Genomic DNA, 65,007 nt, shown 5'->3' with positions numbered 1-65,007 from the left:
GAGGTGGGGAGGAGGGGTGGAGCTCCACAGCTGGTCAGAGCTGCCCACCGGATCTGGACTGGGTGAGTTCTGATCGACACGTGTTCTAACACGGAACCAACATATGTACCAACACGGGTCTGTTTGATCCGTTCTTGTCCTGCAGGTACCAGCAGTATCCTGGCGGGGGCGCTGCTGGCTGCCGTGTACAGATGTACCGGCCGAACCTACGACACAGACTCCCTGATCCATGCGGTCTTGTACCTGGAGCAGGTTCTTACCACAGGTCGGTTGTCATGGTGACCCTTAGTGATTCACATCTACTTTAAATAGTTCCTCATCATCCTCTTCCTCCTTCTTCTTCTTCTTCTTCCATCCCCTCCTGCTGCAGGTGGAGGCTGGCAGGATCAGGTGGGAGGTCTGGTGGGCGGAGTTAAGGTTGGTCGTTCCCGAGCGTCGCTGCCCCTGCAGGTGGAGGTGGAGCGCCTCCGTCCTCCAGCCGACTTCCTGGTCTCCCTGGAGCAGCACCTCCTGCTGGTCTACACCGGCAAGACTCGGCTGGCTCGGAACCTGCTGCAGGTCGGTACCAGTAGGACTCATGATGGGGGTGATGATGATGGTGGTGATGAAGATGGTGATGAAGATGGTGGTCTTGTCTGCAGGATGTAGTTCGCAGCTGGTACAGCCGTCTGCCTTCGATGGTGCAGAACGCTCAGCAGCTGGTGTTGAACTCAGAGGAGAGCGCCAGGGCGTGTTCAGACGGTGAGACGCAGCAGAACTGATCAATAATCAGGAATTAATACCGATCAATAATCAGGAATTAATACCGATCAATAATCAGGAATTAATACTGATCAATAATCAGGAATTAATACTGATCAATAATCAGTTATCAGTAATCAATACTGCTGAGTCACAGAAACAAACACCTGATGTTCCTCCCTGTCAGGTCCTTCATTTCCCAGAATGCTGTGGGTTAACCCACCTGTCCCCCTGCAGGTAGTCTGTGCGGACTGGGTCGGTGTTTGGACCGCTCGTGGCAGCAGAAGAAGCTGATGGCGCCGGGCTGCGAGCCGGCCGCGGTCAGAACCATGATGGCGTCGCTGCGGCCGCTGGTCCTGGGTCAGAGCCTGGCCGGGGCCGGGGGCGGCGGCTTCCTGTACCTGCTGACCCGCCAGCCGCTGCAGAGGGAGGCGGTGCTTCAGGTCCTCCACAGCACGCCGGTAAGAACCGAGATGGGCCGGGGTCAAAGGTCAACTCCACTTCTGGAACACTGTCTACCTGCTGCGTTACCGTGGTGATACCTGCTGCGTTACCGTGGTGATACCTGCTGTGTTTCAGGGTCTGGGAGATTTCAGCGTCCACTCGGTGCAGCTGGACGAGGACGGGATCACCGTCCGACCGCCGGCCTCCGACCAGAACCAGAACCAGAACCAGAACCAGAACCGCACCTGAAGATCATTTTTTCTTCCGTTTACTGATGAATGTGAACGGAGAGTTCTGATTGGACGAAGCGTTAACGTGTCATTCAAGAGTTAAAACCAATGAAACGTGTCCAGAGAGGTTTGATATGAAACCAGTCTATATGTGTATGAAGGGAATCAAACAGTAAATAATAAATCTGGTATAAATGAGTCAGTGAAGAACAAACAGTCACACGTTGATTTTCATGTTAATAGAAATAAAAAACAAACATGAGATTTATTGACAGAATCTTTAAACATCCAACAAAACGTCTAAAACACGTCAAGTCTCGTCCAGTAAAACATAAAACACAAACTTCAGACTGCTGCAAGAAACTAAAAGTCTGGATCTGAAGTCATCCATCGAGCCTGAAGCCTCAGACCAAAACAAAGATGGCCGACGGGCCTCCTCTTCCTCCTGGTGACATCATTTACCACCAGTGTGTGTGCGGTAGAAACTGGGGGGGTGGAGCCACGGAGCTGAGGCCCCGCCCCTCCGGCCGCCTCACTTGCCAGCGACCACAGACAACTGGTCTCTGATGCGTCCCAGTCCGTCCAGCATGGTGTCCAGAGACTCCCTGCTCAGCTCCACCGTCACCGTGGAAACCGACTCGCCGCCCACAGACGCACACGGATCCTCCACCTGAAAACACGCCACGTACATGACGTCATTCTGACAGACCAGGAGGTCACCTGACCTCAGAGACCAGGATGTACATGTTGGTTCACACCTTGAGCTGAACCAGGCAGGTCGGGACCGACATCCGGCTGATCGAGTCCGAGCCCGTTACCATGTCAACCCTCCAGTCCAAGTCCTTCAGCTGAGGGAGGGAAACTACACACACACACACACACACACATGTTTAATGGGTATCTTTGTAGGACGTCCTCACACAGGTAGACAGGCAAGTACAAGTACACACACACACACACACACACACACACACACACACACACACACACACACACACACACACACACACACACACAGGTAGATGAACGTGTGAAACTCACTCTGACGACCGGCTGCTTCCGTCCGCCATGTTGGACTGAAAAACAGCAGAGGGACACGTGATGATGTCATCACAGCCTGCAGTGACATCACACTGCATCGACCAATAGTTTCTACAGACTCAGAAACTCCTTCACTGTGTCTTTAATTGATTTTATTTCTGTTTATTCAACGCGCCCCTGGTGGCCCTCGGTGGTACTGCACATCCAGGAGACTACCAACAGTTTGTCTTTAAGTCTGGTTCTCTGGAGGTGTTGGTGGAACCCACCTGTTCTCCAGCAGGATCTTGGTGATCAGGTTCTTCAGGCTGGAGTGGAACGACTTGGGGAACACGGCGAGGATCTGCTCCGGAGAACCCAGGTTGGAGAAGAGGACGTGATGGGACAGAATGTGGAGGGACTGGATCAGCTGGAGGACAGAGACACGGGTCAGTTCAGTCTGGAAACTCAGTCCACCGAGACAAGACCAGAAGGTCCCGACAGGTCCACGGTCTGTTTGAACCTGCAGGTCTCGAGGACATCATGTGTCCTTCACATTAAATGTTTTTTTATTTTGTCCAGATTTGATTTTTGTTCCCCAAACAAAAGTCGCGTCCCCACAGTGTCACAGTGTGAACGGGTGTACGTCCCCACAGTGTCACAGTGTGAACGGGTGTACGTCCCCACAGTGTCACAGTGTGAACGGGTGTACGTCCCCACAGTGTCACAGTGTGAACGGGTGTACGTCCCCACAGTGTCACAGTGTGAACGGGTGTACGTCCCCACACCGTCGGTAACACCAGCACACGGAGACAGGTGTGTTACCTGTGCCGCCGGGGCTGCTGGGATACCGAGCGTCGCCGCGGTGCTCTCCGTCAGCCGGCGACTCGGACCCGAGTGACTCTGAACGCAGACGTCTCTCACCGCGTCTTTAGACGGAGCCTTCAGAGACAAACAAACAAACAAACAACAACAACAACATGAGGGCACGGTGGTCATGTGACCAGTTTTCAGTCCGAGAGCGGACACTTCCTCTAAAAGTCGGTGTCCGGGACCGATACCTTCAGGAGAAGCTGCAAGTTGTTGAAATCTTCGTTGGAAACAGCAGCAGCCATGTTGACATGTGACGTTCACTATGACGTGTCATGTGACAGGAAAATACCGCTACTGCTCATGGGAAATGAAGTACAACTCGGAAAAAATAAAGCTAAAGATAGAAAAAAAAACGGACAAAGCTTTAGTTAAAAAGGAATACAAAAGATTTTGGTTTAAAAAATTATTTATTTTATTTTACTTACCAAAAAAAAAAAAAAATCTTCAAAATTAAGCATAAAGATAAAGTACAGGTAGTTTAACAATATGATCAGGATGTTGAGGAAAAAACTATAATGGAAAGAAAAAGAAAAAAAAGAGAAAATGAACTAAATCTAAAAAACAAACAATAAAATCTAATGGATAATAATAATTCCAGCTTTTAATTAACTTAATAAACGTTTCAGACTGTAATAAACCTTCATAAAAACGGAACAATAACAAACTTTATTTCAGAATAAAACAGTCTAAATGATGACTTGATGATCAGAATAAACGGAGCAGGTCCCGGTGCGGTCCGGTCCGGTCCGGTCCCGGCGGTGGGGGCGGCTGCTGCGGTTACTCTCTGCGGGGAACGGAGCATCACAGACGGGATGATGGAGGCTGTCGGTGGACGGCGGAAGCTCCTCTGATCCCCAGTGTGTCCAAGATGTCGGTGTCCGGGATGAAGAAGCAGCTCCACAAAGCGAGCCAGGTAAGCGGACCGAACCGGGCCGAGCCGGTGTTATTAGGTGAGGTGTGCTGGGATGAATGAGCGGTGAACAAGTAATGTCCTTCTGTGTTTCACTGCGACACGCGGCCTGCTGCTGTTTACCGGAACCGAGCAACCGGATCACAGACTTTTAATGGTCAGGGACGGAAATCAGTTTTCATCCGCGGTTCGATCAGAATCCGACTGTGATCAGGTCCAAAGATCTGACGGCGTGTTTACATGTGAAGCTGCAGACTGACAGACCTGAAGGATGAACCACAGAACATTTCCTGGTTCTGAGGTTCTGGTACTTCATCAGTGTTCTGCTGCAGGTCTGTTTGAAAACACGTGAGGAGTTCTGATCAGATTCCCACACTGATCAGTCACCTGACCGGAAATAATCATCACTTCCTGTAAACGACCTGCAGCTTTCATGGTTCTCAGAACTTTCTGATCCTCAAGAGTCTTTCTGGAGACTCAGAAGAGTCCTGGACTCACAGGTTGGTCCTCAGAAACACTTGGACTCACCTGGACTCACCTGGGACTTACCTGGGACTCACCTGGGACTCACCTGGACTCACCTGGACTTACCTGGGACTCACCTGGACTCACCTGGGACTTACCTGGACTCACCTGGACTTACCTGGGACTCACCTGGGACTCACCTGGACTCACCTGGACTTACCTGGGACTCACCTGGGACTCACCTGGACTCACCTGGGACTCACCTGGGACTCACCTGGACTCACCTGGACTTACCTGGGACTCACCTGGGACTCACCTGGACTCACCTGGGACTCACCTGGGACTCACCTGGACTCACCTGGACTTACCTGGGACTCACCTGGGACTCACCTGGACTCACCTGGACTTACCTGGGACTCACCTGGACTCACCTGGGACTCACCTGGACTCACCTGGACTCACCTGCGTGGGTCTCTAACAGCTCTCCTCCTGTTTCAGCTGCTGAACGAGCGTCTGATGGGCGGCGAGGGAACGAAGCTGGACGAAGACTTCCTGAAGATGGAGAAGGTAATCGATGAAGAGAACCTGACGGAGAACCTTCCTGAGATCAGAACCGAGCCTGAATGTTCTCTCTGTGTCCCTCAGAGTGTCACAGTGTTCCACGCTCTGCTGACCGAGTTGCTGCCCAGAACCGCCGAGTTCCTGCAGCCGAACCCAGGTACCGAGTCCACATCTGTCAGTCGGCTCCACAGCTGGTTTTGCAGCCGGTTCTGGTTCTACAGTGCGTGTCGGTTCCATCATCTGAACCATCATTAAAGCTCTGAGTGTGTTTGTCTCTGCAGCTCACAGAGCCAGACTGAGCGTGCTCAACGGCGTGTCCAGGATGAGAGGACAGGGGAGGGTGTCGGGTTACCCACAAACAGAGAGCATGCTGGGAGACTGCATGCTGCACTACAGCCAGGAGATCGGACCTGCTTCTGAGTTCGGTACGAGGTTCGGTTCATCCGGGACAGACACACAATCACAGACGCACGGTCAACTCGGGACGCTGTCAGCTGATCAGGTCCTTTTTCTTTGCTCCATTGTCCTTTGGTCCGTCCCCCGGTCCGTCTCCCGTCCAGGCGGCGCTATGACTGATGTGGGTGGAGCTCTGCAGCAGGTTGCTCAGGCCAGGGACGTTCTGGATGTCAACGTCAAACGGTCCTTCATCGACCCGCTGCAGGACCTCCAGAACACGGAGCTGAAGGACATCAGGGTGAGACATCCACATGGAGGACAACACGTCCTGATGGACATCATTCATGAGAAGGAAACACAGACACAAACAGTTTGATGTAACCGTGTCTCTGTCTCTCTGTCTGTCTGTCTGTCTATCTGTCCCTCTGTCTGTCTCTCTGTCTGTCTGTCTCTCTGTCTGTCTGTCCCTCTGTCTGTCTGTCTGTCTGTCTCTGTCTGTCAGCACCAGCTGAAGAAGGTGAATGGCCGGCGGCTGGATTTCGACTACAAGCGGAGACGACGAGACAAAGTCCCGTCAGAGGATGTCCAGAAGACCTGGGACAAGTTCATCACGTCCAAAGAGCTGGCAGAGAGACAAATGTTCGTCCTGCTGCAGAATGACGTGAGTGAAGAACATATCAAATCCGTGGAGACGACTTTGAAGGACGTCGTCCATTAAATTTGATTCTGAAGGAACACTGAGTTGTTGCCATGACAACAGAGGACGTCTCCTCCTGCAGGTCGATCAGCTGGTTCACCTCGCGGCTCTCGTCGCCGCGCTGCTCGACTTCCACCGCGACGCCCACCGCACCCTGCTGGGTCTCCACGGCAACCTGCAGGCCAGGTGAGTCCGGCCCTGTCTGCGACCACAGCGCCACCTCTGGTAGAGAGCGACACGCGCACGTTCATCGCGTTTTTATTTTCCTTCAAACACACGAAGCTCAAACAACTGACGACAGAATATTTTGACTGTTTATCATTTTTACAACTCCTTTTTTTTTTTGTCACAATTTTTCTGATTTCACTTTGAAATCTTCTGGATTGATCGTTGACAAACGTTGACTTCCTGTTTGCGTCCCTCTCTGTGATGTCATCAGACTGACTGCTGCCAGCAACAAACCGGAGCGACGCTTCAGACCCAAAAAGATCCGGATCAGAAGTGAACACAGCGTCGGGTTCTACCAGCCGTCCGTCACCGGACCCTCAGGTTCTTCTACTACTGATCAAACAGCACTTCCTGTTTCCTGTTTAAGTCACATTTAAACTGTGTGTGTGTGTGTGTGTGTGTGTGTGTGTGTGTGTGTGTGTGTGTGTGTGTGTGTGTGTGTGCAGGAGAGCAGCTCCCTGTGCTGCTGTCCCGACCCGGCAGCCCCGTCCACGGTAAGAAACACCTTCGTCCTCCTCCTCCTCCTCCTCCTCTTCTTCATCACCATCAGTAAATCCAAACCAAACCGGAAACATACAAAGAGATGACTAATTAACTCGGATCAATAATCCGATCAGGGATCAGGTGGGCGGAGCGTGATGACGTCATTGAAAAGAGCAAAATCTGAAGTCTCCGTTTCATTGATTGACTTTCTTACTTTGTTGTCCACCAGAGGGAGCTGTTGTTCTGGTCCACTCTGATGGAGCGCTGACACTGAACATAATGTCTCTGTCCGTCCGTCCGTCCGTCTGTCCGTCTGTCTTCCAGCCGACAGTCAGCTGGTCCTGGATCAGCCCTGTTGCCGGGCGATGTACTCCTTCCTCCCGGACCGCGAGGGCGAGCTGAGCTTCAGCGAGGGCGACGTCATCGTCCTGACCGGTCGGGCCGACGCCCACTGGTACGAGGGCGAGCTGGGCGGCCGCTCGGGGCTCGTCCCCGTCAGCTACGTGGACGTGCTGGTGCCTCTGCCGTTGCCGTGACGACGTGGAGTGTGTGTCAGAAAAATATGCAAGTTTTCAGCTTCTTATTTGCACTTTTTCACGAATCCGTCGGTTCCAAAGGGAAGAACGGGCCGTCGGACCGGAGCGGCGCCGCTCGGTAGTGGGCGGGGCCTTCAGAGGGAAGTCACATGACGGGAACCGCTGCTCCACAGCACTTTACCGGTTTTACACAGAACAGCTTTAACAATATTTTATGTCATAAATGTTATCGATGGAGTTATTATTAGATATTTGAATAATATTCTGGTAGATTCAGAAGCTTTAGATCAGAAAATAGAATTAAACCGATAGAAACGACAATAAAACCACGTGACGGCCTGAATGTCGTTTTCACGTGTTTCAAACTTTTAGGCCGGAAAAATAAACTTTAGGAAACTTGTGTAGAAAACGGCACATTTAAGGACTCCTCAGCTGTTTCTGCATGTTTTAGATCGTCACTGAAAATTAGCCACGTAGGCACATACATGTACGTAATTAACACGCTACTGAAAACACGCAGAGAAACACAACCAAAGTCAGACGCTCATACAGGCTGAAAACAAAGGGAAGCAAAAGGTCAGACAGCAGCTGCTTCCTGTTAAAAACCACAGACTTTATATACATTTTAATTTTAATAGAAGACCTGTCGTCCCAGAATGAAGTTTAGACTCACCAACGTTTAGCGACTGTTCTTATTTTTATACGATGAATAAATCGGCTCACTTGAATGTAAACACCACCGCTGTAGGTCTGGAGATGAAACGTGTTCGATGACGCTCTGCTGACGATGTTTCTCAGTTTAATTTAACAAACAGCTGGAGAACATCCTGAAAACTCCTCATTATTAATATCCAGCTGCACTGATGCTCCTTAAAGAAACCTTTGTGCTGTTTGAAATAAATTCAGACCGTCAGAGAAACTCGTCTGTTGTTCAACCTCAGAATCTATTTCCGCAATAATAAATAATAAACCTTCCCTCATGTATAATTTGTGTTTTTTTATATTGAGCCGTTTATCTTTATCTTATTTTATTTTATTTTATTGTATTTTATGAGTGAACCTACATGTGATCTGTTTCCTGTATTTATAATATATTTTTTAAGTTAAATGAATAAAAGATATGAAATATGTCTATCTTGTTGTACTTAACTACATTTTCCGGCCACGCGTCATATTTGGGTTTAAAGCCGTCCGGACTGTCTAACCCGAACCGGTACCGGAGCTGTACATGTTGTATTTACAGCCTCCGACCGGCAGGAGTCGCTGCAGCGGTGGATCGTCTCTGTTCTGAACTTCCGCCTGCGGAGATTAACCCTCCACCGGAAGTTGGCTCGTCCTTTTTGACCAGGCCGATCCAACATGGTGGGTACCTTCTTCATGCTCTACCCGTAATATCCGACCGAATCCTGCCGTTTAACGGCTTTACATTCCGAACCGGTCTTATCTACGGAGACCGGACTCTTAGCCGAACCGGATGTTCGCTGTATTAACGACCGATGACTCTTAACGGAGCGGTTAACGGACGGTTTTGTGAGCGGAGCCGCCGTCCGGCTGAACGAGCCCCGGTTCGTGTTCCGGATTCCACCGGTTCAGTTTACCGGGAATCGCAGAACAACGCGACTGTTGGTAGTGTCGGTGCACGGGCCGTTAACGGGTAGTCCGCTCCGGAACACCCGCCGGTATCGAGAAGCGGGTGGGGGAGATGTTCCGGTCGGTTCTGAAGCGTCTGCTCCGAGTGGCCGGTTCGGTGTCGGAACCGTCTGCGTAGATTTAACTCGTGTTTACAGCTCGGTACCGAAGCGCAACGTGCGGCGGGTTGAACCGGACCGGTTCGTCTCATTCATCTCGGAGCTTCTGGTTCTGTCGGCTGTCCTGCAGATTTTCAGAATAAGAGCGTGTGGTGTGAGCAGGTGTTCTGACCCGGTGTTCTGACCCGGTGTTCTGACCCGGTGTTCTGACCCGGTGTTCTGACCCGGTGTTCTGACCCGGTGTTCTGACCCGGTGTTCTGACCCGTCCTCCGTCTGCAGGGACGAGTCAGGACCAAAACGGTGAAGAAGGCCGCCCGGGTCATCATCGAGAAGTACTACACTCGGCTGGGCAACGACTTCCACACCAACAAGAGGGTTTGTGAGGAGATCGCCATCATCCCCAGCAAGAAGCTCCGCAACAAGATCGCTGGGTCAGTCCGTCCTCTGTCCTCTCTCTGTCCGTCCTCTGTCCTCTACCTCCTGTCCGTCCTCTGTCCTCTCTCTGTCCGCTTCAGTCTGTCCTCCATCTTCTGTCTGTCCTCTGTCCTCCCTCTCTGTCTGTCCTCCCTCTTCAGTCTGTCCTCCCATCTTCTGTCCTCCCTCTCTGTCCTCCATCTTCTGTCCTCTCTGTCCTCTACCATCTGTCCTCCCTCTTCTGTCTGTCCTCCATCTTCTGTCCTCCCTCTCTGTCCCCATCTTCTGTCCTCCACCTTCTGTCCTCTACCTTCTGTCCTCTGTCCTCCATCTTCCGTCTGTCCTCCCCCTCTGTCCCGATCTTCTGTCCTCCCCCTCTGTCCTCCCCTGCATCGAAAGGTGATCGTGGCGTCCTTGTGGCCCGGTCATGTTAAACTGCAGGAACATGAAGTGAGAGCCTTCCCGTGTCTGCAGGACGTCACTTCCTGTCAGACCCTGGCGCCCTCAGACAGTCTACCTGGTCAGGTCTTCGTTTCCTGGGCAACACGAATTAGACACTAATAATAATAATAATAATAATGATAATAATAATAATAATAATGATGATAATAATAATGATAATAATAATAATGATGATGATAATAATAATAATAATAATAATGATAATAATAATAATAATAATGATGATAATAATAATAATAATAATAATGATGATGATGATGATGATGATGATGATAATAATGATGATGTGTGTGCTGCAGGTATGTGACACATCTGATGAAGAGAATCCAGAGAGGTCCGGTCAGAGGAATCTCCATCAAACTGCAGGAGGAGGAGAGAGAGAGGAGGGACAACTACGTCCCAGAGGTCAGTGAACGCATCGCCACACTCGTTTGTTATGTTTGTTGACGTTTATCAGAGTTAAAGACAGTAAACGGATCTCGGTCTGTTTGCAGACGAACTCCTATTCGTCCGTTTGTTCGGACCCGATGGACCTCGTCCAATCAGCTGCCTCCGTTTTTAAAGGAGCCGAATAATTAGAAAGTTTAAACCGGTTCGCTTCGTAAACCATCTTTGGAGACCTCATCCCTAAAGGAGGAGAGTCGAATAAATGACTTCATATCTCTGTTGCTTGGTAACCATCTGAGGCTCCAGGGGGCGCTGTGGAGCCTCAGGAGAGTTTAGTGAAGTCGGTTTGATCCTGGTGGTTTATTGAGTCCAGACTGAGGATGAAGTTTGGCCTTTTTCTCAGTTTATAAAAGCTGCAATACCAGCGAGCGCCACCAGAGGTCGCTCCATAGACTAAAAGAAGATTCAAGAAGACCTGTTTTTGGGGGCGTGTCTGTTTGATTGACAGGCCTGTGGTGCAGTCAGGTTACAGCTATCGGTGGGCGGGACGTAGTATCGTCAGGTTTCCAATCAGATCGGTCAGATCCACCGCTGGCTCCTCCCCCAGCTTGTCCAAATATGGTCACTTCCTGCTTTGAACTAGCAAAGATAGCGACGGGCATTCAATCCATTTGATTTGTCGACTCAAATCTACTGAACGTTTTTATTTCTTAACTCTCTGATGATGTCAGCGGGCGGCCACGCTTGTTTTTGTCCTTCCTGTATCGAAAGTGTCCACGGCGTGCCGGTCGCCGGGGACATCGATAGTACAGGAACAGGAAGCTGAGAGCGTTTCCCGTGTTTAAAGGATTCATCTGTTCCTTCTGAACCCTGAAGCTCTCAGACAGACCTCCCAACAGGTCAAAGGTCAACCCCTCAGTGTTTACTTGTCCAGGTGTGTCCTGTGTTTCACCTGCTCTGTGTTTACCTGTCCAGGTGTCTGCTCTGGACCAGGAGCTCATCGAAGTCGACCCCGACACCAAGGAGATGCTGAAGTTGCTGGTGAGTAACGGAGAACGTTTTCTGATGGATGCTGAGTTATTGATCCGGTTATTGATTACCTGGTTCAAACGAAAGCTCTCCGTATTGAATATGAAATATGATTCATATCATATCTCAGTAAAACCAGCTGATTGTTTCCCGCCTCCTGTATCGAAAGTGATCATGGCGTCCTCGTCACCAGATCATCGATAGTACAGGAAGAACAACGGAGAACCTTCCCGTGTCTGAAGGACTCACTTCCTGTCAGACCCTGGCGTTCTCACACACCTGTTCTATATCCTGTTCTCCTTGTCCTACCTGTCCTATACCTGTCCTCTGTCCCGCTCTAACGTGTCTCTGTCGTCCCCCTCCAGGACTTCGGCGGTCTGTCCAACCTGCAGGTGACCCAGCCGACCGTCGGCATGAACTTCAAGCAGCCTCGAGGAGTGTAGCGTCTGTAAAGTATCTGTAATAAAAACCTCTTGGACAAAAGAACGACTGCACGACTCGTCGTGTTGTGTTCAAGAACCTCCAGACTGTCACGTTAACTTCTGTTTCCTGTTTCAATAATAATGTTATGACACTTTGATCAACACGTGTTCACGTTGATAGAAAATCTGATTTAGTTTCCTTCAAACACTCTTTTTATTTCTGAAAGGAAGTCGTCTCATTAATGTCTTCTGATGCTGCGTTTACTGACCACAGAAACCCAGGAGTCGTGGTTAATGGCAACAGAAGCAGTTTTAATGCTCTCACGTCTCTACAGACTACTCAACACAATTTCATATATTTATTTTACATATTTGGTAATATATACAGATTAAACACACTCCTGCTGCGATCTGATTGGCTCACAGGCACTTGAGCAGGAAGAAGTTGCAGAAAGCTCCTCGGGGGCAGTCGCACATCTTCCCGATCCGAGATCCTTTCCTGATGGCGCAGTGCTCGCCGAGGTCGCACTGTGGACACGCACACACACACACACACACACACACACACACACATACACACACACACACACACGCACACAGTTAGACGCACTGATCACAGGTTGGGAACCACTGCTGTAAAGACGTTCACATTTTGCTTGAATACTCTTGTTCTGTTACTTTTACTTGAGTACTTCCTGTTTGAGACTCACCGAGGGAACCTGTCCGTACTTCTTCTCCCACGGATTGATCCTCTTCGTCTGCAGCCTCTCCAGCACTTCATGCAGCGCGCCGAGCTGAGGAAAGAACAGCACACACAGGATGCTCAGTGGGGCTCTAAAAACAGTCACAGTAAATATGGTATTATTTACATTTTAATGTATCATATCAGAAATATTTTGACTGATATTTTACATTTTCTGGATGATTCTAAAATTTCAGAACACTTTGACTTCTTTTTGTTTGGAGATAAAAAAAAAAATTTTTACTCCTGTGAAATATCTGGGAAAAAAAACTCCACCTCTGAACATGAAACAGAAATACATCAAATGATTTTTAATTGTTCAGATATAACCAAAAAATTATTTCACTGAAATTTAAAACAGAAAAATCCAACAGCTCAGAAATAATATCAAAAATACTTGAAAAACATGACATGGAGAATTTGTACTTTTACTAAAGTAAATGGTCAGGATATCTAATATATGATTTTTTTGATTAACAATCTATTTATTTTGCCATTTAAAAGATTTACTTACTATATAAGTTAGAAAATATATATTTACAAACTTCTTTATTGCCAAAAAAAGATTTAAATATTTAAACAGAAATAAATTGCATTTATTTTTAATCTTTCAAGGAAAAAAGATTTGAAAAATACAATTTCTATTTCACAGTAAGATTTTACATAAAATATATAAATAAAAGAGACAGATGAAGTGTTATTTACATGTTGGTATTATTCAGTAAATATCATTATTTACAAAATGATCAATATTTATTTATTAATTAAATAAATAACAGTAAACGCTTAAAAAACTGAAAACAGACTAAAGTTTAAAGTATGAATAGTTAAAGTGTTTCTAATTTAACAGCTGATTGTTGTTTATTGATCAGATATCGATCAGCTGCGCAGACTCAGACCCACCAGTCTGTTGGAGTTGTAGCGGGAGTCCTGCACGTCCCTCTCGTCCCTCTCGTCCCTCCCGTCCGTCTCGGCTTCCGTCCTTGCCGTCGGACACAGCGCGGACAGTAGCGCCGCGCACAGCACAGCTCGCGCCCACATGTCCACAAACAACAAACAACAACAACAACAAAGTGGCAAAGTTGAAGTTCCGGAGTCCACGAGCTGCCTGCTTCCTTTCTCCAGGTGATTTTCACGCGCTGACTGCAGGCTCAGCGCCGCGCGGGACCTTTGGACGAGTAGCCACGCCCCCTCCTAGAGCCTCCTGCTCACGTCACAGGTATGACGTAGCAGCTCTCCCATGATCTTAGAGTAATGAATCAATAATAATCAGATTTATCAATATATAAAACACAAACCATCCAATCACGAGCCTTCATCTTTATTAATCAAACCTTAACTTCTTGAATCTTCTTTTCTAATGAATGAGGGATTATTTTCAGATGGACCTCCAGAAAACTAATAAGAAGGAGTGACTTTAGCTAACAACACCGAGATAACTGATGGACACATTTTATTCACTTTGGATTTGATGAGAGAAGTTGAATGGGAGTCTATGGAGCCGGAGGCTTTTTGGAGCCGACCTCTAGTGGCACTCGCTGGTATTGCAGCTGAAGACACTTTTCCATACAGTCTGTGTTTCATTTCAGAATGTGACACGAGCGGTGGAGAGACGAGATCAGATTAAAGTTTATAGAAATAGAAATACAGACATATGTCTTCTTCTGTCTCCAAACTTCATGAAACGCAGACGTTCCGGTGAGCTGAGAGGTGGACAGGTGGGCAGGTGAGCAGGTGGACGGGTGGACAGGTGGGCAGGTGAGCAGGTGGACAGGTGAGCAGGAGGACAGGTGGGCAGGTGGACAGGTGGACAGTTCGGCAGGTGAGCAGGTGGACGGGTGGACAGGAGGACAGGTGGGCAGGTGAGCAGGTGGACAGGTGAGCAGGAGGACAGGTGGGCAGGTGAACAGGTGGACAGTTGGGCAGGTGAGCAGGTGAGCAGGAGGACAGGTGGACAGGTGAGCAGGTGGACAGGTGGACAGGTGAGCAGGAGGACAGGTGGACAGGTGAGCAGGTGGACGGGTGGACAGGTGGGCAGGTGAGCAGGAGGACAGGTGGACAGGTGAGCAGGAGGACAGGTGGACAGGTGAGCAGGTGGACAGGTGAGCAGGAGGACAGGTGGACAGTTGGGCAGGTGAGCAGGTGGACGGGTGGACAGGAGGACAGGTGGACAGGTGAGCAGGTGGACAGGTGAACAGGTGGACAGGTGGACAGTTGGGCAGGTGAGCAGGTGGACGGGTGGACAGGAGGACAGGAGGACAGGAGGACAGGTGGACAGGTGAGCAGGTGGACAGGTGAGCAGGAGGACAGGTGTACAGGTGGACAGACAGGTGAGATGATCAGTTCTCTGTCGATCTGAAGGTGACGGCAGACCGTTTATGGATGAAGTGATTTTCTCTGATGAATTTGTTGCTGCAGGAAACGAGCGAACGTCTCGGAGACAAACGAGCAGGATGAAGGTTTGAGTGTTCGCTGCGGTTTCCGATCTGTTTTTCATGTTTACAGCAGCGACGTGTTCCCTCCTGCAGCGCTGCTATTTATAGCTCATATCAGCGGAGGGATGAAGGCGACCGTCCACCAAACACAACTTCAACCTTCTGATAGCAACAAGCTGCATGTTCACACGGAAACAGACCGAAGTCTTCCTCGAGTCACGAAGGACGCGTGAACACAAAACACTTTTCACACGCAGGAGGCCGACAGACGTTCGGCGTCGCGACGCTTAATGGAAGCAGACAAAATCCTACGTAAACAAACACATACGAGGCAATAAGATACGACACGTTAACATAGAACAACGTACGATACGATAAGATACGACACGTTAACATAGAACAACGTACGATACGATAAGATACGACACGTTAACATAGAACAACGTACGATACGATAAGATACGACACGTTAACATAGAACAACGTACGATACGATAAGATACGACACGTTAACATAGAACAACGTACGATACGATAAGATACGACACGTTAACATAGAACAACGTACGATACGATAAGATACGACACGTTAACATAGAACAACGTACGATACGATAAGATACGACACGTTAACATAGAACAACGTACGATACGATACGATAAGATACGACACGTTAACATAGAACAACGTACGATACGATAAGATACGACACGTTAACATAGAACAACGTACGATACGATAAGATACGACACGTTAACATAGAACAACGTACGATACGATAAGATACGTTAACATAGAACAACGTACGATACGATAAGATACGTTAACATAGAACAACGTACGATACGATAAGATACGTTAACATAGAACGTACGATACGATAAAACAACGTACGATAAAATACGATACGATCACACACCAGACAATAAAATGCAATTACGTCAGATCTGACTAACTACGAGCGTTGGACGGTTCCTGTAATAAATGTGATGAATCATCGTTTATTTCGAACCACTGAATGTTTTCACAGTAAACTGTTCTGAGGGAAGTTACAGACTTTTACACAAGTTCACTTTGCGCTCTGAATGCTAACTCCTTTAGCAAGTTAGTGCTAATGTTACAGCCAATGAGCTATGAGCGCCCTCTGGTGGTGTTTACAACCTTCGTAGTTCACGCGTTGTGTCGGAGGTCATGATGATGATTCATATGTTGTAGTTTTTCTTCGTTTTATAAAAACACGTCTCTTCTTCTCCCTCCGTCGTTATGACTTGTTTTTCTGCCTGTTAGCGTGCTAAGCCGTTAGCCTTCGTGGCTTCTCGACGTTTATTCTGGTTTCTGTTTTGTGTTCAGTTGGAAGTTGTGACGCGTCGGCCATCTTTAGTAACAGTTTATAATGTGGAGATGAAAGTGTGTAAGACGCGTACAAGGAGGATATCTTTGGTTCCTGGTGGAGTTTTTAAATCTCTCCTGTTAACGCGGTACAATAAAAACACGGCGAGTCGCGGTTCCTTTGTGTCGCTCGTCTCCGGACCGTCAGACTCGATGATCCCGGACGTTTATTAAGAGCACGAACTGAGCGGATTGTCGACCAGCGGCGTCCGAGGCGCCGCTTCAAATCCTCCTGTTGTCAGCGCGGCTTTACGGCGGCGGCGTCTCGAGACGACGGACTTTAAGAAACTGCTGCCGGCTTTAAGGCGCCGACATGTGTGATGTCAGCGAAAACTAAACCTGCAGTGAGAAGAAGGAGGTAAGAGGTTTAAGACCCGCCGCCCAAAATCCTCTGACTGCTGATGAGGAGCGTGAAAGCTGCTGCATCACCTCTTCTTCGGTGGTGGTTTGATTTTGTGACTCCTCCTCCTCCTCCTCTGCTGTCACCATGACAACCACAACGTCTGTCGAACACAGAATCAGACAACACCTCTCAGTCTGTCTGTTTAACCGCTCATCATCACTGTCGTTGTTTTTAATTCTGCTGGTGTCCCTGACCAGCAGTGTGTTTGTGTAGAAGCTCCACCCTCCTCCACTTCAGATTCTGTCCGTCACCATCTTTGCTAGTTCGGAGCGGTTTGGAGCAGGAAGTGACCATATTTGGACGAGCTGGGGGAGGAGCCAGAGGTGGATCTGACCGATCTGATCGGAAACCTGACATACTACGTCCCGCCCACCGATAGCTGTAACCTGACTGCACCACAGGCCTGTCAATCAAACAGACACGCCCCCAAAACCAGGTCTTCTTGAATCTTCTTTTCTAATGAATGAGGGATTATTTTCAGATGGACCTCCAGAAAACTAAGAAGAAGGAGTGACTTTAGCTAACAACACCGAGATAACTGATGGACACATTTTATTCACTTTGGATTTGATGAGAGAAGTTGAATGGGAGTCTATGGAGCCGGAGGCTTTTTGGAGCCGACCTCTAGTGGCACTCGCTGGTATTGCAGCTGAAGACACTTCTGGATCAGAACCATTTTACAGACCTGAAGCTACGAACACTTTTATGTTAATACTTAGAACCTGAAGACACGAAGCCCCGCCCACCTATACCAAAAACCTGACTGCACCACCAGGCATGTCAATCAAACCAGAGTAACTTCCAGAAGGACCAGAATGCTGATCAGAAGGAGGGAATTTAGCAAATGACATCATAATGACTGATGGAAAACATTTATTGGCTTTGTATTTAAGGAGAGAAGTTGATGCTTTTTGAATGAGAGTCTATGGAGCCGGAGGCTTTTTGGTGACGGCGGGTTTTCCTCCATCAGGTGTTGCAGCTCTTCTCCTCCCGATGCTGTCAGAGCTGTGAAATGAGAAACATCTTAAACCACATAATCTCTGAAATCCCACCGACTGTATCGAGCGCTGCATCATCATCATCATCATCATCATCCTCCAATCTCCTGCTCCATCCGGCTCCATCACGCTGTGTCCAGCCCGACCGTTAATCACCTCCTGCTATCTTTTAATTGCTGCTGCGGACTCAGTCTCAGTCCGATTTCTGAGGCTTTTTCACGATGAGTCATCAAACTTCAGAGGAAGTTCTGAAGGCAGAGCTGAAAAACATCCTGATGAGAAGACTGGATCTGTGGCAGGATTACAGACACACAAAAAAAAAAAAAATCCTCCCAGAGACTTCACAGGAACACGTGAAAACAACACAAAACGACCTGACCCCTAATTAGCTAATCAGCAACAGTCAACAGACACGCCCCCAAAAACAGGTGTTCTTGAATCTTCTTTTCTAATGAATGAGGGATTATTTTCAGATGGACCTCCAGAAAACTAAGAAGAAGGAGTGACTTTAGCTAACAACACCGAGATAACTGATGGACACATTTTATTCACTTTGGATTTGATGAGAGAAGTTGAATGGGAGTCTATGGAGCCGGAGGCTTTTTGGAGCCGACCTCTAGTGGCACTCGCTGGTATTGCAGCTGAAGACACTTCTGGATCAGAACCATTTTACAGACCCAGAACTTTCTGGGAACTAAAAAAAACTTCTGACAGAAAACTTTACTGAATAGATGAGTCACAGTGAGTTAGAGGATGGAGCCTCTGTTTGTGTTTGATTGACAGCCCGTCGATGACACTCTGCAGTCTTTGTCACCAACTGTCCATCTTCCTCAGCCGGCGTGAGGCAGAGGAGGATTTAAGTTTTAATTCAGGAGGAAGACGAGCGTCCAGCCTGCAGCGGCTTAACGAAGAGGCTGACATAAAGCTGCTGATGTAGGAAACAGGAGGAGGAAGGTGGCGGTTACATAACGACCTCAGAGAGGCTGAACTTCAGCAGCAGAGTTAGTTTGTGAAGTTGGAGTCCTTTGATCAGCGGCCCCGCCTCCCTCTTTGAATCTCCGCCTCTTTGAAGCTGCGGACGGACGGAGCTAATGAGCTGCTCTCTCTGGTCACTGTTAAGTTTCCTCCTGATTCTCTGTTTGAAGAAGTTTGTTATTTTATGAGTTTCGATCACAGACTGTTTATAAAAGAGTTCGTAGCTTCAGGTCTGTAAAATGGTTCTGATCCAGAAGTGTCTTCAGCTGTAATACCAGCGAGTGCCACTAGAGGTCGGCTCCAAAAAGCCTCCGGCTCCATAGACTCCCATTCAACTTCTCTCATCAAATCCAAAGTGAATCAAATGTGTCCATCAGTTATCTCGGTGTTGTTAGCTAAAGTCACTCCTTCTTATTAGTTTTCTGGAGGTCCATCTGAAAATAATCCCTCATTCATTAGAAAAGAAGATTCAAGAAGGCCTGTTTTTGGGGGCGTGTCTGTTTGATTGACAGGCCTGTGGTGCAGTCAGGTTACAGCTATCGGTGGGCGGGGCTTGGTATTCTTGAATAAAGTCAGATCCATCGCTGGCTCCTCCCCCAGCTCATTCACGAACCAACGGGGAACTAACTGATGGTTGCCCTCGGTCTCCATTGAAATGAGGCACACTGAACACGACTTCTATTTATGATAATAATTAATTCATTATTCACTGAGTAAAATGCTGAAATGACCTCTGATGAAAAGAAAACACACACAATCAATGAATGACTTCATTATCATCAGTTTACAAATTGTTTCCATTACAAAACTTTTCAAACCCACCAATAAGAACTCCTGTCTCCTCCATCAGGCCCCGCCCACTACACCCAGAAGTTTTGGACGTTTAAACCAGAGTTCCGATTCAGCTTCAAAACTCTCCGACACAAAAAACCTCAGAGAAATTGAGACATCATTTTTTATTCTGTTTGTTTACGCTGCTTTTAAACAGACACTAATGTACCTCCGTACACAGCCAGCAGAGGGCGACACACAGCACCAGGTGAGTCGATAGGAGCAGGAGGAAGAACTGAACCTGAAGTCTGAGGAGTATTTTTATAAACAATTCATTCACACAGAAGCATTTTAATGTTGAAGGAAGTTGACTGAAACAGCTGCATCATTAAATCTGTTGTCACCAATCATCCTAAAAACATCATGTGTGTACGTGTGTGTAGTTTAAAGGTGTGTGTGTTTGATTGTTTCCTCCTGGTGAACCTGTCAGTGTTCAGTGTTGTTTCTCCAGCAGTCAAACAGCGCCCCCTGCTGTCTGATTCATGTCGTTGTTCAATTTGATTTGCTGTGTTTTTAACTCTTTATTGTTTATCAGACCTGTTTTTCTTTTGCTTTTATTTTGGTGTTGTTTGATTTTTTTTTCCCATGTGGAGCAGTTTGAGCTGCATGTTTATTTGATCACATGACAGGAAGAGGAAACTCTTCCTCCTTCATGTGTCTTCAAAATAAAACAGCAGCAAACACACAATTTTATTTCCAGGAAGTTTGAACCTCAAATGAAAATCAAAGTTTATTTGATGGTTTTGTTCATGAAATGAAGAGGAAAGGGACCTCGTCTTCCTCTTCCTCCTTCTCCTCCTCTTCCTCCTCCTCTCAGCCTGCAGCCTCTCTCAGTCTCCTCAGCACCTCCTCCGGACTGAGGGAGGCGTCCACTCTGATGAGTTTGTCTCTGGACCGGGAGCCCTGAAGAGATGAAGTGACAACAGGAAGTCATCGATTTTAAAGGATTAAAGGAGTTCAAAGGTGAAGAAGTGATGAAGACGAGTTCGGATCTTCAGTCGTCTGAACCTTGTCGAGGGAAACATGGCTCCTCTTCAGCTCCAGGACTTCAGCCAGGAAACGGACCAGCTCGGCGTTGGCCTCCCCGTCTGCAGGGGGCGCTGCGACGGCCACGCCCACCGCCTCCGCAGACACACCTGGAGGAAGGAGAGAAGAAGAAGATGAGCCATGCCAGTTTCAGTGTGTGTTTGAACAGTGTGTGTTTCAGTGTGTGTTTAAACAGTGTGTGTTTCAGTGTGTGTTTAAACAGTGTGTGTTTGAACAGTGTGTGTTTCAGTGTGTGTTTAAACAGTGTGTGTTTCAGTGTGTGTTTCAGTGTGTGTTTCAGTGTGTGTTTCAGTGTGTGTTTGAACAGTGTGTGTTTCATTGTGTGTTTCAGTGTGTGTTTGAACAGTGTGTGTTTAAACAGTGTGTGTTTCAGTGTGTGTTTGAACAGTGTGTGTTTCAGTGTGTGTTTCAGTGTGTGTTTGAACAGTGTGTGTTTAAACAGTGTGTGTTTAAACTGTGTGTTTGAACAGTGTGTGTTTCAGTGTGTGTTTGAACAGTGTGTGTTTCAGTGTGTGTTTGAACAGTGTGTGTTTCAGTGTGTGTTTCAGTGTGTATTTGAACAGTGTGTGTTTCAGTGTGTGTTTGAACAGTGTGTGTTTAAACAGTGTGTGTTTCAGTGTGTGTTTGAACAGTGTGTGTTTCAGTGTGTGTTTAAACAGTGTGTGTTTAAACAGTGTGTGTTTCAGTGTGTGTTTGAACAGTGTGTGTTTCAGTGTGTGTTTGAACAGTGTGTGTTTCAGTGTGTGTTTCAGTGTGTGTTTGAACAGTGTGTGTTTCAGTGTGTGTTTGAACAGTGTGTGTTTCAGTGTGTGTTTGAACAGTGTGTGTTTCAGTGTGTGTTTGAACAGTGTGTGTTTCAGTGTGTGTTTGAACAGTGTGTGTTTGAACAGTGTGTGTTTCAGTGTGTGTTTCAGTGTGTATTTGAACAGTGTGTGTTTAAACAGTGTGTGTTTCAGTGTGTGTTTGAACAGTGTGTGTTTCATTGTGTGTTTGAACAGTGTGTGTTTCAGTGTGTATTTGAACAGTGTGTGTTTCATTGTGTGTTTGAACAGTGTGTGTTTCAGTGTGTGTTTCAGTGTGTATTTGAACAGTGTGTGTTTGAACAGTGTGTGTTTCATTGTGTGTTTGAACAGTGTGTGTTTCAGTGTGTGTTTCAGTGTGTATTTGAACAGTGTGTGTTTCAGTGTGTGTTTGAACAGTGTGTGTTTCAGTGTGTGTTTCAGTGTGTGTTTGAACAGTGTGTGTTTCAGTGTGTGTTTGAACAGTGTGTGTTTCAGTGTGTGTTTGAACAGTGTGTGTTTCAGTGTGTGTTTGAACAGTGTGTGTTTGAACAGTGTGTGTTTCAGTGTGTGTTTCAGTGTGTATTTGAACAGTGTGTCTCTGGACGCCCGTCAGGACCTGTGATGCTGTTGTGTTTGGACCCGGGCTTCACGTGCACTGCGATGGTCACAGCTCCACTTTTATCTCGGCCCACTGGACCTGAAGCTTCCTCTGCAGCGGCGCCACCTGCTGGCTGCAGCTTCACCTGTGGACGACACCACGGGTCACTTCAGGTGAGGAGTCAGGTGACCAAGACCTCTGCATCCACTCAGAAACACTCCGTCACGGTCGTGGAGGGTTTGTGATGTCACTGCTGAATGTGTGACGTAATCGTCACACGTTAAATCAAACTGAAGTCTTTTATTGTGAAATAAGTGAATAAACTGCATCCATCAGGCGACTGAAAGAACTTTAAACTGTTCATGATCTACAATAATTTTAAAACGGAAAATATTTAAAGGCTTTAAATATAAATAAAAAACAGAAGAAAACTTTAAAAACCGACCACCTTCTGTTTTTTGGGCATCTGTCTGTCTCCGGACGGGCTCCGTGCTCGCCGGGTGTCACCGGGCGGAGGAGGCGGGCTGGCCCGGCAGAGAGCCGCTGACCGGCGGCTGAGCCCCGGGACACAGTCCGGTGTCGGTAAACGGCTTAACGCTACGAATCCGGTTGTTTGAAGAGTCGCGACGGTCCTCATGAAACCAGCAGCGGACCGGGAAAACATCCGCTGCTTGTTAGCTTGTAAGCTGTTAGCACAAAACGTAAACAGCACGACTTCCGCTTTTCAAAATATCTACATCCGGGCTACTTCAGAATAAAAGCTTTGATAATCAGTAAAGATTTACAACGATTTTCTCAATTTTCACCTGAAATATCTGAAAGTCTGCGATCAAATGTAACTCAGTACATTTACTGACAGTCTGAGCTGCAGCCCGTCATCAATACTTAGGATTTATATCTACAGATATTTATTAACAAATCTGCCTAAACAGGAAGTGTCTGGTCTGTCAGAGTGAATCCACCATCAGACACAGAATGAATGTTGAAGCTTCCTGCAGCCGGTTGAATGTCGTCGTGTTCGCTGCAGCCGCAAGCATCAAATATGAACAACTGCAACAGCACTGCTGATGAATAATGGATGGATGGCCACGTGTGTGTGTGTGTGTGTGTGTGTGTGTGTGTGTGTGTGTGTGTGTGTGTGTGTGTGTGTGTGTGTGTGTGTGTGTGTGTGTGTGTGTGTGTGTGTGTGTGTGTGTGTTGAGGTATCCCTCCACATGTATGACGATAACTCTGTCCATCGTTCTGTCAAAAAGAACAAACCTGTTCAATCACGTGAGACATTTATAAGTTATTCTTACAGACTGTTTATAAAAGTTCGTAGCTTCAGGTCTGTAAAATGGTTCCGATCCAGAAGTGTCTTCAGCTGCAATACCAGCGAGTGCCACTAGAGGTCGGCTCCAAAAAGCCTCCGGCTCCATAGACTCCCATTCAACTTCTCTCATCAAATCCAAAGTGAATAAAATGTGTCCATCAGTTATCTCGGTGTTGTTAGCTAAAGTCACTCCTTCTTCTTAGTTTTCTGGAGGTCCATCTGAAAATAATCCCTCATTCATTAGAAAAGAAGATTCAAGAAGACCTGTTTTTGGGGGCGTGTCTGTTTGATTGACAGGTCTGTGGTGCAGTCAGGTTACAGCTATCGGTGGGCGGGACGTAGTATCATCAGGTTTCTGATCAGATCGGTCAGATCCAACGCTGGCTCCTCCCCCAGCTCGTCCAAATATGGTCACTTCCTGCTCCAAACCGCTCCGAACTAACAAGATGGTGACGGACAGAATCTGAACTGGAGGATTCATAATGTTCACAAACCAACTGGACTCACCTGTTGATTGTGTGTGTGTGTGTGTGTGTGTCTGTCTGTGTGTGTGTGTGTGTGTGTGTGTGTGTGTGTGTGTGTGTGTGTGTGTGTGTGTGTGTGTGTGTGTGTGTGTGTGTGTGTGTGTGTGTGTGTGTGTGTCTGTGTGTGTGTGTGTGTGTGTGTGTGTGTGTGTGTGTGTGTCTGTCTGTCTGTGTGTGTGTGTGTGTGTGTGTGTGTGTGTGTGTGTGTGTGTGTGTGTGTGTGTGTGTGTGTGTGTCTGTCTGTCTGTGTGTGTGTGTGTGTGTCTGTGTGTGTGTGTGTGTGTGTGTGTGTGTGTGTGTGTGTGTCTGTGTGTGTGTGTGTGTGTGTGTGTGTGTGTGTGTGTGTGTGTGTGTGTGTGTGTGTGTGTGTGTGTGTGTGTGTGTGTGTGTCTGTCTGTGTGTGTGTGTGTGTGTGTCTGTGTGTGTGTGTGAGGTGCAGACTCCACCTCATATTACACACACACACAGAGCTGATAAGTATTCAAACCTTGTCTAGACTGCATCAAGAAATCAACCCCCCCTCTCCTCCTCCTAGTCTCTGCATCTATGCTTCAGGATCTCCTGGGTCCAGACAGGAGATCAGAGGAGGGAAACCCCGCCTTCTTCCCTCTGATCCAGCAGGCGAGTAGAAACTCTCTCTTTTATTTATTCATCAGTAAATATTCAGCTGAGCTTTATTAAAATCAAATTTAAATTAATTTAAATTAAAACCCTCTGAACGTTAATTTAAATGAGGACAGAGTCACATGCGGCGATGAGCGACGCCTCCTTCAGGTGCTCTTATGTAACAGCGCGGGTTTAATGGGGCAGAATCCCAAACAGCTGCTTCATGTTCAGAACTACACGCTTCCTGTTGTGTTACTGAAGGCTGTTTGTTACAGACACACACACACACACACACACACACACACACACACACACACACACACACACACACACACACACACACACACACACACACACACACACACACACACACACACACACACACACACACACACACACACACACACACACACACACACACACACACACACACACACACACACACACACACACACACACACACACACACACACACACACACACACACACACACACACACACACACACACACACACACACACACTCTCCTTCTGCTCTCGTGTCCGTTAACGGTTTAAAGACAGCTTTTTAATATTCACGTCGTCTTTCTGCTGTAACAGCTGCTAAACGTTTGGCTCCGCCCCCCGACAGGTAGCTGCTCCCGGTGTCTCGGCGACCCAGCGACAGTGTTCACGCCAACGTTCGTGTTCTCATCGTGTTCTGGATTTTATGGTGTTCACACAGATCGTTGTTTACAATCTGGACGATGTTTTCTGGAAGTGTTTTTTTTAATTTTACGTTCCCTGATTGTTCTCGTTAACGTTCGGATGGTGTTCTCTAAAAATAATTTGTGTTAACGTTCTCAAGACGGTTCTCAGAACATTCGGTTCTAATTGTGAAAAGTTTTTTTTTATGTTCTCCGAATGTTCTGAGTTTAGAGCAGAACGGGCTTTAAAAACTGAGGCAGGTCATGTGATGGAGGTCACATGATGGAGGAGGTCACGTGATGGAGGTCATGTGATGGAGGTCATGTGATGGAGGTCACGTGATGGAGGTCACGTGATGGAGGTCACATGATGGAGGTCACGTGATGGAGGTCATGTGATGGAGGTCACGTGATGGAGGTCATGTGATGGAGGTCACATGATGGAGGAGGTCATGTGTCCGGAAGAAATCTTTGTGTGTTTTGTTTTGTGTGCTTGGGTGTAGATGGTTCCACGTGTTCTTGTTCTCCTGAAGAACCTGGTTGTTTTTTTGAAGCTGTGACACTGACACGCTGCCCTCTGGTGGAGCGGCAGGTGTATTACACCCTGTAATAAAACTCAAACATTAAAACGCTGAAGTTCTCAGAGAACATTAATAACATGACAGAACACAGATCTGTTAAACCACGAGTCTGAAAGTGGTACAACGTCGGCAGAACGTCGGCAGAACGTCAGCAGAACGTCAGTAGAACCTGACAGCTGGATCCAGAACCTGAACGTGTTCTCTGTTCTGTCGTAGATTATTCTGAAAAAATGGTCTGCAGCCATTTTTACAATGAGGATTTCTGTTTCCACCGAGTCACACAGCGGCAACTAATTCATGAGCTGCACGTTAAGCCGACTGTAGAGAGACGCGGTGATTTATAATGCATGGAGGGAGATGGGGGGGGGGGGGGCTAACCAAACCGCTCCGAACTATAAAGATGGTGACGGACAGAATCTGAACTGGAGGCTTCATAACGTTCACAAACCGACGGGTGACGTCGCCCTTCGACAGCGTCAGCAGCACTTCACGTGTTGTTTTTAACACGCGGGCGTTTCCGCTGACTCGCCGTCCTACTGGGCACGTGCAGGAAAACCTGGTCTCTGCTGGCAGAACGGAGGCCATATTTCAATCAGCCTCCTTTTTCAGTGATTAGTTTTTCGCTCAGGCTGCAGAGCGAGCAGCGCCTGGCAGGCCGACTCGATCCAATCTCATCTCCTGGTTCTGCCACATCACAGAAATCCAGCTTCTGGATCCGAGTCAGCGCGAAATGTGCCGAGTCATCGAGCCGCAGAATCTTATTCTTCTGCTTTTCTTCGCAACATTTCAGTTGAACTGCAGCGACCGCAGAATATTAACCCTTCAGTCACCACACCAGTGGTGCTCCTCTCACACACACACACACACACACACACACACACACACACACACACACACACACACACACACACACACACACACACACACACACACACACACACACACACACACACACACATCCATTCAGCCGCCGCCATCTTTGTTTTATTGATTAGGAAATGACCATATTTGGACGAGCTGGGGGAGGAGCCAGCGGTGGATCTGACCGATCTGATCGGAAACCTGACGATACTACGTCCCGCCCACCGATAGCTGTAACCTGACTGCACCACAGGCCTGTCAATCAAACAGACACGCCCCCAAAAACAGGTCTTCTTGAATCTTCTTTTCTAATGAATGAGGGATTATTTTCAGATGGACCTCCAGAAAACTAAGAAGAAGGAGTGACTTTAGCTAACAACACCGAGATAACTGATGGACACATTTTATTCACTTTGGATTTGATGAGAGAAGTTGAATGGGAGTCTATGGAGCCGGAGGCTTTTTGGAGCCGACCTCTAGTGGCACTCGCTGGTATTGCAGACCTAAAAAAAAATGATGTGACACCATCAGTGTGGGTGTGACCGGTCTGTGGTTCAATCGTTTTAATCCCAAATCCTGGACTGTGTGAGATTACAGGCTCTGCCGGTTTGTGATATGTTGCGTAGATCCGTGTCCGCTCTGCATGATATCAGCGTGTTTCCCTTGTTTTCACGTGTTCTCTGTAATCCTTCACCATTAAGCTTTACGCCGCGCTGCCAAAGTGTGCCACCGGGATTAAGGGTGCTCCCCAGTCGCCTGAGAGTCGGTTTGTGGACGTGTTCTGCTTTCTACTGACCACAGGTCAGACCCGACCCACTGACACGCTGCTGGATTAAGGCCAGGAGGACATGTCTGGGGGGTGGGGTGGGGATGGGGGAGTGGGGGAGGGCTTATTGGAAAATACCGGTGAGAGATTTGATAGTCGAAGCACAAACACTGCAGCTTTCCTGTTTAATGTGGAAGTAAAAGAGCTTCTTGTTAAACGATGAAACTGAAACACTTCAGAGGAACAAATATTGAAACAACCACGTGTATAAATATCAGGACACAAATTTCTAGAGAATCAATCAAGAAAAATGCAAATTGATGCCATTTTTATATTTGATTCCTTCAGATGTTTTACAGCAAAGCTTTTATGAGCTCAGATAAAAAGACAGATTACATTCAAACAACGCTGTTGACCAGTGAGAATAAATGTACAACCCTGTTTCCAAAAAAAATTTGTAAAATGTAAATAAAAACAGAATCATATAAAACCATATTTAATTGAAAATACACCAAAGACAATATATCAGGTGTTGAAACTGAACATTTTTATTGTTTTAGAAAAAATATGTGCTTATTGTGAATCTGATGTCAGCAACAGGTCTCTATAAAGTTGTTTCAGGAGGCCAGTTTATCAGCGGACTCTTCTACTAGAGAACCATGCTGTTGGAATACGTGCAGAATGTGGTTGGATGTTGTTCTGCTGAAATAAACAAGACCTTCCCTGAAAGAGACGTTGTCTGGATGGCAGCATATGTTGCTCCAAAACCTGAATATATCATTCAGCATTAATGCTTCCTTCCAGATGTTCAAGCTACCCATGCCATGTGCACTAATGCATCCCTGTACCATCACAGATGCTGGCTTTAGAACTGAGCTGATAACAAGCTGGATGGTCCCTCTCCTCTTTAACCTGGAGGATGCAGCGTCCATGATTTCCAAACAGAATCTCAGATTGTGATCCATCAGACCTCAGGACAGTTTTACACTTCATAAAATAATAACATTTCTCAGTTTTAACATTTGATATATTGTCTTTGGTCTATTTCCAATTAAATATTGTTTTACGTGATTTTTCAAATCATTGCATTTTGTTTTTATTTAGTGTCCCAACTTTTTCGGAAACGCTGTTGTACGTTAGAGCTGAATACGGTTTGTGTGAAACATAATTACTCATAATAACACTCAATCTTTCAGAGATGACGAGTCACATCGATAACTCTGATAAACACCTTCATCATAATTAACACCAGACAATTATTTCTTCTTCACTCTGTCAGCCTGAAGGCAAAGTAAACACCGGAAACACCGGCTGTGTGTGTGTGTGTGTGTGTGTGTGTGTGTGTGTGTGTGTGTGTGTGTGTGCGTGTGCGTGTGTGTGTGTGTGTGTGTTTTCTCCTCACAGCTTGAGCCTACTAATGAGCACACATTAGCTCCTCCATATGGTCGGCATCACATGCAAACACTGTAACGGAGAACTGATCTTCAGACATCCCCCAAAAATATGCATCATTCAATCGTTTGTGATGACTTTTATTTATTTGTAAACACGTATTGTTGAGAAGCTACAAAATGCAACACGATTAAAGAAAATATTAAAGGAGCAGAATGAACATTAAATCATTAAACATTATAAAACCAAAGATACACGAGAGACAAAACAACAAACAGGACATTAAAGTTTAATTAGACATCAAAAATGAAATGAGACATCGCTGTGAAACGGCTAGTTTACCGTTAGCCATTAGCCGTTAGCTGTTAGCCATTAGCCTGCTCTTTGCAGCTAAATCCCGAGCAGTGTCTCAAACTGTCCAGACCGCCCACACGTTCAAATGGAACTCGTGAGTTAGTAATTACAACATGCAAAGTCATGCTCGCCGTATGTTTGTTGTTCAAGTGGTAAAAACGTCGTAAAAACACTGTTGCTAAGCAACAACAAATCGTGGCCAGCGTCTAGAAGCCTCAGAGGCTAACAATAACTTGCAATATATTAGCAAAAAGTTCAACAAAAATTACAAAATTTAACTTCTGTAGCCTCCAACTTTTCCGTCAACGTCATGAACACCACATGAGGGCGCCGTTCACATGGACTCCAAACACGACCCCGTCTGAACTGTAGTTGTGTCCATAACTACTTCTATGTAGTATGTATATGTATAGTAACACGCCGTGACCTTTGACCCTCTCTGTCGTATCTGTCACCATCTGCAGCGAAGTTTGAAGTATAAAAGGATGTCTGTTCTCTCGTTTCCTCTTCATCACTTAATCATGATACTGAGAGGCTCAGGGAGGAGGAGGAGGAGGAGGGGATGAAGACAGAAAGAGAGGAGGAGGAGGAGGAGGAGGAAGAGGAGGAGGAAGAGGAGGAGGAAGAGGAGGAGGGAGATGAAGCTGCAGAGAAAACATCACATCTGTCACTCCTCTTCATCCACCCGGCACCCTCCTCCTCCTCCTCCACCTCCCCACGGCCGCCCATATGCCTCTTTATGCCCCCCCGACCCCCACACCCCCCACGACAGACAGATGGTACATTCTAGTGCGTGCTGCAGCACCGGGGTGGAGCGTACCACTGAGGATGGTGGGTGGGTGTTGGCAGGGAGGAGTGCTGCAGAGGTAGGAGGGGTGGGGGGAGAGCTGTAATCCTCCATCCTTTCTCCGTCCTGCCTGCTGATGCTCTTCACGTTCTCTCCACAGACCAGACGTTCAGGCTGGATGTTAGAACGGATCTGTGGGAGGTTCCGGAGCTTCGACTTGACTCGTCCGGTGAGAGAAGTTTGATGTGTTTGTTTTCTACGTGGCTGACTGAAGATGAAGCGTGTGGATGAAGCGTGTGGATGAAGGGTGTGGATGAAGCGTGGGATGAAGCGTGTGGATGAAGGGTGTGACTGGATGTGATGTTTAAATTCATGTAGCCTCCTTTAGGATTTCATCTGGTTTTTTGACATTTTAGAGTCATTTATTTCAAATCACAGGGGAGTTCTGCTTCTTCTTTTTCTGTGGTGTGAATCAGATCAGATGACAGAAGTTTTTTTTGTTCTCACAAATTTCAGTAAACAGGAAGTGATGCGGTGAGAAAAAAACCTCTTGATTGACAAAACAGTTCAAAAACGATAACGAGGTGCAAAAAATAAAACACAACGAGCAGGAAGCTCCTGTTCAGCAGGGACCGGCTGCCAGCTGCATTATGTAATCAATGCACACACACACACACACACACACACACACACACACACACACACACACACACACACACACACACACACACACACACACACACACACACACACACACACACACACACACACACACACACACACACACACACACTCCTCTCAGGTTACAGTGTGTGTACAGTCAGATCAGGACTTTTGTTTCTGTTGTCTCTGAATACAATCAGGCTCTTTAAAACTCTTTAAAGTCCTGCAGGCTGGTCCGGCCCGGACCCGCCTCTCTTCCTCTGTCATCTTCATCATCTTCATCATGAAGAGTCTTCAAGGGTTTCATATACTCCACAGAACCACTAGCAAAACTGATCGAACCGAGTCTGGTCCTCTCTGGTCCACTCTGATCCACTTTGATCCTGTTTGGTCCTGTCTGGTCCCGTTTGGTCCTCTCTGGTCTTCCCTGGTCCCGTCTGGTCCTGTCTGGTTCTCTCTGGTCCAGTTCGGGTCAGCTCATGTTTTCAGTGTGTGTCTTTGTTGCTAAACAAGCCTAGCTTCGTTTTACAAACTGGACTCCAGGTCCAGGTCCAGGTCCAGGTCCAGGTCCAGGTCCAGGTCCAGGTCCAGGTCCAGGTCCAGGTCCAGGTTCAGGTCCAGGTCCAGGTCCAGGTCCAGGTCCAGGTCCAGGTCCTGGCCCAGGTTCAGGTCCAGGTTCAGGTCCAGGTCGGCTGCGGCTGTATGTTTCCATTTCCGATCCTGCTGTATGTTCAGGGAACATCGGCTTAGAAAACGTCCCTTTTTTTTGGAGGAAATAAAACGTCGACAGTTCTTTTGATCCTCTCCCGTTTGCCCTGTTAAAGTTACTGCATTATGCTGTTAATACAAACTCAATGCTTCCCGTATCAACTTAAAAGCCCTCTATTGTTGCAGTAAATAGAAACTCTTAATTTCTTGACAAGGCTTTTATTGTGAAAGATTTGCAGGAAGCTGTTGTTACTGAAAACAGACGTTTTGTTTTGGTAAACATGGAGGAGCAGCGGTCTGGTCCTTTAAAAACAGCTGATGGCTCAGATTTGTGCATCTCCTCCTGCTCCAGTTTGAACCAGTAGACTGCAGAGTGTGTGTGTGTGTGTGTGTGTGTGTGTGTGTGTGTGTGTGTGTGTGTGTGTGTGTGTGTGTGTGTGTGTGTGTGTGTGTGTGTGTGTGTGTGTGTGATGCATTATTAATCTGCTCTAACAGAGGCTGAAGTTTTCCTCTGCAGCTGCGTCGCCTCACCTTCGTCTCTCTGCTCTCGTCTTTCAGTTTATTTCTGAAATCTGTAGGATGAGAACGTTGTCGTGACGACGTGCTGCCTGCACTTTCCTCAGGACGAGGAACCGCTTCACTCCCACGAGCAGTCGAACCGCCCCGTCTCAGATTACAGGAAGTGCAGAGCATTCAGACTCGTGCGCTGTTTGTTGACCTTGAAGTTCTGCTAATGAATCTTTTCATCTGCAGCAGCCGGGACTGATTTTATATAAACTACTGAAACAGGAATTTTGGAACAAATACATTTAGGACATAATATGTGCTTTGAAAGTCTGATCCAGAACCTCTGGAGCAGAATCATGATGATAATTATATTAATACGTTTTGAGCATCCTAACAAAACAAAGAATAAATATATAAATCTAAGCAGCTATATTAGTTACAAACACTGAATAATCTCAGTTTTTGTAATTTGTTCCCCTTGAAGTTGAATCTGTTAAACAATGAAAACCTGCAGACGCAAACAAACACCTGATGAACAAACACCTGATGAACAAACACATAATGAACAAACACCTGATGAACAAACACCTGATGAACAAACACCTGATGAACAAACACCTGATGAACAAACACCTGATGAACAAACACCTGATGAACAAACACCTGATGAACAAACACCTGATGAACAAACACCTGATGAACAAACACATAATGAACAAACACATAATGAACAAACACCTGATGAACAAACACATAATGAACAAACACCTGATACAAACACATAATGAACAAACACCTGATGAACAAACACCTGATGAACAAACACCTGATGAACAAACACCTGATGAACAAACACCTGATGAACAAACACCTGATGAACAGCAGCTGATCGCTGGCAATTACAAGGAAAAAACAGGAAATGATGTATCAGGTAAAATAAGCTGAAGTCGAGTTTAAGTTGATCTGAAGTCAAACTTTTCACTCACAGTTTTATGAACGTTCTCGTCCAGTTTCCGAGCGGTGACCTCGTGTGACCTCGTGTGACCTCGTGTGACCTCGTGTGACCTCGTGTGACCTCGTGTTACCTCATGTGACCTCGTGTGACCTCGTGTTACCTCGTGTGACCTCGTGTGACCTCGTGTGACATCATTAAAGGAGATAAATGGCAGAGAAAGTTTGTTCAAACGTCAGAGGAAAGATCTTTGCTTGTGTGAGTTTTTCCGACCGGTCGGCGGATCTTCAGGATCATTTTAATATATTAAGATTCATTTACCTGAAGAGTTTGTGTTTGAAATGCTGAGCAACGTCGCCGGTGGCGTTATGATGCTTTCCTGATCTGTGAATGACCTTTAACCCCTGAAAAAAAGGCTGATATTAAACCGGCAGACGCTCTGCTGTCGCATTATTACAGGCTTTGTTTGGAGAGAGTCGGACAGCGCCGGCTGATGGATCCACCGTGTGATAGAAGAGGCAGAACCGGGTCAGAACCACCTCGCTGTGTCCACGTTTTAATTTCCTGCTCATCACCGTCAGCTGATCTGAGTCCCATCAGACTTCCTGTCTCTCTGTCTTCCTCTTTATCTTGGTTGTTTCTTCAGTCATTGCTGGCTGTTCTTCAGACAGACATGAGATAAAAAACACAGCAGAAAAGAGCTGCTGCAGACTCACAGAGATACACAACTCAGTTTAATTGACCTCCCTTGTTCAGTCTGTCGAGACGACAGACTGGATTTAAATTTTTTTTGTAGTCTCCGGGTCTGAAGAGTAAAGCCTTAAGCTGCAATACCAGCGAGTGCCACTAAATACAAAGCCAATAAATGTTTTCCATCAGTCATTATGATGTCATTTGCTAAATTCCCTCCTTCTGATCAGCATTCTGGTCCTTCTGGAAGTTACTCTGGTTTGATTGACATGCCTGGTGGTGCAGTCAGGTTTTTGGTATAGGTGGGCGGGGCTTCGTGTCTTCAGGTTCTAAGTATTAACATAAAAGAGTTCGTAGCTTCAGGTCTATAAAATGGTTCCGATGCAGAAGTGTCTTAAAGCTGCAATACCAGCGAGTGCCACTAGAGGTCGGCTCCAAAAAGCCTCCGGCTCCATAGACTCCCATTCAACTTCTGTCATCAAATCCAAAGTGAATAAAATGTGTCCATCAGTTATCTCGGTGTTGTTAGCTAAAGTCACTCCTTCTTCTTAGTTTTCTGGAGGTCCATCTGAAAATAATCCCTCATTCATTAGAAAAGAAGATTCAAGAACACCTGTTTTTGGGGGCGTGTCTGTTTGATTGACAGGCCTGTGGTGCAGTCAGGTTACAGCTATCGGTGGGCGGGACGTAGTATCGTCAGGTTTCCGATCAGATCGGTCAGATCCACCGCTGGCTCCTCCCCCAGCTCGTCCAAATATGGTCACTTCCTGCTCCAAACCGCTCCGAACTAGCAAAGATGGTGACGGACAGAATCTGAACTGGAGGATTCATAACGTTCACAAACTGACAGCTGATGACATCACTGCTGGTTGCTGATTAGTTATTCTCTCTCTATGAATCAGCTGGTGAGATGTTCAGACAGGTTCAGAGCACTCAGCTGTGTTCTGGAAGGTTCCCTCTCTGTTTTTATTAAAGTCTACATAAAGCATGACGGTGACCTGCAGGAGGATCTGAGCAGAGTACACAGCAAAGTTTAGCAAGCTGTCGAACACAGGGAAGCATTAAATCCATGCGTCCGTCACCCGACCACTAATGGTGCTCTGCTGTCGGCCTAATGGAGTCCTGGTCTGTGATCGTGGAGGGTCTCAGAGGGAGCAAGAAAACCACAAACCGGACAGACCGGCCTTTTGTTGATGGATCACAGTGATCTGTTTCAGTCACTGCGACGGCTTAACAACCTGCAGGAAAATCAGCCATGTTGCAGGCATGTCTGCTGAGATGAACTAACCTGAGTGTGTCTGTTTCAGGTGTGAGCAGCAGTTTCCACGACGACTGAACGGAGACGCAGAAGTTCCATCTGGTCCGATCCGAGTGACGTCACCATGATTCACTGTTAGAGGAACGCAGGCGGTGAAACTAATGACTCTGAAACTTGATCTCCATCACTGTCCGTCTGTAATTTAACACCTGATAAAACAACCAAACAAAACCAACACACCCTTTAAACTTAGTGGACTATCAGCTGTTTAGCCTAGCGAGTCAGCCAAGATGGCCGACCACTACCAGAACAACACCTACCACCAAGAAGGCCAGGATGGCTACGGATACCAGGCAGACTACCCTCCTCAGGAGGAGGACGCCGCCAGCGACGCGACCGAAGGCCACGACGAAGAGGACCAGATGTACGAGGGAGAGTACCAGGGGATCCCCCATCCGGACGAGGTGAAGGCGGCGCAGAGAGCAGCACGGTGAGGCGGCCATGTTTCTCCTTTTGAGTTCAGTCTCAGTCCCAACGTTGTCAGACACCAGCTTCGTCTCGACCTTCAGTCTCCTACAGTCCTTCAGCTGAAAATGTCCCCCAAAGTGGACTTCTAGAATCAACAATAATTTCCATTGCCCCGTGTGAGGTCACAAAAAGGAGGAACTTCCACCCAGATTTCTTAGAGCTGTAAAACAACGTCGTAATTGTCATCAGTCTACTTTCTGTCTTTAAGGAGAACTCCTCATCGCTCAAACATTTTATACAATGATTTGATGAGATTTATTAAACGGTCAGATTATCTTTCTGACCGTTTTAAAAGGTTATTTTCAGAGCTGCCGAGTTTAGTTTTTTCCTGACTTTCTCGTCTCGTTGTGAGTCGCAGAGCTAAATCTCGGCCGGCCGGCAGCGCGGCCTCCGAGCTGGAGGAGCTGTCCGAGCAGTACGAGGACATCATGGAGGACTGCGGCCACGGACGCTTCCAGTGGACGCTCTTCGTGGTTCTGGGTCTCGCGCTCATGGCCGACGGAGTCGAGTGTTTCGTGGTCGCGTTCGTTCTGCCGTCCGCGGAGAAAGATCTGTGTCTATCCAACACAGAGAAAGGCATGCTGGGTAAGTGTCATCTACCCGTCTTCCTCTTCGTCTGTTCATCTTCCTCTTCATCTGTCCATCTTCCTCTTCATCTGTTCATCTTCCTCTTCATCTGTCCATCTTCCTCTTCATCTGTCCATCTTCCTCTTCATCTGTCCATCTTCCTCTTCATCTGTTCATCTTCCTCTTCATCTGTCCATCTTCCTCTTCATCTGTTCATCTTCCTCTTCATCTGTTCATCTTCCTCTTCATCTGTCCATCTTCCTCTTCATCTGTCCATCTTCCTCTTCATCTCTCCATCTTCCTCTTCATCTGTCCATCTTCCTCTTCATCTGTCCATCTTCCTCTTCATCTGTTCATCTTCCTCTTCATCTGTTCATCTTCCTCTTCATCTGTTCATCTTCCTCTCCATTTGACCCCACAGACTCTCTGCAGTCTGAACACAACAGGAGGCTGATCAATCAATCTGATCAGTTTCTGAAGTGCTGACTTCACCTCCTCCTCTTCCTCCTCCTCCTCTTCCTCCTCCTCCTCCTCCTCCTCCTCCTCCTCCTCCTCCTCCTCCTCCTCCTCCCCTCGCAGCAGTGTTTTTGTCTGTATTTGTCCTGAGTCAGCAGACGGAGTGATCGATGCCGTCTGTCCTGACCTTGGACAGACGGCGTCTCCGTGCTGCTCCAGATTGCGGGCCTCTGATTTGACAGCAGATATGTTGGACAAGGTCAGCCCCCCCCCCCCCTCCCCTGCTGCACGGCCATCTGCAGGTCGGCGTGACGCTCTCTGGCGCCGGTCCAACCTGCAGAGGCTGCCGGTGAAGATCTGGTTTTAAAAAGAGCTGACGGGACTCCGACCTGAGAGTCTGACGGGAAGAAGAACTGTGACATCATCATGTGTGGACCGCTGCAGGTTTACCTGTTGCTGTGTGGTTACAGTCTTCTGCACTGAGAAGCGGTTTTAAATCAGACCAGCTCGTCCAGATTTGGTCTTTTCTGGCTCCAAAAGCCCAAAATGGCGACGGCTGAATTTTCAGGTTTCACAAACCGAAACTCTGCTCCAGTTTCAGGTCCGTGGGGACATCACAGGTGTTCACGTACCGGTGGTCACAGAAACGTGAGGAACTCAGCTGCTTGATGGACCTCGTTGTTGTCGAACATCCGGACCTGTTGGATCTTTAGTTTCTTGTCTCGTGTTTTCCTGCTGAACTCTGACGTCGTTGAAGGTTTTGAGTTTGTTGTTTGAAGCCTCCTGAAACTCTCCGGCTGGCCGTGACCGTGTTCCCGCCTCTTCCCCTGCAGGTCTGGTGGTGTTCCTGAGCATGATGGTGGGGGCGTTTCTGTGGGGCGGTCTGGCGGACAAAGTCGGCCGCCGGCGCTGCCTCGTCGTGGCGCTGGCGATAAACTGCGTGTTTGCCTTCCTGTCCTCGTTCGCTCAAGGCTACGGCTTCTTCCTGTTCTTCAGGCTGCTGTCCGGCATCGGGTAACACACCTTCACACCTTCACACCTTCACACCTTCACACCTTCACACCTTCACACCGATCGCTGTCACTGCTCCTCATCACACAAAAAGAAAAAGAAAAAAATAGAGGACCTATGAAAACAAAAATAAATCACAGGAAGAATCAGCTGAGCTAACACTGGAGCTAGCCTCTGCTCACGTGCTTTTTATTTTCAATTAATTCCTTTGATTGATTTTTAATTCAAATTGATTGATTTTTAATTAAGCAATAACCGACCGCAGCTCGTCTGACTGATCGACGACAGAAACAGAATCAAATCCAAATCATAGTTTTAGATAAATAATAAATGATAAATGATAAATAATAAATGATATCCGACATCGCAGCACTTTGTTTTCCTGTTTTTTACGTGTTTTGTTGTCGGATAAATTTTCCATAAATCATCCCGTCGGCTTCGTGTTTCTTCGTCTTCCTGCTGCTGCGTCGTGTTTTTCCATCGGAGGATGCAGCTTTTTACAGATGGAGACGAGGTGTTCTGTTACAGCACAGATTCTCCCAGAACCACGGAGGTCCGCAGGGAACCGCCGACTCAGAAAGGAGGTCGAACAGAGAAACAGAAACAGACACGTTCTGCTTTTTACAGCAACTTCACACCAGAACATAAAAACACTGATTTAGTTCTCGTTGCAGCGTCACATTCATTCTTTCTTCCTCTTTAGAAACTGTTCTGTGTGATTTAGTTGGTTTTTTAAACGTGTCTCCTTCTCGTTGTGTTTCAGCATCGGCGGCACCGTTCCCATCGTGTACTCGTACTTCTCCGAGTTCCTCCAGATGGACAAGCGAGGAGAGCACCTGTCCTGGCTGTGCATGTTCTGGATGATCGGCGGGATCTACGCCTCGTTCACGGCCTGGGGGGTCATCCCCCGATACGGTGAGACACCACCGAGGAAACAGGACATACATGAAGGGGGTGGAGTCTCTTTACGTTCACATATTCTAGTTGTAGGAAACAGATGCTCCACCCACACACAGAGGTCACGACCCCGATGGTCCATTACACCTGCTTCCAATGAATATGTTCACATTCACGCAGACTAACAAGCTAACGGGCTAGTGTGCTAATGGACTAACCGGCTAACAAAAAACAAGTTAAGAGGGAAAACAGTCGTGAGTCTGTTGTGAGTCTCCTGTTGTAGGTTGTAATGTGTGTGTGTGTGTGTGTGTGTGTGTGTGTGTGTGTGTGTGTGTGTGTGTGTGTGTGTGTGTGTGTGTGTGTGTGTGTGTGTGTGTGTGTGTGTGTGTGTGTGTGTGTGTGTGTGTGTGTGTGTGTGTGTGTGTGTGTGTGTGTGTGTGTGTGCGTGTTGTGTGTGTGTGTGTGTGTGTGTGTGTGCAGGCTGGGGCTTAAGTATGGGCGGCGAGTTCCAGTTCCACAGCTGGAGGGTGTTCGTCGTGGTCGCCGCTCTGCCTGCGATCACCTCCCTGATCGGACTCACCTTCATGCCCGAGAGCCCGCGCTTCCTGCTGGAGGTTCACGTTCACGTTCACGTTCACGTTCACGAACCGAACAGAGCTAAACAATAACAACTGCTGTGTGTGTGTGTGTGTGTGTGTGTGTGTGTGTGTGTGTGTGTGTGTGTGTGTGTGTGTGTGTGTGTGTGTGTGTGTGTGTGTGTGTGTGTGTGTGTGTGTGTGTGTGTGTGTGTGTGGAGCAGAATGCCAAACACGATGAGGCCTGGATGATCCTGAAGCAGGTCCACGACACCAACTGGAGGGCCAAAGGTCAGCCTGAGAAAGTCTTCACCGTGAGTACATGTAGTTAAACAATAATAACAATAATAACAATAATAATAATAATAATAATACTAAGGTTTGTGTAACACTCTTCGACATAAGCAGACTTATAACGTGAACAGTACACGATTTTATGATCCAATAAAAGCAGGTGAGATGACACCAATGGAATCAGGAGTTTTATTTTGGAAAGCCTTCACGTTTCAGGTGACTCACATCAAAGCTCCGAAGACAGCGGAGGACGAGTTCATCGAGATCCAGAGCGCGACTGGAACGGCGGTGCAGCGCTGGGCCGTACGCTCGCTGACGCTCTGCAAACTGGTACGTAGAAGAAGACCGCTACGGACTTCAAGTACAATACCGCTGATGGCCACTAGGGGGCTCCAGACAACCTCTGGCTCCACTACGAGCGATCAAAAGGTTCAGAGTTCCTGTTGAATGCAGCATTGGGCTGTAAACACGTCGTATTTCTGTCAGTATGAAGTTTAATAATGGTCACACGAGGAGACAAAGCCCCACTTCCTGTGCAGACAGGAAGTGAAAGACCAGACGAGGTGGACGGTGGGCGGATCCAAAGCTAAAGTTTGAGGTTCTCGTCTGTTTGTCGCAGGTTTTGAGGAACGTGGCGTCGCTCCTGTCTGCAGAGCTGCGCTACGCGACACTCTTCATGGCCGTCATTTGGTTCTGCATGTCCTTCAGGTGAGTTCGCCGCACCTGAGGGGGCGGGCCCCGAAGCCTCGCCGGGCAAGCAGTGGCCAGCAGGGGTGGGTGGAGATGGGGGCGGAGCCTATTTGTAAATGAATAGATCCAGATGTACCGAATGAATGCGGCGGTGCAACTTTAACATTTTGAATAACAGGAACTTTCAAAATAAAACGTTCAATTGATTATCTGTGTCTCTCATGTCGTCATAGTTACTATGGTTTGTCGGTGTGGTTCCCCGACATGATTAAACACCTTCAGTACGAGGAGTACCAGTCCAAGATGAAGGTGAGGTGAACCACGTCATTAATGAACTCACGTTAAGTTTTATTTCCTGTTTGTAGTAGAAATAATGTGTTTTTTTACATATTCCCATTCAAATGAGGAAGAAAACGATGTGTTCGCCGTTTTGTCTCCGTTCAGGTGTTCCACAGAGAACGAGTGGAGAACGCACGTTTTAACTTTTCTTTGGAGAACCAGATCCATAAAGAAGGAGAATACATCCGAGACACGTAAGTGACGGATTCACTACAGGTGAGACGTTAATACGAAGGTGGATCAGTAAGTTCAGAGTGTCCCTGAACGCAGCACGGTGATGCACACAGAGCAGGAAGTAAGCAACAACCTTCATGAAGAAGTATTCAGAATGTCGTCTCTTCATCATCACCATCATCACTGAGTTCCTCACGTTAACGTGACCGCTGGTACGAGAACATTAGTGACGTCACCATGGAAACCTGAAACTGGAGCAGAGAAACAGCAGATTTTAGGAAACAGAATCTTCAACATGCTCACAGCCAAGTGTTCCTGAGCCCACGCAGTGATTTCCACTGGTTCCTCTCCTCCACTGTGAGCGGGCGTGTCGTCTTGTTGGAGAACCCTGTTGCCATGGCGACACAGTTCAGGTGGTGTTTCAGTGAATGTTTTCCCTCAGAAGGTCCCAGTGGAACTCGGTGTTGACAGTCTGACTCTGGGGGACGAATTCACCGTGACACAAAGAAAACCCAGCTGGTGTCTCCTGACCTGACACCTTTTTCAGTCTTGAACAGTGAAGCTCCGCCCCTCTTGAAACCTAAACGTCCCTCAGAACACATTGCCCGGCTCATCGCTTCGTCGTCGTAGACTTTCTGAAGACTTTCAAGGGTCTCTGTTGACCGTTTACAGAGTTTGAACCCAAAATCGGATGTTTTTCTGTCACCAACAGTGCTTTAAAAAAAAAAGCCACGATCCTGTCGTGGAAATCACTGCATGGGCTCAGGAACACTCGGCCGGCAGCAGGCGTGTTGAAAATGTTCTGTTCCTCCAAAATTTGACTCAAAATCTGATGTCAGGTGATGATGTTGATGAAGACACGACATGAATACTTCCTCATGAAGGTTGTTGATCCTGCTGCATCACCGTGCTGCGTTCAGGAACCCTCTGAACTTATTGATCCGCCTTCGTATGCTGTATTTGTTGCTCCTTTAACATGGCAACCATCAGATCAGCAGACTGTTTGTTTCAGTAAGAACTCTGTAGGCAGTTTTCTCTATTGATTACATTGATTATCAGTCAGTGAAGTGACGGATGAAACGTTCATATTGATCAGTCATTTCATCATCAGAAACTCACGTGTGTTCTGACCTGTGTGTGTGTGTGTGTGTGTGTGTGTGTGTGTGTGTGTGTGTGTGTGTGTGTGTGTGTGTGTGTGTGTGTGTGTGTGTGTGTGTGTGTGTGTGTGTGTGTGTGTGTGTGTGTGTGTGTGTGTGTGTCGGTCAGAACAGAAAGCGTGTAGTTCCTCAGTGAAGACGATGAACCCTCAGCGGTTTCTACAGCTTCACTCTGTGGGTTTTTTCTGTTTCTGGATCTTTTCAGCAGAACAGTTTGATTTGTTTACATTTCCAGAGGTATCGTTGACCTCTGACCTCGTGGGACAGTCAGTGAAGATACACTCAGTCAGTCTGTGACAGCTGATGCCAAAAGAGCGACCTCTTGCGCACAGTTCGATTTGTCCTCGACCAGCAGGATGGAGGACACAGCGGCTCCTCAGCAGCAGCTCCACCGCCCCCCGGTGGCCGATGGCAGTATCGTGTTCAGCCCCGCCCCCTTATCACCCGTTTCCTTTCTTTTGACGTTTTCAGACCAAACTGTTTCTAAGGACGTAAAGAAATACAGTTTTCCATTTTCTTGTTCCGGTTTTAAATTCATAAACATATTTTGCGTGTTTGAAGATCCAAATAGTTTTTTTCATTCAAGAGAGACAATAAAAACAAATAGAACGGTTTAAATTTCTCATAATTACATGTAAAATGTATTAATTGAGTCACGAAATTTACCTGAAGCCTCGTTGATGATCCACTACCATTTTTCGCCATCAAAGTTGCTGCATTACGCGTCAATACAAACTCAAAACTTCCTGTATTATTTCAAATTAAAAGCCCCTACAGTGTTTTATTAGAGTAAAAAAGTTTTTTGTTGTGAAACTTTTGCAAGCAGTGGGACGAGAAGTAGTGCAGCTCAAACAGTGTTAGGAATATAAAATGACGTGCGACGGGTTCAAACACCAACAAATACAAACACAGAGTTCTGTTCGGTTTGAGAAGTTCTGACTTCCTGTTTCTTCACGTTGCTTTTCAAACAGCAGAACAGCGCTCGTGTCACAGACTGACAGAGAGTATCTTCAGGTTCTCGAGCAGATACACAACACGTTCCACCGCTGCTGTGTATCACTGAGCTTCTACGCTTCCCGCAGACGGAACCGGACAGAACGGGCTTCAACCCTCATCAGCATCACCCGATCCGGGCCGCCTCTGATTGTACTGCGTCGCCATGGAGATGAAAGTTCCACCATTTTTCACTCCAACACGCTGTTCACACGGGAAGCAACGCTTGTTTCCACCGCAGTATTAATCACTGGCGGCCATTTTGGATCCCCCCGGCTCCTCGGCCCGTTCTGGTTCTGGTTCTGGTCATGGTTCTGCCGCAGCGATAGAAGTGGGTCCATGTGTTGTTCAGGCCTTTCTCAGCCTGCGCTCTGCTTTGTGTTCTCGGGGGTTCTGAAACGTCGTCAGTCGCAGCCCGAGATGATGCTGCAGGTCGAAGTCCAATCGAACGACAGGAAGTGACGTCTGAGTATCCCAGAATGCATTTCACACCAACAAGCAGACTGGACACTTTAATCAAGGCTCGAATTCAGTTATGTGATGACGATATGTTACGATGGTACAATGGTGGTGTGATGATGTTATGACGACAGTACGACAACAATATGACGACGATATGATGATGATATATCGATAAATAGTCTTCCTCACTGTCATCGGACACAAACGACGTGCTGAACAAACACTGCAGCTCCAGATATTTAAAAAGTTGGTTGTAGAGCTCCTCCGCCGTCTGAGCAGGGACTCCTTCAGGGTAAAACTCTCCGGGAGCTTCTTCCTGGTACCTCCTGGTTCCTCCTGGTACCTCCTGGTTCTTCCTGGTTCCTCCTGGTTCCTCAGGTTGACTTCCTGTGTGAGTTCAGATCATTTCGTCTCGGTGCGGTCGGTTCAGGTGCGTTGGAGTCCGATAACCAGCAGGTACCGGCTCCGGTCGGGCTGTACATCCTGGTCCGTCCCGTCGGTTTGTTCTGGTGTTGGAACCCCTGAGACGCAGCGAGAGCTCGGCACTGAGAAAGACTCTTGTCTGCTGGTGTGTGTCCATCCCATCTTCATAGGTTCATCAGTATAGAGATGAAGTCAGTGAAGTTTGAGGACTCTCTGTTCGAAGACTGTCACTTTGAGGACATCAAGTCCACAGACACGGTGTTTGAGAACTGCACCATCCGCTCCACCATCTTCTACAACACAGGTAGGTGCAGCCTGACGGGAGACAGACAGCTCCGTCCACATAGTAGGACATGAGGACAGACGGACAGCGGCCGACGCCAACGTCCTGCTGCAAGGTTTGATTAACTTTATAGACATCGTCTGTCGGAGGTCCGTCTGTAATCAATCAAACCTTTGTTGTAAACTGTTTGAGACGCTGACCGTCCATCCGTCCGTCCTCGTCTCTTTTAGAAATGTGTCGAGGAGGGGACAGAAAAACCTCTACTTTTAATTTGAAAGGGAACATAAACATGACATCATCATCAACGCCCAACGTTGATGATGTTTCTTTGTCTTCATTCATCTGAAACACAGACGACAGTTTCTCAGAATCAGAAACATGTCGAGACGAGATGTTAAAGTTTTCATCAGTTCGTTGACAGAAAACGCTGCCGCCGCCCCACTGAGCTCCTCCCACTGAGCTCCTCCCACTGAGCTCCTCCCACTGAGCTCCTCCCACTGAGCTCCTCCCACTGAGCTCCTCCCTCTGTTGCTCTTCCCTCTGTTGCTCTTCCCTGCAGACCTGCGGGAGGAGAAGTTCGTCGACTGTCGGATGGAGAACACCACCTTCGAGCATAACAAACGCGGCTGCCACCTGGACTCCGTGGAGGAGAACGACGTGCTCATCTACCTGGTCAGCTTCCTGGGCAGCCTGGCGGTGTTGCCGGGCAACATCATCTCCGCCCTCTTCATGGACAAGGTCGGCCGGGTCCGGATCATAGGTGAGTCCTCCGTTCAGGTCGGACCGGGTTTCTCTCTGCGAGGTCTTCGTCGCGGCCTGATCACACGTGATCTGTCTCCTCAGGCGGCTCCATGCTCATCTCGGCCGGCTGCACCATCTTCCTGTTCCTGAGCTTCAGCCAGGCGGCCATCATCGCGCTGCAGTGTCTGTTCTGCAGCGTCAGCGTGGCGGCGTGGAACGGCATCGAGGTGGTGACGGTGGAGCTGTACCCGGCGTCCAAGAGGTACGTCCTCATCACGCTCGCTGTGTGTCACGTAAAGCGTGCAATAGATACGCTCCGTCTGCCGGCGTCTAGGCGACAGGCGGGTCTATTACACGCTTTGCTTTGAGACCAGACTGACACCAAGTTCATCAACCTGCTGAGATGAAGAGATGTTTTGAGTTTTATTTGATCACTGCTGGGCAACAACTTCCTGTTCAAACGTCTTCATACCGTACGTCTGAAAACAACCAATCAGCCATCAGGTTGCAACAAACAGGAAGTGACATCATCAATCTCCCATCAAAACAAAATAATAATAATAATAATAATAATAATCAAAGAAAAAGTTAATAAAAGAAACACTTTTTTCTCCCGCCCTCCTGAAGTGTAGTCGAGTGAATGTTTACAATGTTTCTATATAAATAATACAAAAAGAGCAAAACAATCATTTAACTGCTTTTGGGGGACGATGTTCATATACAAATGTAAATCTACAGAAAAATTATACATCATGTAACTATTTATGAACAATATAAAATTCTTTTGAAAAAGATTAAGTATTAAATAAATAAATGTACATATATATAAATATTTTTTATATATCCTATATTCCTTCTCAGGTCTAAAGTAACATTTTATTTTTATTTATTTATTGAGGACGGCTGTGAAATTATCACAGCCATTATTGTTATCATCATGGCAATAACTTTTTCGGATGATGATGTCATCACGCTGTTTGTGACGTCATGACGATGTCAGCGGGAGGTCTGATCGATCGAACCGTTGCACAGCAGTAAAAAGAAAACTCAACCACCTGCTTCTGTTTCGGCTCTGGACCTTCAAAATAAAAGCGGCGGTGGCTGGTCTGAGTAACGCCGTGTCGTGTGTTGTTTGCCTGCGTCTCAGGGCGACGGCGTTCGGCGTGCTGAACGCTCTGTGTAAGCTGGCCGCCGTCCTCGGGAGCTCCATCTTCGCCAGCTTCGTGGGCGTCACCAAAGCCGTCCCCATCCTGCTGTCCTTCGGCGCGCTGGTGTGCGGCGGCCTGGTAGCCCTGAGACTGCCCGACACACGACAGAAGATCTTACAGTGAGGTGACACGAGGCCCGGGGGGGGGGGGGGGCACGTTCCTGCCTCACGCCGGAGGCTGTTTGACTCTGACTTCACTTCTGCACTCAAAAGACGACGAGAACGGACTCACTGATGTAACGTGTCCAACGCCGAGCTCTCCTGTCTCCGTGGGAACCATTTCAGAGGGGGGAGGGGCGTGAGTGTGGGGGGGGGGGGTATGTCAGCTCAAGTGTGATCCCTTAACGATGCCATAATTCCACCTCAACACGACCTACTAACCATTTAACGATGATGATGATGATGTGCGCGAGGCTGAAATCACGTGACCACTCCTTAATGTTCTGCTTCCTGTCTGTCTGCCACGCGCCTCATGCATGTCGTGGACTGATGCCGCCCTGTGATTGGTTCCTTTCAGTCTCCAGCTGTTTTTTTTAAAAACGTTTTGAAGTTTCAAAAGTTACGCAAAACGTCCCGGAACGCAGCGACCAGGTGGAACCTGGAGAATACAACCTCAGAGAACCGGCAGCGCCCCCTGCTGGGTGACACGCGTTTTACACAATCAGTGTGATGAAAGGTTTCTAATCACTGAAATATTTCAGAAAGTTGTATTTAAAGCCAAACTTTTATTATAATGTTATTATTATTTCTGTATTTCTCACAATAAGATGAAACCACATTTCACGACGTTGTTCACGAAGTGTTAGCGGCGCTGCAACAAACTCCTCTTTACATTATCAGTTAATCTGCCAATTATTCATCTATTATTGTTTGAAGCATTAAGATATCGTCAAAAATGCCTGTGACGACCTCACACACGGAAAATTAAATCACAATCAAAACTTTACAGCACAGAAAATTAGGAGAAAGCGTCAGAAAGTTTTGATTTCAAGATAACTGGAACAATCAATCTGAGCAGAATCTTTTTTATTTCAAATAGTTGTACGACTTCATCTTCCCTGAAGTGAACTCCGGTCGACCTCTGAGAAGCAGCTCAAACGTCCGTTTCAAAGTTAAAATGAATCCAATTTATCATGCAGCTCTTTGACCTCAGTTTTACTGTGAAGTTCGTTAGCTTACGTTGTTTCGGATCATTTCAGATGTTTTTTCATAATTTGAGGTTGATGTTTTTCATCATCTTCTAATATTTTATCAACCAAATATTTCATTGTATAATTCTGAAGATAACCTGCAGATTGATGGATAATTTAAATAACTGATTGTCGCACTTCCTGTTTATGTTACGGATGAGATTAGTGTTGAACTTGACTTCCTGTTTATGTTACGGATGAGATTAGTGTTGAACTTGACTTCCTGTTTATGTTACGGATGAGATTAGTGTTGAACTTGACTTCCTGTTTATGTTATTGATGAGATTAGTGTTGAACTTGACTTCCTGTTTATGTTACGGATGAGATTAGTGTTGAACTTGACTTCCTGTGTGGCAGCTGGATTTGAAGCTAATGAGTTTAATTTAATTGATTATTTGATATATTGATCTTCTCGTGTCAGTGTGAAACTCACTTCCCCTCAGAGCTGATGGAATAAATTAAACCTTCCCCTGAGGTTTAATATTCTCACTTCTTAAAGCTGAATTAAGTTAAATGTTGTCTACATGTGTTTTGAAGCCTCTAAAACTAACCTCATGATGAACTGCTGATCTTCAGCATGCGATCATTTCCGTGTGAAACAAATCGGAGAGGCTGTGAGTGTTCGTCTCCTGTTGTGTGTTTCCTGCATGAAGTCCTGTCACCTCTCAGCAGACTGAATAGATCTCAGATTGAATAGATCTCAGACTGAATAGATCTCAGACTGAATAGATCTCAGATTGAATAGATCTCAGATTGAATAGATCTCAGACTGAATAGATCTCAGACTGAATAGATCTCAGACTGAATAGATCTCAGATTGAATAGATCTCAGACTGAATAGATCTCAGATTGAATAGATCTCAGACTGAATAGATCTCAGACTGAATAGATCTCAGATTGAATAGATCTCAGACTGAATAGATCTCAGATTGAATAGATCTCAGACTGAATAGATCTCAGACTGAATAGATCTCAGACTGAATAGATCTCAGATTGAATAGATCTCAGATTGAATAGATCTCAGATTGAATAGATCTCAGACTGAATAGATCTCAGATTGAATAGATCTCAGGCTGCGTTACGAATCTTCTGGTCTGCTGCGTGTTCGTGTTTTTCTCCTGTTTAATATGCTCACAGTTATTTTCACCTTCTTGATTCTTTTCCTGCAAAAGCCAGTAAAGGTCAAAGAGAGAAAACATCATTTATGAAGAGGCCACGTTTTCACTGCAGTGAGCGTTCAAATCAATCAAAACGTGGGAACAAATTCATCAAAACGTGGGAACAAATTCATCAAAACATAGGAACAAGTTGTATCTTGTGCCGGAACAATATAATGTTGTGTACTCAATGTAGTAAAACGTGGCCTCGATATAAATTTTAAATTCGTAAGGTTTAAGGATCGTGAAGGTTCGTGAAGGATCGTGAAGCCGCTGCGTCGACAGCTCGGCGCCGACAATCAGTCAAACGTTTCCGATGAAGCTTCGTACGTTTGTGCAGGTCGGTGAAAAACCGAAGTGACGATGAGGTGGAATCAGTGAAACTACCGACGCACACGAGAAGTCAACAACGTAAAAAATAAAGCGGAACTAGTTCCTGTCGCCTTCATCGGCTTCGTTATTTCCCGATGCTGCTGCTCTTTTCCTGTTTTTGCGGCTCGACACTCACCTGTAAGACGGGAACACTGACCAGAGTCCAGGAGCCGGTTTGTCCCTCCGTGTTGCCGTACTTTTGGGTTTTGGTGTGATGCTGCAGCTGAGCTGTGAACGACTGCATGTCTGTCTGTGTATGTTCAACATGGTCTGAGTCTCAACTGTGTTTTTGATCAATAAAAGAAGGAAACAGCAGATCGGATGTTTGATGTTGAACCAACGTGTTTGACCTTCACTTTATTTACACAGTGTAAATAGAAATAAGGAAACAAGTTCGAAACACCCGTTTAATTACAACCTGAAATCAGACGTTTAAAGAGTTATTGGTTATCTTCAGGACCTCCTGCTCAGTCTGCAGCTGGTGATGCCTTCAGGGTCCTGGTTGAACTTTCACTCTGTTAATTAAACAGCAGATAACCAGAACCGAGTCGGGACGTCCTCGTCTTCCTCACCGAGGCCCAGCGTGGCTGCTGAACCAGTCCAGAACCTCCCGCTGGTTCTGCTGCAGCCACCTGATGTTGGTTCTGGTCCTCTCCACGGCCTGATCCACCGCCAGCGCAGCCGAACCGAACTCTTCCGCCCCGTGACGCTGCACGAAGTCCAGGAGCTGCAATCAGAGCAGAGCGGCTCAGAGAAGATCAAAGAGAGAACCGGAAGGAAGTTCAGCTCACCTGCTGAAGGTCTGCAGCTGTGGAGAACCTCTCCGTGACTCCGGTGATCAGGGAGGCGAAGGAGAAAGAACCGACACCGTACCTGGAACAAATATTTATTTTACATGTCAGAAGTTCCTGGAACCTGAAAGCAGACGCTAATGTTAGCTAGTGTAGGCTAACACAGCTAACAGGTTAACGTTAGCACAGACTAGCTAGTGATAGTTTGTTTACATTAAAGTTAGTTTAGGTCAAAGTTAGTTTAGGTCAAAGTTAGTTTAGGTCAAAGTTAGCTTTAGTTTAACAACAAACTATCAACCAGTCTAACGATAGTTTCTTTATGTTAATATTAGCGTAAACAAGCTAATGTTAGTTTGTTTAGATTAACGTTAAATTGCCCTCATCATTGTTCAGTCGGTCCTTTTAATAAGAGTTTATATGTAATCACAGTATTTTTTTTATTGAGATGTTTTCGGAGAATCGTAGGATTTGAACGGTTAGCGACTCGAGCACTTGTGTTGTGTCTACATCCCTGTTTCCCACAATGCACTGCGCTCACTCCGTGAACAGGTACTCCCAGTGCTCCTGGACGAAGTCCCAGGCCAGAGCCTGTCCCAGTCTGTTCCTGGCGACTGACGTGATGACGGAAGTGGCGTCCTGTTTCCGGATCATCGTGGGGTCTAAGGTGTACAACAGGTACCTGTGAACAGGAAGTGATGTCATTAAATAGTGTCCATCCACCTGCTTTAATGTTCCAGTCAACTCTGGACTCGCTGGGTTCAGATCCTCTTCACATTATTTCAGGTGGATTTTATATTTTCTATCTTAGTTGTTGTTGTTGGAACTTGTGCATCATTTTTGTGGACTTTGATGAAATAATATGTGGAAACATTTTGAGTGGATGATGATGATGATGATGATGATGATGTCATGCTTCAGGGACCAGGTTCAGGGACCAGGTTCAGGGACCAGGTTCAGGGACCAGGTTCAGGGACCAGGTTCAGGGACCAGGTTCAGAGACACCCACCTCTTGAGCAGCTGTGTATTCTCCGTACAGCTCAGTGCAGACATCAGTTTGCTGGCCTCGCTGACCACAGAAGCATTGTGGACCTGCGACCAACCGAAGTTCCACTCGGCCTCGTCACCGGTGGCCACGGCGCTGCAGTACACCGCCGAGCGCAGGTTGGGGTGGATCCTGACAGAAACACAATGATTGACAGCTGAGTTTGGTGTGTTTGAAGACTGCTGAGGTGATGAGGTGTGCGGTGGACCCACGTGTTGTGCTGAGGCAGGTCCATCCACTGTCTGAACCAGGTGCTGGCCAGGGTCTGGCACTCCGGTACTCCGGTCCTGCAGGCCGTCCGCAGAGCGTTCACCTGGTTGTACCTGCGGGAGGAGACAGAGGTGAAGCAGGACTTTATCACTGCTGCAGAGAAACCAGATGTGTGGTCCTGCTTATGGTCCTGGTCCTGGTTCTGGTACAAGGAGGTGAAAGCAGGACCAGCACCTCTGGTTTGAGTCCGGTTCAGGACCATCGATGTCTCCTGAAGCTACAATACGATTGATGTCATTCGTCAGTGATCGGGTTGGACAGCTGTGTCCAGGTGTGTCCAGCTGTGTCCAGCTGTGTCCAGGTGTGTCCAGGTGTGCACTTACTGGTCGGTGTGTCTGTCAGGAACACGGCTCCAGTCCGATGTCATGTTCTTGAAGTAGAGGAAGAGGGGCGTCACCTGCTTCTTCACGTAGTCCTACGGGATCACAGCGAGGCTTCTCCGTTAATCTGCAGACGGACCAGAGCCCAGCGAGACCGGAACCAGGTACCTGCTCACCTGCAGAGGCTGGTAGACCTCGGTCCGGTCCAGCATCAGGTAGTAGTAATCCAGGTTGTCCAGAGCAGACTGCCAGGGCAGGTACTCGGTCTCCTCCGACAGGTAAGAGGTCATCCTGAGAGCCAGTGTCGTGGAGACCAGCTGAGCCCTGCAGACAGAAGACATGGACCAATCAGCATCCAGCGTACACACCTGAGACGTCAGCTCCGCCTCCACCTGATACAGGTCAGTGTGTTTGGGTGTTAACGTGGTAATTGTCACTAAAGCTGTCAGATAAATGAAGTGGTGAAGACTCACGTAAAGTAGTAAAATTTGTACTCGAGTTAAAGTACTTAGTTACTTTTCCCTCCTGGGTTGTAAGTCCTGGACTCACCTGGCCAGGTTGAAAGCATCATCCACCAGCTGGGCTCTGTTAATCACCGGTATGTCCTGGAACCAAACACGGACCGTCGTCACGCCAACACGCCATCACATGCCAACACGTGTCACATCTCGGCGGCATACCTGGTGCGCTGCACCGAGCTGAGCGAGCAGCCGCTCCCAGTTCCCGAGGTCGTAGTTCACCCGGTAATATCCTGTTACGTTGACGTTGGCCAGAATCCACGAAGCCCCGCCCCTCATGTCCTGGTTCACCGCTGCAGAGGAACGACTCGTTAAACAGCACAGACACAGTTCAGCGCTTTTAACAGTTAATTACTGACTCGTTATGACGCACCTTCCTGTTCCATCAGCCACCAGACGTCTCTCTGGACCTCACTGGTCTTCATCCACCGGACCGGAACCGGCCACTCGTAGCTGGAGGAGGAAACGCTTTCAGCTTTTATTCACGAGGCAGCGACCCCCCGCGGGGCCAAAACATGAAGCCAAAACTACAGCTCCTCCAGTGAGATAGTTACGCTTGAGGCTGTCCAGATGTGACAGTTACACGTTTTGATGTCGTGGACGCGCGTGTCTATTACACGCTTTGTCCTGTAGCCATTTCTTGGAAAACGAAATCTGCTGTTTCAATCATGAGACTGAAAGGAAAAATAAACCATTAGCAAAAACATGGTGATGGTGAAACGCTGCCTACTTGTACGGGGATGCCGTGACGTTGGAGTCCGGCTCCAGCAGAAAGTGCTTCTGGGATACCTTCCCGGTGGTCGTATCTATGGTAACCACAGGGAAGCCCATCTGAAGCACCCAGGGGTTCATGATGTCATCAACTGGACGAGGAAGTGAAACATTATTGTCCTCCACCGCCTGCAGGAACAATATTCATCAAAAAATGATTATTTAGAAGAAGTCAAATATTTTCAACATTTATCTTGCAACATGTAATTTATTGAAAAAAAACAACTTCTAAAGACATTTTTGGAGATGAAAAAAATAAAATCTTCATCTTACCATTTGAAGATGTTTCCACAGGTCATCTCCGACAGTGTTGCTGTAGGCAAAGTGACGGAGGTACGTCTGCAGCCAAAAGGAACACCGCCGACGTTAGCAACCCTCCATTGTTAGCTTTTCACGAAACACTAAAATGTACGTTAAATATTGTTCAAAACAGAGAAACGTACTCTGAGTCCCTGGAGGAAGACGGGCTCCGACAGGAAGTCGGACAGCATCCTCAACACTGCTGCGCCCTGTGGAGCCACGGAGACGGAGGTCATCGCTGAAGTTACAATGCTAACGCTAACTTCTCAAAATGTAAATGCTAACGATGATTTTACAAAGTTTAAATGTTAAAATGAACATGACAAAGTTTAAATAACAACATTAATGCTAATATTAACTTTACCAATTTTAAACGCTAATATTAACTTCCAAAAGTTGAAATGCTAACATTAACTTCTTAAAGATAAAACTAAAGTTTTAACATTAACTTTACAAAGTTCGAGCTAAAGTTTAAATTTAATCCCGTTAATTTGAAGGACATCATCTGATTTGTACGGACGCTGTGGCGGCGCCGGTCTTCGTACCTTACTGTACGAGATGACGTCGAACTGCTCACTGATCTGATCTGGCACGACGACGGCGTCTTCTTTAGAGGACAGAGGGTGAGAGGACGTCAAGGCGTCGACCGCAAACACTCGGTGGATGTCGTCCAGGACGATCAGGTCCTTCTGGAGCGGATAGAGAGACGAACATACGTTTCAAACCGGGACAGGAAGTCACGTTCTGCGCGTGTTCCCCGACGCGTTCTCACCACGTTCCACGCTGGCTCGGCGTAGTCGGCCCCGAGGTACGATACGTATGAAGCGAAGCCCTCGTTCAGCCAGACCTCGTTCCACCAGCGCAGCGTCACCAGGTTACCGAACCACTGCAGCAGACACGCCAATCGGTCAGCACGTCGGCCAATCACAGAGCGGATCGGTCGGAGGAGGAGGTGTTTACCATGTGAGCTAACTCGTGAGCGATGATGGTGGCGGTGGTCTCCTTGCTCCTGTTGGAGGAGGTGGCGTCGTCGTAGAGCAGGTTGGTCTCTCTGTACGTCACCAAACCCCAGTTCTCCATCGCACCGAAGTAAAAGTCCGGCAGAGCAATCTGATCTGGGGGGCGGAGAGCAGCTTTAACGTACGCCGATGGAGACGAAGTCACGACAACGATACCCTGAAAACCTCTTTTCAAATCTCTTTCAGTCTGAAAACTTTACGTCTCTCCAGAGCGAGATCTCTCAGGAACGCCTTCGGGGAATTTCTTGTAATTTGGCACAAACGTCCACTTGGACTGAAGGATGAAGTGATTACAATTTGGGGGTCAAAGGTCGCTGTCACCTCGTGTGCGACCCATTCTTGTGAACCATTGCCGAGGAGCAGCGGACTGTGATGTGGTCTCATCCCGAATGTGTGACTGATCGTAGAGATCTTCTGAACATGTGTGTGAAGCATCCTCTGTTGTCACGGCAACAATTTTATGTTATTGGACTAATTCTGTCGCAGAGCGCGTCAGCTGACCGGGAAGTGCTCCTCAGGTGGAGCTCACCTGACTTGCTCAGAGGGTACGAGGTGTTGTAGTAGCGCTGGAAGAAGTCCAGGATGGGTCCGGTCACGTTGAGAGCGTAGCCTCCCTGCTGCACGACACTCCTGCGAGCCCAGACGCGGATCTGAACACACAACACACAGGAAGTGGTGTCCTCCGTAAAATACATTTTAATATTCTACAGGTCTTTATTTTATATTTTTACAACCAGACTTAAATCAAAGGAAACTTCATTGGATTCCAGTCTGTACACAGAAAACTACTGGGAGTGAGACATCGTGACTTTTCTCCTATCAGAGATGGAGTGACTTCCTTCTTCTGATTATTGACCAATCAGGAACCCGATATGACCACGTTAGTTTGGGTCAACAGTTCCCGCGTGGACGCTGCATCATGGGAAACGTGTCTCTTTCATAATAAAAGTGTAGCAGCAAAGGTTCTGTGGACTACAAAATAAAAGATGGACCTAAACTTTTTTTTTCCACACCATTTGAGAACAATTGCTTCAGAGCATCCACGTTCCTTTACTGTCTGTTTAACTAGCTGAAGCCCCGCCCCCTCCCCTTCCATGTGACATCATGGATAATCACCAGAGTGTCTCCCGCGGCGCTCAGGTGTGCGAAGTCACAGACGACGATGGCCAGGAGATACGTGGACATTTTCCTGGTGGGTTCAAACTCGGTCTGCGTAACAGCGACTCCATCGGCGGTTGTGTTCACGACATCTGAGGAGCACAGAGACATTTCAACAAGCCGGAGGGACGAAGGGACAGAGGGACGAAGGGACATTTAAACACATCTATTAAAATGTTCATGATTAAATGTCAGAAAATGTTTTGTCCGTGCTGTAGTACACGGCTTTACCACCAGGTGAACTCTCTTTACCGGTGTGTTTACCGACAAATCAAACCTCACTGACATTTAACACTGCCAATGCTGCTGCTATCACTAACACTGCTAACGCTGCTAACACTGCTAACGTTCAGAAGCATCAAGCTGCTGATGGATCCCGACGCTAACGGTGGATTTGTCCCGTGCGGTGCGCCGACCTCGGTCCATGCCGTTGGACAGGGCTAGCGTTCCTGGCGGGTGGAGGACGGTTATGTAGAAAACAGCTTTCATGGCCGGCTCGTCGAAACACGGGAACGTCTTCCTGGCGTGAGTTGGATGCATCTGAGAGGTGGCAACGATCCTGAGAGAGAACCAAACGTTTAACAAACCGTCTCGACGAAAACAGATCCGAGAACAGCCGGACGGAGAACTTACTTCCTGACTCCGTCTTCGTCGTATTCGCTCCGGTAAAATCCGGCCAAGTCGTCGGCCAGCTCTCCCGTGAACTCCGTGTACAGCTGGTACTTCTGGCCTCGACTCAACGGACCGCTCAGCTGGACGACCAGATACTGAGTCTCCGGCTGCAGCCACGACGACTCGATAGCGGGAGCAGCAGCGCCACCTGTAGACGGGAGAAGAGGAGGCGCGATGAGACGTGAGGACGTCCACAAATAGAAAGAGGTCGTCTGCAAACAGACTGAGATCTGTTTGCTCTGATAAACGTCAACAAACATAACAAATGAGAGTGTGTGTGTGTGTGTGTGTGTGTGTGTGTGTGTGTGTGTGTGTGTGTGTGTGTGTGTGTGTGTGTGTGTGTGTGTTACCTGCAGCAGTGAGCCGGGCCATGTGTGTCTGTGTGTCGTCCAGTTTGCTGTAGTTGAGTTTGTTGGAGTGAATCAGGATCAGATCGGTTTCATGAACACACTCAAACTGCACAACGGACCGTCCTGAAAAGACAAGTTATTATGTTTGTTGGCAACGTCACCTCACATTGAGGTCACTGAAGGTCACTGAAGGTCACTGATGGTTACTGAAGGTCACTGAAGGTCAGTGTGTCTGAACATCTTACCAGCTGATTCATAGAGAGAGAATAACTAATCATCAACCAGCAGTGATGTCATCAACCATCAGTGATGTCATCAACCATCAGTGATGTCATCAACCATCAGTGATGTCATCGTTGGTTCATGAATGTTATGAATCCTCCAGTTCAGATTCTCTCCGTCACCATCTTTATTAGTTCGGAGCGGTTTGGAGCAGGAAGTGACCATATTTGGACGAGCTGGGGGAGGAGCCAGCGGTGGATCTGACCGATCTGATCGGAAACCTGACGATACTACGTCCCGCCCACCGATAGCTGTAACCTGACTGCACCACAGGCCTGTCAATCAAACAGACACGCCCCCCAAAAACAGGTGTTCTTGAATCTTCTTTTCTAATGAATGAGGGATTATTTTCAGATGGACCTCCAGAAAACTAAGAAGAAGGAGTGACTTTAGCTAACAACACCGAGATAACTGATGGACACATTTTATTCACTTTGGATTTGATGAGAGAAGTTGAATGGGAGTCTATGGAGCCGGAGGCTTTTTGGAGCCGACCTCTAGTGGCACTCGCTGGTATTGCAGCTGAAGACACTTCTGGATCAGAACCATTTTACAGACCTGAAGCTACGAACACTTTTATATCCAGTCTGCCATCATGCCCTGCAGGTGGAGGCAGCGGCGCCGTCACTCACCTGTGAACAGGTAGAGGCCGGTGTCGGGGGCGGGGCTGAGGCGGGGCCACAGGGTGACGTTGTAGAGTTCGGGGACCAGAGCGGCAGGGAGACGATAGCTGAGGGGACAAAACACAAAGACCGAAAGATCTCAGAACAGGAAGACGTCGCAGTGTTTCCTGTTGAGGGTGTCAGTGCTTTCATTTTGGTAGAGGACCTCTAGCTGCTTCCTGTTGAGACTTTGGATCAGCTGGAGACTTTTGTTGCCTTCGAGGCGACGGACATCTCATTACCTGTCCCAAGGAGCCGTGATGTCATCGTCGCCATCACCCGCCGTCAGGGCGATAGTCCACAGTGTGACGATGGTTGCCACGGAGACCAGGGCCACGACCACGCAGAGGACACACAGGCGGCTGACTCGGCAGCTTCTTCCCATCGCAGACAGACGGAGGACTGAACCTCGGCTCAGAGACCGACGAGACGTAGAGAGCGAAGAGGACGGACAGCCAGGAGTCCTGCCCCTCCACCCCCACCCCACCCCACCCCACACACACCTGTCACCGAGTGGAATAGATGGATCCGATATGAGGACGGCTCTCGTGGGAACGCTCGGTGATAAACTTGCTGATAGATTGTCTGCTGGAATGTTTGAGTGCTGGTTCAAACGTCAAGTCATAAAACACGGCATTTTATGGTGTTTGTCTGGCAGAGTTCAAAGGTCAAACCTTCACTCCTGTCTTCGGAGAGACCTCAGCGTGCTGTGGCCTTATAAAGACATTTAATTAAAAATATAATCACCTTATTATTCTGCTGAATCGCCACAAAAAAAACACAGTGGGGAGTGAACAGCCTGCCTGCGTCATCGCACACACACACAGTCCAGATGAGAGCACAGCGCCCCTCACAGGACACAAGGTGTAAAAGCACCTCTCCTCATATCGAGCTCCAAAGAGGAAGAAACACGCGTTAATCCTTTATTGTCGTCATGACTTCATTTAAAACAATTCTGAAAACTTTATTGTCCTTTTTATAAATCATCACAACAGCTCCAATAAAATATGAATCAAAGCTGAAGTGACAATAAAAAACATCAGTCTTCATGTAAACAAACATCTTTTATTATTTATTTTATAGAAACAGATCTATGAACTGTAAGAAATTAGTTTCTGATCAGAGTAAACACCTGAAAGGCACCAGGATTTATTAAACCTGACTGTTTGTGTCCCTCTGATGATCTGAGCTTCCTCAAAATAAATGTCTTCTGTGTTTAACTTGTAATATTTCTTTATCACTCACGATGTTTGATGTATATAAAGTTTATTGTTCTTATCGTTGATTTTATATCCAGATGGATCCTGGAACCCATAGTGGAACCCAAAGTCTAACGTACAAACATAATTTTTCTTAAAGAATAGCTGCTTCCACTGTGACCTTTGACCTTGCATCCTCTCTGCTGTGTGTGTGTTTAGGAGCCTGAAGCTCCTCCTGGTGGAGCGGCGAGGAACTGCACGTCGTCGTCACTGGATCGTTGATCCTCAGCCTGTTCACTTCCTCCCGCAGAACCCTGAACTGTCACTGAAACACCACCTGCCTGCTGCTACAGGCGTATAAATCAAGCGCCTCTCACATTTCACCCTGGCTGAGTTTTTTTTTTTTACCACAATGGTGTTTGGTTTCACTTCCTCTCTCTGGCTGTCAGGAACTTCCTGCTGTCTGACATGTTACATGTTGTTTTGAGTGTTTCAGGAAACACGCTCCAGTCTTTTTCTTCCATTTTTTTTATCACTAGAACCGGACCAGAAGTCCAACATAATGAGGACACAGCTGGACCCAGCTGGACTACCCCGAGTGGAGATGCAGCAGATCATCTGAGCAGTGAAGCGGGTCTGAGTTCTGATCAGCTGTTTGAATCTGATGGCAGCACAACGGAGGAGCGCTGACACCGACCCGACTCCAGGTTCTTTCTCGTTCTGTCATGTTCTGTTCGCTTTAATCCTCACTGCTGTCAGTAAGACGAGAAACAAAACTTTTAGTTTTAGACTCAGATCGACCTCTATGAACCAGCTGAGACGTCCTGATAGCTGTTACCTGTCAATCAAACAGACACGCCCCCAAAAACAGGTCTTCTTGAATCTTCTTTTCTAATGAATGAGGGATTATTTTCAGATGGACCTCCAGAAAACTAATAAGAAGGAGTGACTTTAGCTAACAACACCGAGATAACTGATGGACACATTTTATTCACTTTGGATTTGATGAGAGAAGTTGAATGGGAGTCTATGGAGCCGGAGGCTTTTTGGAGCCGACCTCTAGTGGCACTCGCTGGTATTGCAGCTGAAGACACTTCTGGATCAGAACCATTTTACAGAACTGAAACTACGAACACTTTTAGAAACAGTCTGAGGTTAAAAGTCTTTATGTGAAGCTAAGCAAACAGTTTCCTCTTGTTTTCAGTCTTAATGCTGTCGGCTGCAGATAAAATGGACTGAATATTGTTTCTCGTGTGTGTGTGTGTGTGTGTGTGTGTGTGTGTGTGTGTGTGTGTGTGTGTGTGTGTGTGTGTGTGTGTGTGTGTGTGTGTGTGTGTGTAGATGACCTTCCCAGTTGCTCCAGTTTGACCACAAAGGAGCTACAGCAGAACTGGCAGGCGGTGAAGCGGGAGCAGCGACCCGTCAGGCTGCTGTTTGAAATCCCATCGACTCGTATTGTTGAACAAACTCTGAGCAAACACGCGGTGAGACGTCGTGTTTTACACTTTATTAAAGATCAGAGTCACATACAGGAGTTCCAACCTCCACTTCCTGCTTCCTGTTTCTCTCTCCAGCTGTATGAGATCGCGGTGATGCGTTCCGGCAGCTTCGAGTCCCACCGCGTGTCGGTGGAGCGCCGCTACAGCGACTTCTGCCACCTCCACCACCGACTCGTGGAGGAGTTCGAGGAGGAGCTGGAGGAGGTGCTTCTTCCCCGCAAGCTGCTGACGGGGAACTTCTGCCCGGAGAGCATCTCGGAGCGGCGCCGGGCGCTGCAGGACTACCTGGCCCGGCTGTACGCCACCCGCTGCGTCCGGCACTCCCCTCTCTTCGCCTCCTTCTTCACCGAGCAGGAGCAGCGGCGGGCCCACGGCCTGCTGCGGGCCGGGCAGTTCCGGCCCGCTCTGGAGCAGCTGCGGACCGTTCTGGACATCCAGGAGAAGCTGTTGCCGTGGCAGCAGCCCACCATGACCGTCTCCACGCTGGCCGGCCTCGCCGTCTGCCACCGCGACCTGGACGAGCCGGAGCAGGCGTTCGCGGCCGCCCAGAGAGCTCTACCCCCGGTGAGGCGCTACGGCCTGCGGCGCTACAGAGCCGCCCTGCTGGAGCTGCTGGTGGACGAAGGGTACCGGCTGGGTCGACCCGTGGCTCAGCTGCAGGAGGAGCTGACCACCCTGAGGGATGCCGAGAGGGGAGAGGCGTCGCCACGCTCCCTGAAGGAGCTGCTGATCCGGGAATTCATCTGACGAAGGAGCCGACTGGATCAGAGTTACTGTCAGCAGCTCTGAGAGCACCAACGGATCAACACGCTGCACCCACAGACTGTTTGTAAAAGTGTTGTTAGCTTCAGGTCAGAAAAATGAGGCCTTCAGCTGCAATACCAGCGAGTGCCACTAGAGGTCGGCTCCAAAAAGCCTCCGGCTCCATAGACTCCCATTCAACTTCTCTCATCAAATCCAAAGTGAATAAAATGTGTCCATCAGTTATCTCGGTGTTGTTAGCTAAAGTCACTCCTTCTTCTTAGTTTTCTGGAGGTCCATCTGAAAATAATCCCTCATTCATTAGAAAAGAAGATTCAAGAACACCTGTTTTTGGGGGCGTGTCTGTTTGATTGACAGGCCTGTGGTGCAGTCAGGTTACAGCTATCGGTGGGCGGGACGTAGTATCGTCGGGTTTCCGATCAGATCGGTCAGATCCACCGCTGGCTCCTCCCCCAGCTCGTCCAAATATGGTCACTTCCTGCTCCGAACCGCTCCGAACTAGCAAAGATGGTGACGGACAGAATCTGAACTGGAGGATTCATAACGATCACAAACCAACGATGACATCACTGATGGTTGATGACATCACTGATGGTTGATGACATCACTGTTCGTCTTGTCTCGTCTCCGGACCACTGAAGTTCTCTCGTCTGGTTCGTTCTCGTTGGCGTTCTGCTGGAGGTGGAGGTCAAAGGTCGGTCCTCCTTCCACTGGGTCAGATGAGCCAAACCTTCGTCCTGCTGTGATCTCTCCTCCTCGTCTTAATGTGGTTCTCCTGTCTGCGACGTCTGCTGTATAATTACGTCACTACATTTAAATATGACGCCTTTTAGTGATTAAACATTTATCTGATTCACAGAGAATGATTCTTTTTGAATATATTTGTAAAGTAAATTTCCATATATGTGTTTCTGATGTGAAGATTTCCTGCTTTCGATTTGGATTATTGTCATTCAATTTGAATAATTTCAAGGTTTGAACTGTTGTTCGGACAAAACAATCAATCAATGAGAGGGTTTCACAAATTAGCTGGTCACTTAAATAATTTGGAAAATAATCATCATTTTCATGTTCACAGATATTAAATCTGGAATGTTTAACAGCTGGAGGAATGAACTATATTTATTTTGAAAATATTTCTAAATGTTATTTTAATTAAATGTGTTTTGTTAAACAAGAATATATTCCGTTTCTGATCAAAAATACAATTCTGATGGTTTGGACTTGAATCTTTTCGTTTTAAAGTCTGAACATGATTCTGCTTTTCTCTCGAACATCGATGATATCGGAAGTTGATTAATCAGGCTCCTCCCCGCGTCATCCTTTACGAGCTTCTGCGGCTGCGCGGAACTCGTGCTGTTAGCTTAGCAGCCAACGAGGGAACGAGTTCCTGCGGAGTTCCTGCGGAGCTGCTGTCAAACTGTTGAAAAGAGTTCCTGCGGAGTTCCTGCAGTTCGGTTCAAACTGTTCAAAAATGGCGAACGACTCCATGAAACTCTCCAAAAACCTTCTGCGCATGAAGGTTAGTGAAACGGAAGTTGTGAGGAACCGGTCGTGTTCGCCGAGCAGAACCTCCTTCAGGATCCGACAATTAAACACTTCCTGCTTCATTAAATACCTTTTTATGGTCGGGACAAAAAATATAAACTTGATCATCAGTTTAATCGAGTTTCATCCCCATAAATCTGTTCATCATATTGATTGAAGCTGAACTAAATCTGAAGCGTTTGATCAGATCTGATGTAAATTAAATAACTTAAAACGGGCAGTTTAAAGACTGAACCATGATTTTAATTCATATCAGATTTAATCATCATGAAATTAACCTGCAGCCTGTTTTAGAGGAAATATTCACTTTTAAAACGCTGCAGTCAGAAACGTATTCCTTTTTCTTTTTATCAATAAGTGAGTCAGAAAGTTTGATTGATTGATTTTCTGTTTTCGGACTCATCGTTTGCAGCTCTGCTGCTGAAGTTGAACCTGTCACAGCTGTGACGTAACGTCCACACGCTACGTCACAGCTGTGACGTAACGTCCACACGCTACGTCACAGCTGTGACGTAACGTGTGGACGTTGTCTTGGTGTCTCAGTTCATGCAGAGAGGTCTGGACGCGGAGACCAAGAAGCAGCTGGAGGAAGACGAGCGGAGAATCATCAGTGATGAACACTGGTACCTGGACCTGCCCGAGCTCAAAGCTAAAGAGTAAGATGTCCTCCTCCTTCCCCCGAAGCCAGACTCCATTCATAAATCTGACCGATGATACGTTCTCTGATCACGTCCTACACTTGAACAGCTGAAGCCTCAGTTCATTTCAGCGCAGATATAAAATAGATCAATATTTCTCACAACGACAAAATGATATCCGACTGATTAAAGTGTTTCTTGCGTCATTGCGTTCTCATAACTTGTCCGTCAGATGGACTTTTTCGTAACATAAATGAGCTGAATAGTAAACGGGACATTTTTTAAATGGAGTCTGGTGTAAAAGGCTTTAAAAATAAAAAAAAGAACGAGGCTGTGAACCATCAGTTTGTTGAAAGACTGAACTTTAATAAAGTTTTAAAGATGAGCTTCACTCATTCCTCATGTTCACCTTGTAACTAAACCTGATGATGATTTTAAAATGTGTTTGTGATGTTTTTTTCAGGAACCTGATCATTGAGGAGAAGAGTTTCGTGTCGTGTGAAGACTTGAAGTACGGTCGCATGTCCTTCAGGGGTTTTAATCCTGAAGTTGAGGTCCGTCTCAGTTTGACTTTATCACCTCTGATCGCTCACATTTCAGCTTCTCGTCTTTCTCTGCTTGTTTTTACAGAAAATGTTGATTTCAGAGCAGTTTTTATTTTTAACCTGATGTTGATTTAATGTGTCTTTTCATCAAAGTTTGTTTTAGATTTAAATTTTATTTGAACGTTCCATCGAATTTATTCATCCGTTCCTTTGCTTTATTTTACATTCATGCTTTTTTTGTTGTCTTGCGTTCGCCACAGAAACTGATGGCTCTGATGAATCCTAAAGATGAAGAAGAGGAAGGAGAGGAAGAGGACACGAGACGGATGCAGACGGACGTCACAGATGAGGAGATGGCTCTGAGGTACGAAGTGATTCCTTAAATCAAACCCGTCTGTGTAATAAAACCGGCGTCTGACTCTGTTTTTTCCTCTCAGGTACGAGAGTTTGGTCGATAGCTTGAGGAAAAAGTTTGCAAAGAAGCGCGAGAGAGCGTCGATGGAGGACGAGGACGTGAACCACAACGTGATGGAGACGAAATCAAAGAGAGTGTTTGTGAAACCTCAGGACTGACGTCACGGCGTGTTTTTATTTCAAGGACTTTTTTTCCTCCTTTGTTTCTGAGACGGAGCAGCGTGTGCAGAGCTGGAGGGCCGAGTGGATGTTGTACATCCTGTTTTCAGAACGATGTCTTGTTGTGAGAGTTATGAGCTGTGTTTAAGCGTCTGTCCAGATGAAACCTTCATTAAATGTGCAGCTCAGAGTGTCTGTGATGTCCCAGGTCTCATTCGTTGTCCTGAGACGAGCCCGGCTCTCCGATTCAAAAGTTTTCCAAAAAAAAAGTCATGCTATAGTATGTCGTCCAAAATATCATAAGAAACTCACAAACATTGATGGAAAGAAAATAAGATTGTTTCATCTTATTTGCATGTGGCTCAGGAAAGTTTCTTTTGTTTTACTTTCCGCATCTAATTGACGACTCCCCGGTGTCCTCATCATGTGACCTACAACCAACTCAGTGTTATAATACGAAAGCAGATACAAAGGAAATGGAGGTGACTGTCAACTGTTTGTCACACTGCATGAAAGCTGAACTACGGAGGAGCAATGCTTGACATCATTCTTTCAGTTTACATGTATTTTGCTCCTTCTTCTTGCAAGAATAAATGTTCAATATGTTTGATTTTGAATCTAGCCTCTCAGTAATTTTTCTAACAAGCATGTAGTCTAAAATATGATTAAAAAAAGTCATACTATAGCATGTTGTCTAAAATATGATTAAAAAAAGTCACTATAGCATGTCGTCTAAAATATGATTAAAAAAAGTCACACTATAGCATGTCGTCTAAAATATGATAAAAAAAAGTCACACTATAGCATGTCGTCTAAAATATGATAAAAAAAGTCATACTATAGCATGTCGTCTAAAATATGATAAAAAAGTCACACTATAGCATGTCGTCTAAAATATGATAAAAAAAAGTCATACTATAGCATGTCGTCTAAAATATGATAAAAAAAGTCACACTATAGCATGTCGTCTAAAATATGATAAAAAAAGTCACACTATAGCATGTCGTCTATAATATGATAAAAAAAGTCACACTATAGCATGTCGTCTAAAATATGATAAAAAAGTCACACTATAGCATGTCGTCTAAAATATGATAAAAAAGTCACACTATAGCATGTCGTCTAAAATATGATAAAAAAAAGTCACACTATAGCATGTCGTCTAAAATATGATAAAAAAAAGTCACACTATAGCATGTCGTCTAAAATATGATAAAAAAGTCACACTATAGCATGTCGTCTAAAATATGATAAAAAAAAGTCATACTATAGCATGTCGTCTAAAATATGATAAAAAAGTCACACTATAGCATGTCGTCTAAAATATGATAAAAAAAAGTCATACTATAGCATGTCGTCTAAAATATGATAAAAAAGTCACACTATAGCATGTCGTCTAAAATATGATAAAAAAAAGTCACACTATAGCATGTCGTCTAAAATATGATAAAAAAGTCACACTATAGCATGTCGTCTAAAATATGATAAAAAAGTCATACTATAGCATGTCGTCTAAAATATGATTTAAAAAAAAGTCACACTATAGCATGTCGTCTAAAATATGATAAAAAAGTCACACTATAGCATGTCGTCTAAAATATGATTAAAAAAAAGTCATACTATAGCATGTCCTCTAAAATATGATTAAAAAGTCATACTATAGCATGTCGTCTATAATATG

General features: G+C 46.8%; 10 protein-coding genes and 3 non-coding genes across 17 annotated transcripts in view; 9 read left to right on the top strand and 4 right to left on the bottom strand.

Annotated features, from left to right (window-relative positions):
- The window catches only part of LOC138636454 (L-fucose kinase), a 6,967-nt gene extending 5,338 nt beyond the window's left edge, over positions 1 to 1,629 (top strand). For both annotated transcript variants that reach the window (XM_069724486.1, XM_069724485.1), the window contains exons 18-23: positions 1 to 62; positions 146 to 265; positions 371 to 558; positions 642 to 741; positions 979 to 1,202; positions 1,321 to 1,629. The exon at positions 1 to 62 is cut by the window's left edge and continues 82 nt beyond it. In XM_069724486.1, the coding sequence (XP_069580587.1) occupies positions 1 to 62; positions 146 to 265; positions 371 to 558; positions 642 to 741; positions 979 to 1,202; positions 1,321 to 1,434 (808 nt within the window). In that variant the 3' untranslated portion in view covers positions 1,435 to 1,629. The remainder of the gene's footprint in view (positions 63 to 145; positions 266 to 370; positions 559 to 641; positions 742 to 978; positions 1,203 to 1,320) is intronic.
- cunh15orf40 (chromosome unknown C15orf40 homolog) overlaps positions 1 to 22,949 on the bottom strand; it is a 108,892-nt gene extending 85,943 nt beyond the window's left edge. The window contains exons 1-4 of one of the 2 annotated variants that reach the window (XR_011312272.1): positions 22,694 to 22,949; positions 22,264 to 22,390; positions 20,827 to 20,954; positions 20,192 to 20,721 (exon numbers count right to left, since the gene is read on the bottom strand). Coding sequence is in view for 1 of the 2 variants with exons in the window: in XM_069724482.1 (XP_069580583.1) it covers positions 20,632 to 20,721; positions 20,827 to 20,954; positions 22,264 to 22,390; positions 22,694 to 22,909 (561 nt within the window). In the remaining variant the exon portion in view is untranslated. Of the gene's footprint in view, positions 1 to 19,944; positions 20,722 to 20,826; positions 20,955 to 22,263; positions 22,391 to 22,693 lie in introns of those variants that run through there. The other variant, XM_069724482.1, reaches the window with a different exon arrangement.
- Positions 1,655 to 3,590, bottom strand: commd9 (COMM domain containing 9). Its single transcript, XM_069724487.1, has 6 exons — positions 3,494 to 3,590; positions 3,258 to 3,374; positions 2,723 to 2,862; positions 2,457 to 2,491; positions 2,174 to 2,277; positions 1,655 to 2,085 (listed from the first exon to the last, which is right to left on the bottom strand). The coding sequence occupies exons 1-6, from the start codon at positions 3,545 to 3,547 to the stop codon at positions 1,948 to 1,950; spliced, it is 588 nt and encodes a 195-aa protein (XP_069580588.1). The 5' UTR covers positions 3,548 to 3,590; the 3' UTR covers positions 1,655 to 1,947.
- Positions 4,031 to 8,711, top strand: sh3gl3b (SH3-domain GRB2-like 3b). The gene is made up of 10 exons (XM_069724459.1): positions 4,031 to 4,218; positions 5,179 to 5,247; positions 5,326 to 5,398; positions 5,523 to 5,666; positions 5,802 to 5,935; positions 6,140 to 6,298; positions 6,417 to 6,520; positions 6,774 to 6,883; positions 7,009 to 7,056; positions 7,370 to 8,711. The coding sequence occupies exons 1-10, from the start codon at positions 4,174 to 4,176 to the stop codon at positions 7,579 to 7,581; spliced, it is 1,098 nt and encodes a 365-aa protein (XP_069580560.1). The 5' UTR covers positions 4,031 to 4,173; the 3' UTR covers positions 7,582 to 8,711.
- LOC138636443 (small ribosomal subunit protein eS17) lies at positions 8,841 to 12,108 on the top strand. Its single transcript, XM_069724461.1, has 5 exons — positions 8,841 to 8,943; positions 9,610 to 9,761; positions 10,506 to 10,611; positions 11,569 to 11,634; positions 11,988 to 12,108. The coding sequence occupies exons 1-5, from the start codon at positions 8,941 to 8,943 to the stop codon at positions 12,063 to 12,065; spliced, it is 405 nt and encodes a 134-aa protein (XP_069580562.1). The 5' UTR covers positions 8,841 to 8,940; the 3' UTR covers positions 12,066 to 12,108.
- On the top strand, positions 10,130 to 10,255 carry LOC138636467 (small nucleolar RNA SNORA71). The gene has a single exon (XR_011312275.1). It is a non-coding gene; the product is annotated as a small nucleolar RNA SNORA71 (small nucleolar RNA).
- LOC138636465 (small nucleolar RNA SNORA71) lies at positions 11,351 to 11,479 on the top strand. The gene has a single exon (XR_011312273.1). It is a non-coding gene; the product is annotated as a small nucleolar RNA SNORA71 (small nucleolar RNA).
- On the top strand, positions 11,778 to 11,900 carry LOC138636466 (small nucleolar RNA SNORA71). The gene has a single exon (XR_011312274.1). It is a non-coding gene; the product is annotated as a small nucleolar RNA SNORA71 (small nucleolar RNA).
- Positions 12,328 to 13,917, bottom strand: cart2 (cocaine- and amphetamine-regulated transcript 2). Its single transcript, XM_069724462.1, has 3 exons — positions 13,690 to 13,917; positions 12,755 to 12,838; positions 12,328 to 12,572 (listed from the first exon to the last, which is right to left on the bottom strand). The coding sequence occupies exons 1-3, from the start codon at positions 13,825 to 13,827 to the stop codon at positions 12,465 to 12,467; spliced, it is 330 nt and encodes a 109-aa protein (XP_069580563.1). The 5' UTR covers positions 13,828 to 13,917; the 3' UTR covers positions 12,328 to 12,464.
- Positions 22,950 to 30,173: 7,224 nt separating the features above from the next.
- LOC138636451 (synaptic vesicle glycoprotein 2B-like) lies at positions 30,174 to 45,835 on the top strand. 2 transcript variants are annotated; one of them, XM_069724481.1, is made up of 16 exons: positions 30,174 to 30,192; positions 30,274 to 30,342; positions 34,941 to 35,381; positions 35,778 to 36,004; positions 37,276 to 37,456; positions 38,217 to 38,368; positions 38,831 to 38,964; positions 39,150 to 39,239; positions 39,436 to 39,549; positions 39,839 to 39,927; positions 40,143 to 40,218; positions 40,354 to 40,442; positions 43,628 to 43,761; positions 44,300 to 44,500; positions 44,584 to 44,743; positions 45,629 to 45,835. In XM_069724481.1, the coding sequence occupies exons 3-16, from the start codon at positions 35,182 to 35,184 to the stop codon at positions 45,810 to 45,812; spliced, it is 2,031 nt and encodes a 676-aa protein (XP_069580582.1). In that variant the 5' UTR covers positions 30,174 to 30,192; positions 30,274 to 30,342; positions 34,941 to 35,181; the 3' UTR covers positions 45,813 to 45,835. The 2 variants fall into 2 exon arrangements, with proteins under 2 accessions (XP_069580582.1, XP_069580581.1); XM_069724480.1 differs by lacking the exon at positions 30,174 to 30,192 and having other exon boundaries at positions 30,208 to 30,342.
- Positions 45,836 to 48,729: 2,894 nt separating this feature from the next.
- On the bottom strand, positions 48,730 to 57,002 carry LOC138636445 (aminopeptidase Ey-like). The gene is made up of 23 exons (XM_069724463.1): positions 56,805 to 57,002; positions 56,533 to 56,630; positions 55,619 to 55,741; positions 55,230 to 55,416; positions 55,013 to 55,155; positions 54,555 to 54,688; positions 53,968 to 54,088; positions 53,380 to 53,534; positions 53,192 to 53,305; positions 52,965 to 53,108; positions 52,563 to 52,628; positions 52,393 to 52,458; positions 52,079 to 52,248; positions 51,722 to 51,801; positions 51,511 to 51,641; positions 51,380 to 51,435; positions 51,007 to 51,154; positions 50,834 to 50,925; positions 50,453 to 50,563; positions 50,205 to 50,372; positions 49,737 to 49,877; positions 49,199 to 49,280; positions 48,730 to 49,134 (listed from the first exon to the last, which is right to left on the bottom strand). Exons 1-23 carry the CDS (start codon positions 56,945 to 56,947, stop codon positions 48,976 to 48,978), a joined length of 2,832 nt encoding a protein of 943 aa, XP_069580564.1. The 5' UTR covers positions 56,948 to 57,002; the 3' UTR covers positions 48,730 to 48,975.
- Positions 57,003 to 57,067: 65 nt separating this feature from the next.
- Positions 57,068 to 60,262, top strand: snx20 (sorting nexin 20). The gene is made up of 4 exons (XM_069724464.1): positions 57,068 to 57,123; positions 57,981 to 58,468; positions 59,103 to 59,245; positions 59,336 to 60,262. Exons 2-4 carry the CDS (start codon positions 58,426 to 58,428, stop codon positions 60,005 to 60,007), a joined length of 858 nt encoding a protein of 285 aa, XP_069580565.1. The 5' UTR covers positions 57,068 to 57,123; positions 57,981 to 58,425; the 3' UTR covers positions 60,008 to 60,262.
- A 1,125-nt stretch (positions 60,263 to 61,387) lies between these two features.
- On the top strand, positions 61,388 to 63,521 carry mphosph6 (M-phase phosphoprotein 6). 2 transcript variants are annotated; one of them, XM_069724493.1, is made up of 5 exons: positions 61,388 to 61,544; positions 62,114 to 62,226; positions 62,672 to 62,762; positions 63,014 to 63,117; positions 63,191 to 63,521. In XM_069724493.1, exons 1-5 carry the CDS (start codon positions 61,497 to 61,499, stop codon positions 63,324 to 63,326), a joined length of 492 nt encoding a protein of 163 aa, XP_069580594.1. In that variant the 5' UTR covers positions 61,388 to 61,496; the 3' UTR covers positions 63,327 to 63,521. The 2 variants fall into 2 exon arrangements, with proteins under 2 accessions (XP_069580594.1, XP_069580595.1); XM_069724494.1 differs by having other exon boundaries at positions 61,455 to 61,544; positions 62,076 to 62,226.
- Positions 63,522 to 65,007: the final 1,486 nt, after the last annotated feature.

Source organism: Brachyistius frenatus, unplaced genomic scaffold, assembly GCF_029030835.1.
Source record: "Brachyistius frenatus isolate BFR_SWC_R1_liver_20210118 unplaced genomic scaffold, ASM2903083v1 Contig_378, whole genome shotgun sequence".
Taxonomy (NCBI): Eukaryota; Metazoa; Chordata; class Actinopteri; family Embiotocidae; genus Brachyistius; species Brachyistius frenatus.
The sequence above is the reverse complement of the archived record's forward strand: the minus strand, read 5'-3'. Positions and strand labels throughout refer to the sequence as shown.

What these genes read in the sequence shown, in the direction of transcription:
- snx20 (XM_069724464.1), top strand. Translation starts at nt 58,426, where the DNA reads ATGGCAGCACAACGGAGGAGCGCTGACACCGACCCGACTCCAG. An exon ending in TGACACCGACCCGACTCCAG is followed by an intron (nt 58,469 to 59,102) that starts GTTCTTTCTCGT and finishes GTGTGTGTGTAG; the next exon opens with ATGACCTTCCCAGTTGCTCC. An exon ending in AAACTCTGAGCAAACACGCG is followed by an intron (nt 59,246 to 59,335) that starts GTGAGACGTCGT and finishes TTCTCTCTCCAG; the next exon opens with CTGTATGAGATCGCGGTGAT.
- commd9 (XM_069724487.1), bottom strand. Translation starts at nt 3,547, where the DNA reads ATGGCTGCTGCTGTTTCCAACGAAGATTTCAACAACTTGCAGCTTCTC. An exon ending in ACTTGCAGCTTCTCCTGAAG is followed by an intron (nt 3,375 to 3,493) that starts GTATCGGTCCCG and finishes TTGTCTCTGAAG; the next exon opens with GCTCCGTCTAAAGACGCGGT. An exon ending in CCTGCCTGGTTCAGCTCAAG is followed by an intron (nt 2,086 to 2,173) that starts GTGTGAACCAAC and finishes GCGTGTTTTCAG; the next exon opens with GTGGAGGATCCGTGTGCGTC.
- sh3gl3b (XM_069724459.1), top strand. Translation starts at nt 4,174, where the DNA reads ATGTCGGTGTCCGGGATGAAGAAGCAGCTCCACAAAGCGAGCCAG. An exon ending in CGGACCTGCTTCTGAGTTCG is followed by an intron (nt 5,667 to 5,801) that starts GTACGAGGTTCG and finishes TCTCCCGTCCAG; the next exon opens with GCGGCGCTATGACTGATGTG. An exon ending in CACGGCAACCTGCAGGCCAG is followed by an intron (nt 6,521 to 6,773) that starts GTGAGTCCGGCC and finishes TGATGTCATCAG; the next exon opens with ACTGACTGCTGCCAGCAACA.
- LOC138636451 (XM_069724481.1), top strand. Translation starts at nt 35,182, where the DNA reads ATGGCCGACCACTACCAGAACAACACCTACCACCAAGAAGGCCAGGAT. An exon ending in GCCCGCGCTTCCTGCTGGAG is followed by an intron (nt 38,965 to 39,149) that starts GTTCACGTTCAC and finishes TGTGTGGAGCAG; the next exon opens with AATGCCAAACACGATGAGGC. An exon ending in CACCATCTTCTACAACACAG is followed by an intron (nt 43,762 to 44,299) that starts GTAGGTGCAGCC and finishes TCTTCCCTGCAG; the next exon opens with ACCTGCGGGAGGAGAAGTTC.
- LOC138636445 (XM_069724463.1), bottom strand. Translation starts at nt 56,947, where the DNA reads ATGGGAAGAAGCTGCCGAGTCAGCCGCCTGTGTGTCCTCTGCGTGGTC. An exon ending in GTGGCTGATGGAACAGGAAG is followed by an intron (nt 51,642 to 51,721) that starts GTGCGTCATAAC and finishes GTTCCTCTGCAG; the next exon opens with CGGTGAACCAGGACATGAGG. An exon ending in AATACACAGCTGCTCAAGAG is followed by an intron (nt 49,878 to 50,204) that starts GTGGGTGTCTCT and finishes TCCTGTTCACAG; the next exon opens with GTACCTGTTGTACACCTTAG.
- mphosph6 (XM_069724493.1), top strand. Translation starts at nt 61,497, where the DNA reads ATGGCGAACGACTCCATGAAACTCTCCAAAAACCTTCTGCGCATGAAG. An exon ending in AAAACCTTCTGCGCATGAAG is followed by an intron (nt 61,545 to 62,113) that starts GTTAGTGAAACG and finishes TTGGTGTCTCAG; the next exon opens with TTCATGCAGAGAGGTCTGGA. An exon ending in CCCGAGCTCAAAGCTAAAGA is followed by an intron (nt 62,227 to 62,671) that starts GTAAGATGTCCT and finishes TGTTTTTTTCAG; the next exon opens with GAACCTGATCATTGAGGAGA.
- cart2 (XM_069724462.1), bottom strand. Translation starts at nt 13,827, where the DNA reads ATGTGGGCGCGAGCTGTGCTGTGCGCGGCGCTACTGTCCGCGCTGTGT. An exon ending in GCTACAACTCCAACAGACTG is followed by an intron (nt 12,839 to 13,689) that starts GTGGGTCTGAGT and finishes TTCTTTCCTCAG; the next exon opens with CTCGGCGCGCTGCATGAAGT. An exon ending in AGTACGGACAGGTTCCCTCG is followed by an intron (nt 12,573 to 12,754) that starts GTGAGTCTCAAA and finishes GCGTGTCCACAG; the next exon opens with TGCGACCTCGGCGAGCACTG.
- LOC138636443 (XM_069724461.1), top strand. An exon ending in CTCCGCAACAAGATCGCTGG is followed by an intron (nt 9,762 to 10,505) that starts GTCAGTCCGTCC and finishes TGTGTGCTGCAG; the next exon opens with GTATGTGACACATCTGATGA. An exon ending in GGGACAACTACGTCCCAGAG is followed by an intron (nt 10,612 to 11,568) that starts GTCAGTGAACGC and finishes TTACCTGTCCAG; the next exon opens with GTGTCTGCTCTGGACCAGGA.